Raw genomic sequence first — 72,089 nt, 5'->3', positions numbered from 1 at the left:
TGACATAAACACCTTTCCCTTTCTCTTTTATCCCCAACCAATTTCTTATTTTATATATGCTTATATAATTTTCCTTGGGATATTTTTTTAAATAAGCAAAATTTTAGAATTTTACATAAGTTAAATATCATATACCATGACAATCTAGTATACATTGGGTAAAGTTTACTTTATATTTAAATTATCAGTCACTTATGGATTGCTGACAAAGAAAACTCTCATTCTTTTGGGGCATAATAATTTTTTCATCAGTTAAGTAAAAAGGTTCATCTAGGCATCAAGAGAAGTAGACATTGTTTAATGTTCTCCCATGGGCCCATTTCTATCAAGGATAATTAATGATCATCATAAATGTATTATGACTGCAATGTTTTCTATCCTGAATAATAGATTAGACTAACACTTGGCATTTACATTTTAGTTTTTGAGTTGTATTTGATAGTAGCACAAAAGTTCTGAGCAAAATAGATAGTCCATGCATGAGGCAGAAACAGACATATACAGAAGATTCTAATGTCAGTACACCATTTTGGGGGCACTGCATTGTGATTTTAAGCAGATAATGTTGTCATGTATATCTGTGCCATTGATTGTCAAATGATAATGAGCCCAAGGGCCCGACTTGGTTGGAGTTTCCCTTATATAACTGATCCTGATTATAAACATAAATATCATTTCCTCATTCTCCTTATTCAAGTGATGTTATTTTTAGCCTGTGACTAGAATGTCAAAATTTTACTTATGAAGGATTGAGAAATTAAAAGGGAAAATATCAAAAATTGTTTAGACATCAAGGTTTTGAGAGTATACTCCACTTCACACTAAAAGTATTTGCTCATTTTATAGACCTACCCGGAAGCTAGATCTCAAAATTGTTCTCTGAAAGTTCAGATTCTGATGTGGTAATGATGAGAACCAGAACTTGAGACAAGGCCCAAGATGGAGTTGACTGTATTTAAGCAAATCAAAGATAAGGAATTGCGAAGAGGGAAAAGAGAATTTATTAAAGGCAATCAGAATGCATAACTTCTTCGTTCACCACTATGCAATAGGACTCATGCCCATTGCCTAGAATGTGCCTTAGCATTCCTCTCTGAAGGAGTACAGAATGTAGGTAGTATTCTATTAATTGAGGGTTGCCCACAGGGCATTAAATCCTGTTCAGTTCTGATTTTGTGCCTGGTCACTGGCTGAGAGCGCTCCCTAACATCCAGAGAAAACCTATGGACAGAAAATCATGTGAGCTGGAAAGGGGATGGCATCAGTGGTCAATCCATGGGACTTTCCACCATGACTTTACTGAGGTCTTGGTGGGATCTGATATGGGCCATGTAAAAAAAAATCTGCCACAAACTGGGTGTTTGTTTTATATTAAAAACGTAGATTTCTTTCTCAGGGTGAGCTTCCTGATGAGTATGCTTCTTTCCAGGGAGGCACAGAGCACCTCTGAGTAGAGACATTTGTCCAGTTTTCTAGAGACAGATGAAGATGAAGTTTAATCTCTCTCCAGACACAGTGCCATCTGGACCCAGGATTAATGACCACAAAGATGGAACCTTTAGAGAATTAATCCCAAAGCAATGGCAAATACACAAATATAAACATGTGTGCAGATTCAGGGCTAAAGAGTCTCTAATGGCATTTCTTTTATAAGAAATCTGGAGGGAATATATTAATATGACCTTATAAGCAGATAAAATAGGTGGCCCATATAACCTACATTTTGCGAGCTGCCATGCCTGGGGGAGAGAGGCTGCACTGGCAAATTCCCCAACCTTAAATCAGGGTAAATTTTATCATCGTAATATTTGTAATGGCTTTAATTGACATAGCATAAATTGCGTATATTTAGACTGTACAGTCTGATCAATTCTGACATATGGATGCACCTGTGAAACCAATACCACGATCAAGATAGAGAAGAGAGTCTTCTCTCTCTAAAGTTTCCCCAAGCCCTTCTGTAATTCCTCTCCCACCTCTATACTCCCAGGTTCCACTCATATGATTTCTATTTCTGGGGATTAGTTTGCATTTGATACAATTGTATATAAATATAAATAATTGCATGTAAATAGACTCATACAGTATGTACTCTTTTTTTTTCTGTTTTTTTTTTTTTTTTTTTTTTTTTTTTAACTTAGTATCATTTTAGGGTAAATTCCTGCTGTTTCCTGTGTCACTAATTATCCTTTTGTTAGGGCTGCGTATTTTCTATTGTATTAATATAATACAAATTGTTTATCTGTTCACCTACTGAGGGACATTTCAATTTCTGGCAATTGCAAAAAAAGCTGTTCTGAACATTGATACACAAGTCTTTATATGGACATATGATTTCATTTCTCTTCGGTAAAAGAGGAATGACTGAGACATATGGTATGTGTATATTTAACTTCTTAGGAAACTGCCAAATTGTTTTCCAAAGCAGTTGTATCATTTTACATTCTCACCAGCAGTGTATGAGAGTTCCAGATGTTCCCATCATTGCCAAAACTGGGTGCGGTCAGTGGTTTTCCCTTAAGTGGGTATGCAGCAGTATCTCTTTCTGGATTTAATTTGCATGTCTTTAAGGGTGAAGATATTAAGTATATTTTCATGTACTTATCTGCCATCTATGCAACTTCTTTGGTAAATGTCTATTCCAATCTTTTGCCTTTTGTTTTATTGCCTGTTTTCTTCTTGAATTTTGAGTTCCTTATATATTCTGGATACAAGTCCTTAATAAGTATCTGAGTTATACATCTTTCCTCCCCAGATGTGGTTTTTTCTCCTCATTCTCTTCATAGTGACTTATAGAAAACAGTTCTTCAACTTGACGATGTTCAATTTTTTTTTTTTTCTTTCATGGGTCAGTTATTTTGCCTAATCCCGGGTCACAAAAATTTTCATCTTGATGTTTGCCTAGACTACTATCATTCTGTGTTTTATATTTGGGTATATGATAAATTTTTGAATTAATTTTTATGCGGTATGAGTTGTAGATTAAAGCCTTTTATTTTTTCGAAAGATGGCGGAGAAGTAGCAGGCTGAGACTACTTCAGCTGGCCGGAGATCAGCTAGATAGCTTGTCTAAAGATTGCAAACACCTGAAAATCCATCGGCAGATCGAAGAGAAGAAGAACAGCAATTCTGGAAACAGAAAAACAACCACTTTCTGAAAGGTAGGACTGGCGGAGAAGTGAATCCAAAGCGACGAGAAGATAGACCCCGGGGGGAGGGGCCGGCTCCCGGCAAGCGGCGGAGCAACCGCGCACAAAATCAGGACTTTTAAAAGTCTGTTCCGCTGAGGGACATCGCTCCAGAGGCTAAACCGGGGCGAAGCCCACGTGGGGTCAGCGTGGCCTCAGGTCCCGCAGGGTCACAGAAGAATCGGGGGTGTCTGAGTGTCGCAGAGCTTGCGGGGATTGGAATGGGAAAGCCGGCTACAGAGACAGAGCTGACAGTAAGCTCACAGCTCGGTGTTACCTTGAACCGGTCGCAGGCTCGGTGAGCTCGGAGCGCGGCCAGAGGTCAGGCAGACGGGAGTAACTGGGCGCTGTTCTCTGAGGGCACATTGAGGAGTGGGGCTCCGGGCTCTCGGCTCCTCCTGGCCAAAGACCAGGAGGCCACCATTTGTATTCCCATCCTCCGGATCTCTACGGAAAGCGCTCAGGGAACAAAAGCTCCTGAAAGCAAACCCGAGCGGATTACTCACCCGGCCCCTGGTAAGGGCGGTGCAATTCCGCCTGGGGCAAAGACACTTGAGAATCACTACAGCAGGCCCCTCCCCCAGAAGATCAAGAAGAAATCCAGCCAAGACCAAGTTCACCTACCAAAGAGTGCGGTTTCAATACCAAGAAGAACAGCAGAATTCCAGAGGAGGAGAAAGCAAAGAATGGAACTCATGGCTTTTTCCCTGTGATTTTTTTTAGTCTTGCAGTTAATTTGATTTTTTTCTTTTTCATTTTTTGTTTTTTTTCTCGCCTTCTGGTAAATTTTTTTTTAAACTTTTACCTTTTTCTTTTTTAACATTTTTTAACTAGTTTATCCAATATATATATTTTTTCTTTTTTATATTTTTCTTATTTGTTTTCTTTTTTTTAATTCTTTTTTTTTCTTTTTTATTTTTTTTTTCTTTCTTCCTTTTTGAACCTCATTTTATCCCCTTTCTACCCCCTCACAATTTGGGATCTCTTCTAAATTGGTTAAAACATATTTTCCTGGGGTTGTTGCCACCCTTTTAGTATTTTACTAGCTCCTTCATATACTCTTATCTGGACAAAATGACAAGACGGAAAAATTCAACACACAAAAAAAGAACAAGAGCCAGTACCGAAGGCTAGGGACCTAATCAATACAGACATTGGAAATATGTCAGATCTAGAGTTCAGAATGACAATTCTCAAGGTTCTAGCCGGGCTCGAAAAAGGCATGGAAGATATTAGAGAAACCCTCTCGAGAGATATAAAAGCCCTTTTTCAAGAAATAAAAGAACTAAAATCTAACCAAGTTGAAATCAAAAAAGCTATTAATGAGGTGCAATCAAAAATGGAGGCTCTCACTGCTAGGATAAATGAGGCAGAAGAAAGAATTAGTGATATAGAAGACCAAATGACAGAGAATAAAGAAGCTGAGCAAAAGAGGGACAAACAGCTACTGGACCACGAGGGGAGAATTCGAGAGATAAGTGACACCATAAGACGAAACAACAGTAGAATAATTGGGATTCCAGAAGAAGAAGAAAGAGAGAGGGGAGCAGAAGGTATACTGGAGAGAATTATTGGGGAGAATTTCCCCAATATGGCAAAGGGAACGAGCATCAACATTCAGGAGGTTCAGAGAATGCCCCTCAAAATCAATAAGAATAGGCCCACAACCCATCACCTAATAGTAAAATTTACAAGTCTCAGTGACAAAGAGAAAAATCATGAAAGCAGCCCGGGAAAAGAAGTCTGTAACATACAATGGTAAAAATATTAAATTGTCAGCTGACTTATCCACAGAGACCTGGCAGGCCAGAAAGAGCTGGCATGATATTTTCAGAGCACTAAATGAGAAAAACATGCAGCCAAGAATACTCTATCCAGCTAGGCTATCATTGAAAATAGAAGGAGAGATTAAAAGCTTCCAGGACACACAAAAACTGAAAGAATTTGCAAACTCCAAACCAGCTCTACAGGAAATATTGAAAGGGGTCCTCTAAGCAAAGAGAGAGCCTACAAGTGGTAGATCAGAAAGGAACAGAGACCATATACAGTAACAGTCACCTTACAGGCAATACACTGGCACTAAATTCATATCTCTCAATAATTACCCTGAATGTTAATGGGCTAAATGCCCCTGTCAAAAGACACAGGGTATCAGAATGGATAAAAAACAAAACCCATCTATATGTTGCCTCCAAGAAACTCATTTTAAGCCCGAAGACACCTCCAGATTTAAAGTGAGGGGGTGGAAAAGAATTTACCATGCTAATGGACATCAGAAGAAAGCAGGAGTGGCAATCCTTATATCAGATCAATTAGATTTTAAGCCAAAGACTATAATAACAGATGAGGAAGGACTCTATATCATACTCAAAGGGTCTGTCCAACAAGAAGATCTAACAATTTTGAATATCTATGCCCCCAACGTGGGAGCAGCCAACTATATAAATAACCAATTAATAACAAAATCAAAGAAACACATCAACAATCATACAATAATAGTAGGGGACTTTAACACTCCAAGCAAAAGATCAGCAAGGAAATAAAGGCCTTAAACGACACACTGGACCAGATGGACATCAGAGATATATTCAGAACATTTCATCCCAAAGCAACAGAATACACATTCTTCTCTAGTGCACGTGGAACATTCTCCAGAATAGATCACATCCTCGGTCCTAAATCAGGACTCAACCGGTATCAAAAGATTGGGATCATTCCCTGCATATTTCAGACCACAATGCTCTAAAGCTAGAACTCAACCACAAAAGGAAGTTTGAAAAGAACCCAAATACATGGAGACTAAACAGGATCCTTCTAAAGAATGAATGGGTCAACCGGGAAATTAAAGAAGAATTGAAAAAAATCATTGAAACAAATGATAATGAAAATACAACGGCTCAAAATCTGTGGGACACAACAAAGGCAGTCCTGAGAGGAAAATATATAGCGGTTCAAGCCTTTCTCAAGAAACAAGTAAGGTCTCAGGTACACAACCTAACCCTACAACTAAAGGAGCTGGAGAAAGAACAAGAAAGAAACCCTAAGCCAAGCAGGAGAAGAGAAATCATAAAGATCAGAGCAGAAATCAATGAAATAGAAACCAAAAACACAATATAACAAATCAACGAAACTAGGAGCTGGTTCTTTGAAAGAATTAATAAAATTGATAAACCCCTGGCCCGACTTATCAAAAAGAAAAGAGAAAGGACCCAAATAAATAAAATCATGAATGAAAGAGGAGAGATCACAACTAACACCAAAGAAATACAAACTATTATAAGAACATACTATGAGCAACTCTACGCCAATAAATTTGACAATCTGGAAGAAATGGATGCATTCCTAGAAACATATAAACTACCACAACTGAACCAGGAAGAAATAGAAAGCCTGAACAGACCCATAACCAGTAAGGAGATTGAAACAGTCATTAAAAATCTCCAAACAAACAAAAGCCCAGGGCCAGACGGCTTCCCAGGGCAATTCTACCAAACATTTAAAGAAGAACTAATTCCTATTCTCCTGAAACTGTTCCAAAAAATAGAAATGGAAGGAAAACTTCCAAACTCATTTTATGAGGCCAGCATCTCCTTGATCCCAAAACCAGACAAGGATCCCATCAAAAAAGAGAGCTATAGACCAATATCCTTGATGAACACAGATGCGAAAATACTCAACAAAATACTAGCCAATAGGATTCAACAGTACATTAAAAGGATTATTCACCACGACCAAGTGGGATTTATTCCAGGGCTGCAAGGTTGGTTCAACATCCGCAAATCAGTCAATGTGATACAACACATCAATAAAAGAAAGAACAAGAACCATATGATACTCTCAATAGATGCTGAAAAAGCATTTGACAAAGTACAGCATCCCTTCCTGATCAAAACTCCTCAAAGTGTAGGGATAGAGGGCACATACCTCAATATCATCAAAGCCATCTATGAAAAACCCACCGCAAATATCATTCTCAATGGAGAAAAACTGAAAGCTTTTCCGCTAAGGTCAGGAACATGGCAGGGATGTCCATTATCGCCACTGCTATTCAACATAGTACTAGAGGTCCTAGCCTCAGCTATCAGACAACAACAAAAAAAAATTAAAGGCTTCCAAATCGGCAAAGAAGAAGTCAAATTATCACTCTTCGCAGATGATATGATACTATATGTGGAAAACCCAAAAGACTCTACTCCAAAACTGCTAGAACTTATACAGGAATTCAGTAAAGTGTCAGGATATAAAATCAATGCACAGAAATCAGTTGCATTTCTCTACACCAACAGCAAGACAGAAGAAAGAGAAATTAAGGTGTCCATCCCATTTACAATTGCACCCAAAACCATAAGATACCTAGGAATAAACCTAACCAAAGAGGCACAGAATCTATACTAAGAAAACTATAAAGTACTCATGAAAGAAATTGAGGAAGACACAAAGAAATGGAAAAATGTTCCATGCTCCTGAATTGGAAGAATAAATATTGTGAAAATGTCTATGCTACCTAAAGCAATCTACACATTTAATGCAATTCCTATCAAAGTACCATCCATCTTTTTCAAAGAAATGGAACAAATAATTCTAAAATTTGTGTGGAACCAGAAAAGACCCCGAATAGCCAAAGGGATATTGAAAAAGAAAGCCAATGTTGGTGGCATCACAATTTCAGACTTCAAGCTCTCTTACAAAGCTGTCATCATCAAGACAGCATGGTAATGGCACAAAAAGAGACACATAGATCAATGGAACAGAATAGAGAGCCCAGAAATAGACCCTCAACTCTACAGTCAACTAATCTTCGACAAAGCAGGAAAGAATGTCCAATGGAAAAAAGACAGCCTCTTCAATAAATGGTGCTGGGAAAATTGGACAGCCACATGCAGAAAAATGAAATTGGACCATTTCCTTACACCACACACAAAAATAGACTCAAAATGGATGAAGGACCTCAATGTGCAAAAGGAATCCATCAAAATCCTTGAGGAGAACACAGGCAGCAACCTCTTCGACCTCAGCCGCAGCAACATCTTCCTAGGAACAACGCCAAAGTCAAGGGAAGCAAGGGCAAAAATGAACTATTGGGATTTCATCAAGATCAAAAGCTTTTGCACAGCAAAGGAAACAGTTAACAAAATCAAAAGACAACTGACAGAATGGGAGAAGATATTTGCAAATGACATATCAGATAAAGGACTAGTGTCCAGAATCTATAAAGAACTTAGCAAACTCAACACCCAAAGAACAAATAATCCAATCAAGAAATGGGCAGAGAACATGAACAGACATTTCTGCAAAGAAGACATCCAGATGGCCAACAGACACATGAAAAAGTGCTCCATATCACTGGGCATCAGGGAAATACAAATCAAAACCACAATGAGATATCACCTCACACCAGTCAGAATGGCTAAAATCAACAAGTCAGGAAATGACAGATGCTGGCGAGGATGCGGAGAAAGGGGAACCCTCCTACACTGTTGGTGGGAATACAAGCTGGTGCAGCCACTCTGGAAAACAGCATGGAGGTTCCTCAAAATGTTGAAAATAGAACTGCCCTATGACCCAGTAATTGCACTACTGGGTATTTACCCTAAAGATACAAACATAGTGATCCAAAGGGGCACGTGCACCCGAATGTTTATAGCAGCAATGTCCTCAATAGCCAAACTATGGAAAGAACCAGGATGTCCGTCAACAGATGAATGGATCAAGAATATGTGGTATATATACACAATGGAATACTATTCAGCCATCAAAAGAAATGAAATCTTGCCATTTGCGACAACATGGATGGAACTAGTGCGTATCATGCTTAGCGAAATAAGTCAAGCAGAGAAAGATAACTATCATATGATATCCCTGATATGAGGAAGTGGTGATGCAACATGGGGGCTTAAGTGGGTAGGAGAATAATCAATGAAACAAGATGGGATTGGGAGGGAGACAAACCATAAGTGACTCTTAATCTCACAAAACAAACTGAGGGTTGCTGGGGGGAGGGGGTTTCGGAGAAGGGGGTGGGATTATGGACATTGGGGAGGGTATGTGCTTTGGTGAGTGCTGTGAAGTGTGTAAACCTGGTGATTCACAGACCTGTACCCCTGGGGATAAAAATATATGTTTATAAAAAATAAAAAATTTTTTAAAAAAAGCTTTTTTTTTTCAATTATTAATCACAATGTAATCAATGGTGTAGTAGAAGAGGTAATTGCAGTGGTAGGCTGATTAACATTGGTTTCTATGAAGAATGGAAGGCTGGAGGTTTTGTCTGCTATACTCAAACACTCTGCCGGATGCTTGGAGGTATCATCTCGAATCTTAACCCAATCTGGAAAAACAGATATAGATGTTTGCTACCTCATGGCATAACTCCTTAATTTACCTCTTATGTAGGTTGCCCCTGCAATGGGCACTGTGGACCAGCTCGGATTCATTTCTGTCGCCATCACCTCAGCATACTCTGCATTCCTCCTCAGAGTCTTCTCTGATGCTACAGAGCCAGTTCTCACCCAGCATTGCAAGCACAAACTCAGGGGACGGGAAAGTTAACCCTTCAGGGCAATCCTTGGTCAAAGTAGACCAAGAACCAATGGATAAATGCTCAAGTCTTCTATCTTTCAGAGGACCAATTCTGTGAGGCACGCTGTACTTTTCCCAGGAGGTCATGGAGGAATTGGGCTCTCACTAACCCCAGGACAAACTTATTATCATACCCCTGCTTCTTTCACTCCTTCCTTGTTTTATTCCCCCTTCCCCTGCTTCCTGGGGTTATCTTCCAAATAAAACACCTGCATTTAAGTCCTTATCTTGGCTCTGCTTTCAGCGGAACTCAAATGAAGGCAGCCATTATTTTAATCTCAATATTAGAGAGAATTAAATACCACAGAGATCAAAAGATTATTCTAAGTCACCAAGCTCAAAAGGGGTGAACCTGTGATTTGAACACAGATCTTTCTGCTGCCAGAACCTACATTCATTCCTCATTAGGATCAACCTGCCCATTCAACTGTACCTTGGGCAAAAGCAGAAATGTGTAGTAGTTAGGAGTAGGGATCCTGGCTCTGCCACCACTGGCTGTGAGGCCTTGAGCAAATCATGTAACATCTCTGTGCCTCAGTTTTGTCATTACAAAATGGGCATACTTCTTAAACTTTAACTCTCAGGATTAAACAAATCACTATTATAAAGTGCTTAGAACACTGCTTGCCATATAAACATTACATGTGTTATGCTTACTATTATATCATGTTGTTGGTGTTTCTATAACTAAGCCATACCATTTTCAAAATATCTTCCCTGATATAGAGCCTGCATGCAGTAATCTTCCCAGTGCTTCTACTTCCAGTATAGTAGTTATATTCCAGAGAAGTGGAGAGAAAGAAAAGTTTAGGAGTAGCCTCTGGCTACTCTATATAATCAGAGGATGATGAATTTCAATATTACTGCACCTTACCAATAAAATTGCTATGTAGTGGATCATGACACCATTTCTGAATCCATGTGTCAAAGCCCTAACCCCCAATGTGATGCTATTTGGAGATGACACTTTTTTTTTTTTTTGGTAAGATTTTATTTCTTTATTTCAGAGAGAGAGCGCGCACATGCAGGAGGAAAGGCAGGCAGGGGTTGAGGTTGAGGGAGAAGCAGGCTCCCTGCTGAGCAGAGAGCTAGATGTGGGACTCCATCCCAGGGCACTGGGATCATGACCTGGGCCCAAGGCAGATGCTTAACCCACTGAGCAACCCAGGTGCTCCTGGAGATGAAGCTTTTGAGAGGTAATTAGGTTTAGATAAAGTCATGAGGGTGGGACTCTCATGATGAGATTGGTGCCCTTACAGGGACAGATACCAGAGAGCTTGCACTTATGCTCCTTCCTCCCTCTCTCTCTCTCCTTCCCTCTCACCCCCTCTCTCATTCTCTGTCTCTTCCCCATGTGAGAGCACAGGAAGAAGATGACCAGTTACAAACCAGGAGGAGAGCCCACACCAGACTGAACCATGCAGGCTACCCTGATCTTGGACTTCCAGGTTCCAGCACTGTGGGAAACAAATTTCTATTGACACCCAGGCACCCAGTATGTTGTATCTTGTCTGGGCAGCCCAAGCTAAGTCAGAAATCATGCAACTTAAGTTAGATAAAGTCAAACAGTTTTGCAAAGTGTTTACACCAATTTACACTCCCGTGAGAAGCATATGATAATTAAGACGGTCTGGGAAAACAAATATATGATAATAGAAGCCACATCCTATAAGACATCAATACTGATCTTTTAGTACAAAGACCACTCCCCCCCCTCAAAAGTTATTCTGTTTCATCATGAACACGGATAATAGCCCACAGTTGCATTTGCAGTAGTTATAATTTTGTCACAATTGAAAATACACATTTTAACATTTTCAAATCACAGTTTTTATAAACATCATGAGATATTGTTTACGCTCATCACCACTTTGAAATTATAGTAATTATCAGACCCACTGCTAGATCTTGTTATTTAATTCATTAATAAAGAAGAAAGCATATAATTCCATCACAATTTTTAAATGTGTTGCTGACTATATTCCAATAACATTAGTTTCCTTGATGATTCTATATGCTTTATTTTGTGGATTTAAAAACATTATCCCAAGAAGGGATCCACCAATTTGACCAGATGACCAAAGAAGTCTATATCCCCCAAAGGTAAAAAACCCATGTCTTAGCCACCAAGCTAGGCTGTTTCTGTTAGACTTCCTTGTACAAAGTTTTGCTGGTTGATGTGGAGATACGTTTTTACTTCTCCAAGAGGTTCTACTTAGTTAATGTTAAGTCTAGGAAGCCTCTGAGACCCCAAATCAGGAGCAGATTCCTGCAGTATGTTATTTATTGGTGAGTTCAGTCCTCGTGTTTCTTGTGTGTAGTTTAGTATTTCTGCATCAGAATGGGGTTGGGGCACTTGGTGACTCAGTCAGTTAAGAATCTGCCTTGGGCTCAGGTCATGATTTCAGCATCCTGGGATCGAGCCCCACATTGGTTCTCCCCCTCCCTCTGACACTCCTCTCCCCCTTGTGCTCTCTCTCTCTCTCTCAAATAAATAAACAAAATCTTAAAAAAAAAAAAAAGAATGGGGTTTAAATGGATATTGTGTGCATTCTGAAGTTGGTCCAGAAATAAACGCTCTTCAGGAAGAGCATCTCTTAAGGTCCAATCTAACTAAATCGTGGAAATAGTAGCAAATTAGCCTGTCATCAGTATTGCAGTGCTGGATGAATCTACCCGGTTATAAGGATTCCTGGGCCTCTTTGTGCATTATTTCTCCAAAATAAGTTTAAAACTGATTTCTTTATTTCTTTCTTTCCTTTTAAGGGTTAGAAAGCAGAGAGCAATCTTTAGAAATAACCTCACATCTTCAAAATTGAAGGTTAAATGAACATACAGTTTGAGTACAGCCGTTGGACAGCAGCTGTATTTGCGATCGAACACGAGCGTGTCAAACAATTGGGTAGAGAGATAGTTAAACCCTTGTGGCTCAACTAGTTGTTTATTGGTTATACATAGTTTAAATTGGTGCTGAAGAAATATATCAAGTGGCATTCCTGGAAAAGGATTCTCAAATAAAAATCAAAAGAAATATTTTATGTGTAGTTAAGAGAACATTTGGGTTTTGCTCAATGTGAAGAGAAAATTGTCAGTTCTTTAACCATAAAGCACATGATGACTCAGGATTGTTACCCTCGCCAACTGTGTAGGTTAATGTTGTTGTATGGTATTTGTAACCTACTCATAACTTTCAATTTCCCAACTGCCTGTAAACATGTCTTCCTTGTCACAACTTGGTGTGTTCATGCTGTAAAGGAGGGAGGATTTGGTAGACGACCGTCTACATTAGGTGATCTACACTAGCAGCTGAGGTAAAGGAGGATCACAGGGTGTATGAGTTAGGATGCTTGGGGTCGTGACTAATTTTTTAAAAAAAGAACATGCTGTCTAAGCTGACAGAAGATGGTTATCATATCTGTTTTCTCATAACTAGAAATAGTAACAACGGCTTTAAGCCTGGCCTCATCCAGAACTTGAGACTTGGAACAAGGACAGAGATTCTCCCTTTTCCTCAAAGGCTTCTTCATCAGTAATAGCTTCCTTCTGTGGCCATGCAGTGGCTGTGGGGATTCAGGAGGCTACTGGCTTTTTTGGTTTGATGCTACTGAAAAGAAAAAGAGTTGTCTCGGACTGGCCTAGCCTGGATCATTCACTCATCCCCGACCCAGCGCCCACAGGAGGCGATGGAATAAGAAATAAGCTAAAACCAGTCACAGTCCATACCTTGAAAAGAGAATGAAGTCGTTCTCTCCCAAACCATAGGGCTTGAGAAATTCAAAGCCTGCTGTAGAGGGGAAAGAGAGATACGGGGCAATCTTCTGACAAGCATCACTTATGCGATTGAAGTGTGTTGTTGGCAAAGCACAAGCCAGAGGACTCATGGGTTTGCTTTTCCTCTTTGGTGGAGTCTACCCTGGCTTCCTACACTAAGAATGGACTGGGTGTGAGGAGGTGAGGGATAGAAGCTGGACTTGGGGATGAGGGAATAGAGGCTGGGCTTGGGTTACGTCATAGGGAATGGGCTCGTGGGGGTTGGGAGTGGGGAGCTGTTATTGCCAGAACTGTTCTTCATGTCATTTAGAGAAGAACAGGGTGAGAAAGCTTCATGCTATGCCTTTGATCCCATCCCCCTGGATTCAGAAAGCATTAGCTCGAAGTCAACCGCATTATAGTAGAATCATCTTCAAGCCTATGTCATGTATGCGAAGGATGAACCGAATACTACTCAAGGAGAGAGTAATAGCACCTCACGCTTGCAGGCCTGTGTTAGAGCTAGGGGAGTCGAGTCCTTGGGTGGCGGGGGAGGAGATGGTGTGGGACTGTTCAGTCATGCTCTTTGGCTTCATGCTTTTTTTTTCCGCTGCTCATTTGGTGATTCTTGGTATGGTGGTGGTTGTCTTCTTTCCTATGGGGATATAGCAGCTGCCTCCATTGTTGCCTGCTACCAAAGTCCAGACAACGTGGGTTAGACTAGAGCTATTGATAAAGGCATTCCAGCCAATCTCCCATGCAGTCTGCCCGTGTACCTCATGTCATTCATATAGTCACAATTACTTGTATTTTCTTGCTCAAAACCTAACAGTAATGTTAGTCAACCTTTATTGTGAGCTATGTATCAGGCACTATTATATTATAACCACTTATTATCTATGCACTCATTTAAAAAGGTGGGATCTTCCAATGTCTTCACTGTCTACAAAATTTAAAAAAATCCCACTTCCTGGTCTGTTCCCATCTATCCTACATTTCAGACACATAGAAGTTCTCTTTTTCTAATGCTTTACATTTTCCAGCCTTTGAATATCCTCACTGTGCCAATTTCACTTGAAAAATCTGCCCACACCCCCTCCTCTCACCACCAAAACCACTATCAAATGTCAAACTCTCCATAGAGTCTTTGTCAATAACTCCAAATGCAAATACAATTCTCTCCTCTGTGAATCCACCACGTGCTTGACCCTCTGATTGCTGAGCAATTGGAAGGGCGCTGATATCCCCTACGATACAGAGACTCATTTAATTTAGCACTTAGCCACCTAGGTGCATGTTCATTGTCAGGGATACAAAGATAAACAAGGCATGGTCCCTGACCTCAAGAAGAGTTTGGTTTAATGTGAGAGAAAGTACAGGTCACAATGTGAAAGGGTTGTGTACATTGAGATGACATTTGGCTGCAGAAGGACAAAACTAGGGGTGACTGAAATACTCCCAGGGCACCCTTGACAGTGGAGGGAGGGCTATGACAAAGAAGAGAGGGATATCAGCACATTGACACAAGAGGGAGAGTATTGAAGAGAAGGTACACCAAGCAAAGGCATGGGGTATGTCAAATTTCATATGATAGTTAGAAAACCTAGAACCTTGGGAGAATGTTTTGAGGAGGCATCTTTATGCTTAAGAGCATGGATAGTGGGGTGACTAAAACCTGGATGCAAATTCCAGCTTTATGACCTAGGAGCTGTTTGACATGGAGCTGGTTAATTTCTTTGATCCTGACTTTCCTCATCTGTAAGAGGTGGAAAGAGTAGTGTTCATGCTTAGGTAGAGATTCTATAGGAGAATGTATGAAAATACATTACTTAGTGCCTCACACATAGTGGAGGGCTTTAAAAATTGAAGTTTTGGTGTTTTTGTATCTTTTGTACCTTTTGCCTAATGCTTTATGGAGAATTATATCAGTGCTTAGAGGATCTTCAGATCCTCACAGATAAGTATTTAACTATGGTTTGTGCCCTCTCTGGCTTCCATGGACCTCCTATGGCCAGAACTTATAGCTATCCTCACAGAACTAGCTTCAGGCTACTGGAAACACATGTCTAGCAGGAACAGAGAGCAGGAAGTGCCCCCACTAGTGCAGCTGCTAATCAATCATTGGCTGCTGCAAAAGTTTACATCAAGTTAAGGCAGTGCTGCCAGTTGGCACAACTGACCACCCTGCTTCCCCTCAGGGCTCAGGCTGGAGCTTCCTTGTGGGTGTGGTTCCTGTGACCACCCTCTGCTTGTTTTACTCTCTTCCTTGCCTGTCTCCCCACTGTGTTACTCATCTCTCTGGCACATATCCTTAATGAACTACTTGCACATGGAGTCTCATCTTAAGATTTAATACCAGGAACCCAATATAAGATGTGTGTCTGTCACCTTACTTTCCAGTTTCACTTCTGGCTTCCAGAAACCTCAGTCAGGCTGTGGGAGTAGCAGCAGAACCAGATCAAACAGAGGTAGAATTGACTATAGGTGGTACCAGGCATTGTGAGAATTGAGGAAGTGAGACTGCAGGCCAATCGATACTCTAGGAGATCCCACTGCTGAGATGTTCTTTCCATCTAATGGAAAGTAATTGATGCTTTAAGGCAAATCCATTCCCCAACCTTAGCATCATTACAACATTATTTGCTGAAAGCACTGAGCTGTGTGCACTTGATGTTCCCTCCAAAGGGTCAGTGTGCTTGGTTCAGAGCAGACAGTGGGACAGTGGTGCTTAGTTCAGAGCAGACAGTGGGCTGTTCCAAGGATGTACTGGACACACGTCCACCACCCAGCCAGAACCACATAGTTCTAAAGCATGGGTGTTTGGGAAACTAGGCCATCTGGCTGCTTTCAGCACTTTTTCTGTCTGTCTTCTCTCCACGGGGCTCCAGTGCCCATCAGTTTAACCTAATCCTACTATTAATTCATGGTGCCATAGTCAGATTTACCCCCAGGTACTCTACCAATCAATTAGATATCCAATGATTTTTGCTTTCCAAGAAAATCCATGGAATCCAGAATAAATGCCAATACAGGTTAAATTTGTAACCTCAGTAATTCTCACCACCATAAACTATAACAAAAGGGATAGTTGTCATATTTCAGATATCTATCTCTATATATGTTGCTGGCTGATGTGAAAATCCCAAATCCAGCCAACTCTCCCAGTCCCTGGATGGTGAATTCCTCTTAAAAATGGTAATTTCCTTAAAGGTTTACAAGCAGGAAGGACTTCTTAAATTTAACTAATTAGCTTCATTTTCAACTTTACACACACACACACACACAACACACACACACACACCATCTCAAGACACAAAATATCATCAATGAATCAGCATGAGAGCTGATGCTCTATGTTTGACAGTACAATATCTCAAGTAAATAAAACAAGTTCTCTGTTTTTTTTTTTTAAACTACTATTTTATTTTTAGAGAATCAGAAAAGTGCATTTTAGTTGGAAAGTAAACATGTTTTCTTTGGCTAAGCCTGAATCATTTAAATAAGCATATTTGTAAGTTCTGTAAATGAAACCATAAAATATATTGCCTAACAGACCAAATGTCCCCAGTGCTTAGAAAGTGGACATTCTGGACAGCATCAGTTGGTACTAAATGAACCATCAATGTCACTGCTTAATCTGTCACCACTAGTGTTCAGGTAGTAGAGTTCCCATCATATCTCTGCCATGTCATAGCAAAAGGAACAAGAAAGTCCACCAGAAGTACCACATTCAGAGAACTATGGATAACTTAACAGTGTCTATTTTTAGAGCTGTTTACAGCTTATTCATTTTGTCAAGGTCAGTACCAATCCTTGAACCACTGGGTATTAAAAGACATGGGAAACCACAGCCATTTCTAGGAAATAGTCATAGCTCATAGGTGGGGGCATAGGAGGCCTGGTTTATAACTTTCATTCAATCAGGGTTTCCTGAGGCAATTTAGAGACTTCCTGTGTCCTTTTGGCTTTACAGATATTAATTAAATATGCTGATAGACTCTAATTTCTGAGCTTGGGTGAGAGATGGGCAAGGTCTTCAAATAGAGGCATATATACAACTGAGCTCACCTGCTGGATTCACCAAATGGAGAAATCAGTTCTACAAAAAACTGTATGTTACTAAGCCCCATGCACAGTGGAGCAGGAAGTGTTTGTATTAACTTTGTGTTCATCTTAAGCAAACCAGAGATCTCCTGTTCTCCTGCCACAGTGTTGAAGATGCAAGGCTATCAGCAGATTGAAAAGAGCTCTGACATAGTATGAAGTGGTACCTTTCCTCTATATTTCAATATCTATAGCTAGGATCTACATCTTCGGTTTCCTCCTCCCTCCTGCCAGTCCCATAAGTACACAATCATGCTCTAAAGAGGAGCTGGCAAACTCTAGCCCATAAATTGAATCTGGCCCACCAACTGTTTTGGTAAATAAAGTTTCATTGAATCTTGGCTATGCTCATTCATTTATGTATTGTCTGTAGTCGCTTTCATGCTGTAAGAGGAGAGTCGAATACTTCCAGTTGAGACCAAATGACCTCCACAACCTAAAATATATGGTACTTTACAGAAAAAAGTTGCTCTAGCATATGTCAAGGAAAATAAAAAAAGTACATATCTCTTATAGCACTAAGTCAAGAGAAATTGTTTCAATATGTATTATTTAGAAATTGAAGGGTACAACAGGAGAAAGAGTTAAAAGTGATTTCCTCTTGAGTAGGATTGGGACACTACTGGCTTTTTTTAAAATTTAAGTTTACTAATAGAATTAAAATTTTCAAAATAAGAATATATACTACTTTGATAAACAAATAAACATGTAAAACCAGAAGCAACCACAACACCCTTCCCTTTACTCCACCTTTCTCTATAGGTGTCATTCTCTTTCTTTCTTTTCATACCACAATTTCTGGAAGGACATCTTCATACTTGCTGCTCCTTACAGTTCTTCATTCTTCAATTAAGTAAAATCTGATGGCTGCCCCCTCTGTCTAAGGAAATGGTTCTGGTCAATACTATCAACATCCTCCATGTTGCCAAATCAAATAAATGTCTTCCCCATCTTCTTATCTGATTCTCAGTAGCCCCCAACACAGTTCATTCTTCCTTCTGACGAATTCCTTGGAATACTTCCTAATTTTCCTCTCCCTCAGAAGCTCTCCCTTCCCACTATTCTATGCCAGCTCTTCTCTGCCACCTCAATCTTTTTGAATCACCTTGTCTCAGGGCTCAGCCTAGCGCCCTCTCCCACCCTATCTCACTCTCCCCACCTGAGCAGTTATCCAGTTCCATGAATCCAGCCCAAATCTTTCCCTCCACCTCTTACTTGATAGTCTACCAGGTTTTTTAATACTTATTTCAAATTTATTAACTAAAACCAGAGCTCTTGATAACTTCCTAGAGCCCTCACCCAAGGCTCCTTCCACTGTGGTTTGCTTCATTTATCAAATTGCACTTCCTGGTATTTCAAACCACAAATCCGGCAGTTATTCTTGATCCCCTCCTTTTTTTCCCTATCTCTTTGAACTTCTCACCACTTTACCTTCAAAATATATCTCTAATCTGTTCTCCTCTCTCCAAGGTGACAACTGACATCTTAGGGCGACTAACCACCACATCTTACCTAGTCCATGTCAGTGGTTCCTGAGGGCTCTGTCAACCATGATGCCTGCCCCAATACTACTCATTCACCACAAAGTAGCCAGAAAGATCTTCTGAAAATAAGCCAGTTTAACACACATTCCAAAGACTTCCGACTGCTTACACAGTAAACTGCAAACCCTTTATCATGGTCTACAAGGCCCTCTGCGATCCACCTCCTGCTTCCTACTCCCACTTCACTTCAACCTTCTTCCCACTCATTGTGCTCAAGTCTCACTGGCCTGCTTCCAGTTCTGCGAACACTTCAAACCTTGTTCTGCCTCTGAGATTTGTACTCGCCCTTCCTGGAACTCTTTTCCCCAGCACACACAGGGTTGCTCTTTGTTCTGGCCCCAAACAAGATTGTATTCTGACTGAAACTCATGGGGCAGAGTGGGGACCATTTGGCAAATCAGTCCACAGCTTAGGGGCTCACAGCAGCAATTTACTATTTCTTGTAATTGTGTGGAATTTCAGGCAGGTCCCAGCTGGGTGGTTTTTCTGCTCCATGTGGTATTAATTGGAGCCACCTTCTCAGCCTCATTCAGCTGGCTGCATGGAGAGATGCAAGAACACTTCATCCCCTCATCAATCCCAGGTCATTCCTGAAATGTAGTCTGGGGTGCACTTGCCAAATATTCCCTTCAAACGTTCGCTCAGAAGAGTCTTAGACCAGGAAAATGGCCATAACCACATGACTAGCACTTAACACAGATAGGGAACTAGGAAAAAAAAAAAAGTCAATTTAAGCATATTAAAATAATGTCTTTTTCCAAATAAACATGTATGTTTATAACACACATACTAATACATATTTCTGAATAAATAAATATGTCAGATTTAGAGGCAGGTAAGTTGCCCTGTTCTTGCACCATTACTAACCAGCCCCAGTTGCTCTGTCTCTATAGCACCTCTGGCTCACTCTGGGAAACAGGGCTGATTAAAAATGATTGCACAAGGTAGAAAGGCCAGGTACCTTTGAGACTCTAACAGTGGGCATATCTTCAATTTCTTCAGCCAAATATTCCCATCAAATGTTCAGATTATCTCCATATATTAGCTCATGGCCTTTCTACCTAGAAACTGGTCCAGGTCCACTTTGTGATATCCAACACTTACTTCCAGACATGTGTTCTGATTTTATGCTCCCCTAGAGTTTCTCCACTTTGTGCCAGGCACTGCCATCACAGCTATTCTGTACTTTCGAAGTTATTCCATATTTTGTTCATTCTTTAATTTTGATCAACTATACATAGACCCTGACACCATGTGAAATGCCTAGAATTCTTACTTCCCTTGGGGATATCCAAATACTGCATGTTAATCTCCCTATCCCTACTGGAACCATCACCTGCCATGTACTCCTGTCTCCTTTGTTGCTCCATCCTGCTACTCAGCAGGGCTGCCTCTCATATTCTGAGGCTGGGCTTTCTCCCCAGTACTTGTCCCATGTCAGTGGATGAGTCTAGACCCAAGCCTTTTCTTAATGTGTCCCACTGCGATGCAATGAACCTAATCAAGACTGGCCTCATTCTGACAAATAGGAGGTTTGCCACATATTCTCCAGTATTTTTTTCAATATGGTGGTATTAACTGCCTGGATACTTTAAATTTGTTTGATTGCCAGTGGCCTCTAGTCTGATTTTTCAAACTTGGCCACCTAAAGTCTAAAATTCACATTGATCGTGGGGGAGGTGAAGGGGGCTAGGAGCAGGGGGCTGGGAATCTAAGATGCCAAAATAAGGCTTTAGAGAGGAACATAGTACAATACCCATGACTATGGGAGTAATGCAAGAATCAGCAAAACCAAAAATAGTACAGGTCAACTGAACTACCCAAATAAGAATAGGAAATAAAAAAGTCAAATCCAGAAGAGGCAAAGATGAGGTTGAAAGTCTTGTAGAACTTACATGGCACATTCATCATTAAAGGCCTTGGCCTATTTATAATACAATGATGAGGATCCATTCAGTCTGGAGATATATTAGCAGTATCATTATTAATATTAATGAGTTTCCTCCAACTTTATGCAAAAATATAATACAGTATTAGAAAAGAAATGTGAGGGGTACCTGAGTGGTTCAGTTGGTTAAGCCTCAGAATCTTGGTTTCTGTTCAGGTCGTGATCTCAAAGTCGTGAGACTGAGCCCTACATGGGCTCCATACTCAGTACTGGGTCTGCTTTAGACTTTCTCTGCCCCTCCCTCTGTGTGTGCATGTCATGCACATGCCCTCACTCTCTGAAATAAATTTTTAAAAAATTATCTTAAAAAAAAAGGAATGTGAGCTTTATTATCAGATAGACTTGTATATATTACTTATTATTTCTTCAAAATTAAGATAATCTCTAATGTTATATGGAGGTTAACACTTTGTAGAGGCTAAATAAATTGCAATAACCATTATGCAATAAATTCTAATCTTCTTGAAACAGAGACAAGTCTCACTTGGGTTATGTCTTCAGTATGTGACAAACACTTAGCACAAAGTAGGTGTTCAACATGTATCAAATGAAAAAAGTACTTGAGAGAATCTGGCAAGGAAAGGTGAATTCTGTTTTTTTGTTTTTTTTTTTTCTTTTCAGTGTAATAGTATTCATTGTTTTTGCACCACACCCAGTGCTCCATGCAATCCGTGCCCTCTATAATACCCACCACCTGGTTCCCCCAACCTTCTACCTCCCACCCCTTCAAAACCCTCAGATTGTTTTTCAGAGTCCATAGTCTCTCATGGTTCACCTCCCCTTCCAATTTCCCTCAACTCCCTTCTCCTCTTCATCTCCCCTTGTCCTCCATGTTATTTGTTATGCTCCACAAATAAGTGAAACCATATGATACTTGACTCTCTCTGTTTGACTTATTTCACTCAGCATAATCTGAGTGAATTCTGTTTTTATTTCAATTCACATCTCTTTCACATAATTTTTCATGGTGGACTTTCAGTCCTCTATAATTTCCCTCTCCCTTTACATTTAATTTGGGCTTGCTCTGATCTAGACTTTGGAAGTGGACATATCTAGTTTGCTCTTGGTTCTTAGAACCTCACTGTGATGTTCATAACCCAGGATTATGTTTATTTGGGGGATAACCTAGGTTTTTTTTTTTTTAATAAAACCTCTCATTTATTCCATTCACTATATTTTTAGTTGCTTTAATTATGCTTAATTAAGGACAATGACTCATCAAGATATGACCCACCTACAATCTTTCTTGTTTTTCTTTCTTATAGCTGGTCTCCAAAATCAGTTAGTGTTCTAGTCCAGTACCTCTCAAACCCATGTCAGAATCTCTCGGAATTCTGGGGGAGGAACCCAGATGGCAAGGTGCTACTTCCAGAGATTCAAATCCAGGTAGTCTGGATTAGGGTCTGATAACTAGCATTTCTACTAAGTTTACAGATATTGATGCTGATGTTTTTGGTCCATGGACCATACTTTGGCTAGAACTATGCTTGCCCTGTGGTATTATCCAACATTCCCCCAACATATAAGCATATTTTCAGTGCCAAATCTTTGATTTTTCTTTCTATATGCCTAGAATATCTTTCCCTAGTCTTTTTTGTTCAGGAAATTCTGCTCATCTTTTGGGACCAAACTTAGTGTTACCTCCTTGGCAATACTTTCTCTGTCCCATCTTTTATTCCCAAAGAATCAGTACTTTCTTGTTAGCTTTCTCCCTTGTCCCTTTCACCCAAACGTCTTTTCTGTGTTTCAGTTTGCTTTTGTGCATCTGTTTTTTCCCACTAGATTGTGAGTTCACTGAGGTCAGAGCCTATATTTTTCTAGGACCACACGTCCTTCTCACTGACAGAATTTTGTATACAAAGACATTTGTTACATATTTGTTTTTGATTAAATTATCACTCCTATTTCTTCCTCCCTTAAGTTAAACTATAATTGCATTGCCGCTTCATACCAGAGGTTTTGTTCATTTCTTCCTTTTAAAAATATTATACACCAGATGGCACCGGAAGGCTTTAGTTTAATTCTCTAGGGACCTTGAGGGTATTAGGTAACTGCTATGCACAACAAGGATCACAAGATCACAAGAAGCACTGGCACAATCTAACAATTATCACCCCCTTTAAAAGCCTTTGTCGTCCTCAGAGACAGACAGGCCAGTCATTAGTAGCAAAACATCATCAACGCATTTTCTAAATAGGAAGGATGTAGCCTGCTTGTAATGGAAAGAAATTGGACCAGTGAGACTGTTCACATGACCTACCTGAACTTCATTTAAAGTCAGAACCAATCAAAGCTTGTAAATTAGCTTGAGATTCATGGGGAGTTAAAAAAAAAAAAAAAAAGTATCTCAGGGGTGATGAAAGCCTCTGATTTACTACTTCTGATTCCTTGAACTATTACATTAAGGAGATCTCATCATACCCCCATAAAGAAAAAGGATGGTCTCCCTCAAATAGTTTCATTTGTTTGGTTTAAATTTCTCATTTAAGCATTAGCATTTCTAGACAGAAGCAAGGAAGGGTTATAGGGAGCTAGGGGACAATCATGCATATCAGTCTTACATAATCATGTACCCTTTCTTACAAAGGATGAGCCATAATATCCTGTAAGCCTGTGTTTTTATGAGAACACCTGCCCAAGACTGATGGTAACATTTACCAGCAAGGATCCACTGAACTAGATACTGTCACATAATTAAGTCACATATCCAGGAAGTTTAGTGCTGTTGGCTTAGCCAGCTTCTAGAGTGATTGTCTAACAGATTAGTAGAGCCTATGTTCAAAAGGCACCAGTGGCTGGAGGACCGGTATCTACTTAAGAGAGATTGTAAAGACAAGAGTTCAGTAAAAGGTCAAATTGTCTCTCAAAGTTAGCCCTATGATGACCTTACTTGCTTTTGCAACTTTAATGAAATCATGGATATTTATTTTATACTGCACATTATAATCAAATACAACTTCACTTTCTTGCTCAAATTTTCCACTATTTGGCAATCGAGACCTCTTTTGGTGGCTCCTATAACCCTTTGACATACCTCTATAGTTGGAGGTTTGTTGTTGTTGTTATTGTTGCCGTTGTTTGTTTTAGCACTTCCTTGTTTGCTGGCACTACAAGATTCTCTAGGCAATGTTGCGTATTTCCTGCCTCAGTCCTAGAGTCAGCCATTTTCCACGGAACCCTGATTCCCTTCGTTGGTGAGTGGTAGTAGAAATACCATGTGGGTGCTGGGTGTCCTTGTTGCTACTGGGGTCTTACTGTTTCAGGTCTTCTTAGCTGACAAAGCAAGGAAATATATGTGTGTATACTAACTTACACACATAAAGATTTTTATGGAAGATTTCTGTATGGAAGCATCTCCATCTGTATTAAGTTAAGCATGAGTTCTTACTAATGCCTCCAACTCTAATTCACTTTTACTTGCATCATTTTGCTTCTTTGTAAATTGCCACTTTAATAGTCAGAAACCTGGTTTCTACCATTGGCCATTACTTTATTTAGTCAAGTTCCAGAATATATATATAGTGGTTTCATAGTTTTTAGCCTGTATAGCCCTGGTAAACAACTTCATCAACTCGAGGACATTGCTTATAAACAGTCAACTTTGCCTTTAATCTTAACAGTCTCTACTCATTTCCAGGGTGACTTAGGTTTTTTGGTTTTTGGTTTTTGGTTTCTTTTTTCCCTCTTACTCTCTTTATACAGATTCTTTTGTAAAAATTCTGCATTCCATACTTGGGTCTCCAACCCCCTAAATAATCACCTTTAATTTCATACATCAATGTTCACTCTTTATGCCATAAACTTCTATGGATATTGGCAAATGCATAGTCATGTATCTACAGTGACATGATATGATAAAAAATAGTTTTACTTACCTAAAAATAGTCCTCTGTGCTTCACATATTCAATTCTTTTGCTATCCAATATCCTGGCAATTACTAATCTGTTTACCTCATTTAGAGTTGTACCTATCTAGAATGCCATACCATTATAACACTATAGTATTCCACTTTTTTTCAAACTGGTTTCTTTAACTTAGTAACACACATTTAACATTTCCTATGTCATGTGTGGCTTTGATAAATCATTTCTTTGTATTGCTGAATAGTTTTCCATTGTAAGGATATACCACCTTTTTTTTTTTTAGATTTTTATTTATTTATTTGACAGAGAGAGATCACAAGTAGGCAGAGAGGCAGGCAGAGAGAGAGAGGAGGAAGCAGGCTCCCTGCTGAGCAGAGAGCCTGATGTGGGACTTGATCCCAGGACCCTGAGATCATGACCTGAGCCGAAGGCAGCGGCTTAACCCACTGAGCCACCCAGGCGCCCGATATACCACCATTTGTTTATAGAGTGATATATCGGAGAACATATTGGTTGCCTCCAGGTTCCAGTAACTATAACTAAAGTTGCTATAAACATTGCATGCACATTGTATATGTATATGAGTTTTCAAATTACCAAATTATTGGGAGTGTGGTTGCTAGGTCAAACAATAAGACTATGTTTAGCATTGTTAGAAACTGCCAAACTGTCTTCCGAATTGCTTATACCATCTTGCATTCCCACCAGCAATAAATGAGAGGTCCTCTTCTTCCACAACCTTCCCAGCAATTGGAGTTGTCAGTTTTTAATTTAAAAAAAAAAATTAGCCATTCTAATAAGTGGGTAGTGGTAAAATGGATATATTTTTAAAAGTAGATAAATGCTTTATGGTTAGATTTTTTAAAAAATGTTTAAAGGCTCATTGGAATTTTTTAAAATAAGAATTCTCCTAAGTGTATATTTCCCTGCTTATATAAAGAAATCATTCGTTTCTTTTTTTTTTTTTTTTTAAACAACACTTTTTTTTAAAGATTTTATTTATTTATTTGACAGAGAGAGATCACAAGTAGGCAGAGAGGCAGGCAGAGAGAGAGAGGAGGAAGCGGGCTCCCTGCTGAGCAGAGAGCCTGATGTGGGACTTGATCCCAGGACCCTGAGATCATGACCTGAGCCGAAGGCAGCGGCTTAACCCACTGAGCCACCCAGGCGCCCGATATACCACCATTTGTTTATAGAGTGATATATCGGAGAACATATTGGTTGCCTCCAGGTTCCAGTAACTATAACTAAAGTTGCTATAAACATTGCATGCACATTGTATATGTATATGAGTTTTCAAATTACCAAATTATTGGGAGTGTGGTTGCTAGGTCAAACAATAAGACTATGTTTAGCATTGTTAGAAACTGCCAAACTGTCTTCCGAATTGCTTATACCATCTTGCATTCCCACCAGCAATAAATGAGAGGTCCTCTTCTTCCACAACCTTCCCAGCAATTGGAGTTGTCAGTTTTTAATTTAAAAAAAAAAATTAGCCATTCTAATAAGTGGGTAGTGGTAAAATGGATATATTTTTAAAAGTAGATAAATGCTTTATGGTTAGATTTTTTAAAAAAATGTTTAAAGGCTCATTGGAATTTTTTAAAATAAGAATTCTCCTAAGTGTATATTTCCCTGCTTATATAAAGAAATCATTCGTTTCTTGATGGGAGAAGGAGCATTCAATTGTTTGGTAGTGCTTTGGTTCTTGTGCCAACATCATTGTCATCAGCTGGGAGCGTGTTAGAAATGCAGAATCAGGGGTCTTAACCCAGACCTACTAGATCAGGATCTGCATAACAGGACTCCCAAGTAAATTATGTACAAGCACGTATGAGAAGGATTGCTCGAGAATTATTATATCACAGATTCGTAAAGGTGGAAGGGATCTGCCGTTCGGCAGGTAAGGGAACTCTCCTAGAGCTTTGTGTGCTGTGTGTGGTTTCTGTGTCCTTGTTTGTATGCAATACTCTGTTGCTAATCCTCTTGAGTACATACTTTCTCAAGGAAGGTGACATTTTGCTCCAGGTTATGCAATCAATTATTGAAAAAGACAAAAAAATAAGCCTAGTGTCATCCCTCAGTAATGTAAAACAATATAAACTCAATCTGAAATCATAGTGAAAGTCATTGGGAAACTTATACTTACATTACACAAATTCAGCGTGAAGATAATTTACAAAGCCCATCAGTTGTATAAGTGAAGCAAGCTACCAGTCATTCCTGGCTGAGTATTCACTGAGCAGAAGGCATGTTGTCACTCACATTAAGGTAAAGCACCTGGTCTCCATTTGGCCTCCAGGAAAAACTAAAAATAATAATAAGGAATCTTTTATTTACCAATACTAACTATGCAGCTGTGAACTCTTAATCTTACAATAGCACTTAATCACCAGCTCACAAGAACATAAATAACCCCCAGGGCCAAGGATTGATGTAAACATACTAATGTGAGCTCCTAGTGGCACAGTGGTTCAAATCTGTGGCTGCCACTGGAGAGAGGGGAGAGTTCAATCTACCCCTTTCTCAGCTGGGAACAGATACCCTCAGACAGTGCTCAGCCCCAACTCCCATGTCTTGATGAGGTTTGAGATGCAACACCCAGGGACCCCCCCACCAGCCCCAACAACCTAAGGTTGGGATGTCCTCAGGGACACCTAGAATGTATTCAGCACTGCTGGTGTGAATCTGGGAAGCAAAATCCAAAATCCCTGATGCACACAACATGACCCCAAAACAGCCACAAAGGATCTGGTTAGAGATGCAGACTCTTGGGTTGTACCCCAGATCTGCTAAGTCAGAATCTGCATTTTAACCAAATAACCAGGTGATTTGCATGCACATGAAGTTTGCTGAGTACTGGTATGGAAGGAAATGCGCTAAGGGACAAATACCCAGGTGAAGGGAAAGAAAAATTCTTCCTCTATCCTTCAAGTTCTTTTAACTGGACTAAGAATTAAATTTACCTGAGTTATAAACAGGAGGGGGGAAAGAAAAGTTTTTTACTATGTGTGCAAGGAGACCCAAGATTGAAACTGAGACCTAAAGAATAGAGCAAGGTAGGCAATTTTTATACTTTTCAGACAAAGAGACAATAAAGTTGTGCACAATTCACAATACAAAGAAAACTTGTGTTTGGGAGTTTTAATTAGTCAGGAATTTGGGCTTATCACAAAAAGTGACAAGCATTGTTAATATAGGCTTTTTGGTTCTAAATTTCCTATTTCAGGTGACAAGGATGTTTCTTTACCTCCTCGTACGGGGGGGGCACCTTTCACATGGAGGGGGTTATTCCTTACTTTTAGAGGAGGCTCTATGTGTCCTTCTCACACAGGCTGTCTCTTAGTAACTTTTTAAAAGTAGCCAATATGCCAAAGTGACACATTCTGGAGTAGCCTGCCCTTGGTCCCCACACAAGATATGCTTTGATGGTGAGTAACTTGTATTCCTACCCCATAAGCCTTATAACTGAAAGCCATTAATATAGACATAGATAGCAAGATGTAAAGAACAATTCTAAGATTAATGAGAACACATATTATTTCTAGGAACATAACTTAATTGCTAATACAAAGATGGCTATTGGAACGGTGAGTTAGGAACAAGGTCCTCAGAGACCACAACGAGAAATTAAAACGAATTGCTTGCAGCTTGTTTGTTTTTCAACTTCATCCGTCCTTGAGAAGTGCCCTGTTCCCGGGAAGCCCACCGAAGTTACTCAAGGGAGGAGATGTCCAGGAACAAAGAAAATCAGAAATTTCCTGGGAAATCGCACTGTTAAACAAATGCCTTTTAAGTCCTGCTTGAACGATTACAAAGTTGTGCTCAGTTCCTGTGACTGCTTCCAATTGTAAGAATAATTGACCAAAAGGTTTCTGGCTGGCAACGTAAAGGGGCCCTGTCATTTGTGTTAGAGGAAACAGTTCTTTAAGAACTCGCTTCCTGGGGCACCTGCATGGTTCAGTGGGTTAAGCCTCTGCCTTCTGCTCAGTCATGATCTCGGGTCCTGGGATCGAGCTCCGCATCCGGCTCTCTGCTCAGCAGGGAGCCTGCTTCTCCTCTCTCTCTCTCTGCCTAGCTCTCTGCCTACTTGTGATCTCTCTCTGTCAAATAAATAAGTAAAATCTTAAAAAAACAAACAAACAAACAAACACAACGCACTTCCTGTCTCCTTACTTACTACAAGTAATAAAAACCACTTGCCTAAATCAGAAGACTTGGGGTGGTCGATTGGCAGATGCACCCCAGCCAGCAAGCCCTTGGAGTTTGTGACAAAATCAGATTGGGATCTGTCACTAAGCTTCAGCTTCTTAGGCCTAGTAGCCATTTCACGGGGTCACACAAAGGAATGCATGACATAGAAGCACATAGCTTGGTGTCTCTCCCATGGAAGTATTGAATTAATATTATTTTTCTAGATTATTGTGTGAAATGTCTCTTCTTCAAGAGTAGAACAATGATTTCTAGTTTCATCATTTGTGTACATCTTGCGAAATTTTATTTATATAAATAAAAAATGTATCATGGTATAAGAACTCCCCCCCCTCCTTTTTTTTTGGTGTTGCTAAAGTGGATTTCGGGGATTTGAGTATATATTGAATTCTTTTCACAGTTAACAAAGACTGGGGGTTGAAAGCAAAGATTATTTGTGGCATGGCTCAAAGGCTAATGGAGAACATCTAGAACTCATAAGAAGAAGCTGTCCAGGCATCTCCTGTGCTCTTTCCTGGGTTTTTCTGGTAGAAAGTATTGCTTTGCCCTAGTGGGTTCCATTGAGGTTTGTTAAGCCCCACACTGCATCCTTTAAGCCTCCTGTCCCAGTCCCAGCTACAGAAACACTTTAAAAACTGCTACAAGAACTGTGCTAGGGGATTATTAGGGGTTTTCCCTCCTATCCTCCTCTTCAAGCTTTCACTTTTATCTTTTGTTTTCAGGGTTGTTTGTTTGGGTTTTTTTTGTTTGTTTGTTTATGATGCAGTTGAATGGTCTGGAATGAGACATGACTGGGTTTAAATCATGGTTCCTCCATTTGCTAGCTTTTTTACAGACAGTAGTGACCAAGACTCTGTAAGCCTCCGTTTATTCTTCTGTTAAATGGGGATTGCACCATCCTCTGAAGTTGTGGGGATGAACTAAAATTATGTACGCAAAGTGCGTAGCTAAATGGTTCATAGAAAATGTTCAGTAAAAGGGAGCTCCATTGCAAGGATTTGTTTCTTCCCTGAGGAAGCTGCCTTCTGAACCCCCTTCTAAAACCTCATTACATTCTGGGGCGCCTGGGTGGCTCAGTGCGTTAAGCCTCTGCCTTCCGCTCAGGTCATGATCTCAGGGTCCTGGGACCAAGCCCCACATCGGGCTCTCTACTCAGTGGGGAGCCTGCTTCCTCCTCTCTCTCTGCCTGCCTCTCTGCCTACTTGTGATCTCTCTCTCTTTCTGTCAAATAAATAAATAGAATTTTAAAAATAAATAAATAAAACCTCATTACATGACAACCTGAGCCATCGATGCCCCATCCTAGTCTGAGACTGGCTACCCGGACGCTGCACCTGGCTCTGATCTCAAAGCCTCAGGGACGTGCTTCTGAGTGCAGTTCGTTTGAAGTGTGTGTATGGGTTCTTTCAAGAATATTTACAAAATTCTTGACCTTGGGAACAAAAATAGGAAGTGAGAACTACATAGCTGAAAATCAAGATTTTAGAATAGTGCTTTTAGCATGTAGCATTAAAAGACACTGCCGATGTTTGTGGAAAATTGTCAAAGTTGAAGGAAAGCTTTAGTTATCAGTCTATTTCAAAAAGAAAAGGCAGTTGAACAAGTACACCTATTTAAGGAGAAATCCAAGGAGTAACTCACCCAAGCAGAAGTAAGCCCCAGCTTTTGATGGAGCAGCTTTAGAACTGATGGACTACTGAAAGGATCGCTAAGAAATATGTATTTGCTCTCTGCACCCCACCTTTCTCAGCATGTAACTTCTAAGACCCTTGGGATTTTCAAAGTGATAAAACTCTTATTATATATGAATGAGATGACTGGTGGTTGGAGCTCCTGGTCAACCTCAAGATGTCAACTGGTTATCAGGTTAACCAACCAAATAATTAGAGGGTTGACCTTTCAACCCTCTCCACACACATACCATCCATATACCCCCAACCCTATACTCTAGACCTTTAGGCCTTTGTAATGAATCATACACAAAAATTCTACTCAACGGGGTTTGGTAATTCCTGGTTGGTGAAGATGAAGAGGTGTTGGGAGGGTGGCAACATTGGAGGCTATGAATCCCCACATCCTTTCCCGCATACCTTTCTGTATGCATCTCTTCCATCTGACTGTATATTTTTATAATAAACCCATAATCTTGTCAGTAAACTGTTTTCCTGAGTTCTGGGAGCCACTCTGGCAAATTAATGAAACCAAGGAGGAGATTGTGGAACCTCCTGATTTGCAGCCAAGTCAGATGGAAGTTGGGAGTAACCTGAGGACCCACCCCTTGAGACCTGTGTTGAAGTATGCAAGGGAAGGGCAGTCTTGTAGAACTGAGCCCTCAGCCTTAACCTGTGGGATCTGACCCTCACTTCAGATGGATAGTGTCAGAATTGAATAGTAGGAACCAGCTGATGTCTGTAAAGAATTAGAGAATTGCATGGTATGGGAAAATTCCCGTAAGTTAGGAGTACAGAAGCATTCTACGGGGAGAGTTCCGAGAGTAAAGGTAGAAGCAGAGGACTTTCTTTTATTTGCCCTCAGTGTGCAAAGAAATTAGGGAAGAGAGCTTTTCTACTCAAAATGTCCATCTCTATTTTTGATGCCCTAGTGGGAAGAAGCACTATAAGAATGGCCCCTATCACATGCTGAGTAGAGGTCAGCTGAGCTTTCCTGTTCATTGGATGATGTCCCCTATTCCAATATTACATCATGACCTTCCCTTACATGAGCTATTTTGGTAGATAGAGATAGAGCAGCAGAGACAGAGATATTTTAGTGATAGAGCAGCATCCCAGGCTTATGAGGAGAGGATCCCTGACCCTCTACCCATCTTTAGTCACATCCATTGATACAGGACACATTTGGGTATCCTAGCTTGGTACCAGGGGATTGTGAGCCAAAGGAAGCAATCACACCTCTTTTGAACATACACGCCTAATTTAATCAGATGTCTGTTTTAAAAGCATACCTGCTTAACCAAGAGTGATTTGGGAGGAGAGGAAATATAATCTTCTAAAGTTGAAAGAGGCAGATTTTCTGTTATGTCCGCATGGTGTCCTGAGCACAATTCCACAGGAAGTGACCACAGTGGTATCCTGGGCTGCCTCACTGGCTAATACTGACATATGTGACAGTGTAGCCAGTAGCATGCAAAATGACTTATCAATTATTTTGTGGTGCTCACCCAAAATCTCTTTGGATACCATATCTCTTTGGCCTATATCAATTGGCTGCTGTTTAAATTTTCTGACCATCAAGCTGAAGATCTCACTCTCTTTGTCTTCTGCTCATTTGATTTTTCAGTAGGAATAACCGGTCTGTTTAAAATAAAGTAATATAAAGAATTTGAGTAATGTCTGCTTGATGACCAAACTAATATTCTGTGAACTAATATCACTTTGTATCTCAGCACATTTTTAAGTCCTTTCTTTCCAGCACATGGAAGAGTTATAATACAGTGTAAAATCTTGGGAAACACTTCCTGTTCTGAATATAGATCAATAAAATACTACTGTCCATTCCTGAGAGCCAGAACATACGTGATTTAAATGGAATCCTTTCCTGGCATGAAACTGGCAGTGATGGAGTTTTCTCTTCCTGCGGTGCTGATCAGAAGCCAGGAGTCAGGGGTCATGACATACTATTCCAAATCCTACATGTTGTCATCTTATAAATTACACTGCCCACTGTTGATGGACAACTCTGTCACCTTCCCTTCCAACACCATTGACCAGTAAAACATAACAGATCTCTCCATATCTAAATACCCTCCCTAGCTGGGCTATTCAGGATCACTGTTCTCTTCCTTTTGACGACAGAGTATTTGTACAATCATCCCTTTGTTATTTGAACTTGGGCTTCTACAGCTGAATTTTCATTCTAGTTCTGTTTTATACTGACTGTGACATTAGACCAGTGGTCTAACTATTTTTGGCCTTGGTTTCCCCCTGTGTGAAATAAGGCATAGCAGAATGTCTGGCGAGATAACTGCCGATAATTCCACCCATTCCTGTACACACTCCCATGTGCCATTCTTTGCTTCAAGAAATGGAGTTTATTTCCCCTTGTCTTGAATCTGGCCTTTGAGTTGCCTTTTTCAAAAGATTCAACAGAACTGATGCTGTGTCATTAAGCACCTGTGAAAGAGCTACAGAAAATCACTGGCAACATTCAACACTGAAGAGAGCTTTGGCTTCACCGAATGTAGATAATTCTGCCTCATCTGTTTATTGGTTGCATGAATATCAGTGATGCACTCACTTCAGAGTCCATTTTCTCATTGTGAAATGGGGTCATTGTATTAGAACTCCCTGGGGCACTGTGAACTGGTCAGCAGAGTATCTGGCACTTAGCCCATAGTCAAAAAGTAACAGTTATTAATATAATTATTAAAACATGCACCTCAAGTCAAGTTTTGTTTAGACAACCTTCTCCTCCTAAAAAATCCCCTAGCTCTCATAAGGAGGCTATGTCTCTTTCTGCTGATCCAGGGAAGGTACCCTTCACATGAACAAGTTATTTGCTGCTTTCACGATGACAAAGGAAAGTCAGTGTGTCCTGCCACCTCCTGTTTCTTAAGTAACTTTAATTCAAAATAATCAATATGCCAAAGCGGCATATTTGGGGGGTAGTCTGCCCTGAGTTACCTAATACTCATCTTCTCTGTGAGGGTCTTACTTACAATTCCTTTGCTTTTTTTCTTTGGAATCACTAAAACCCACAAATAGATTTAGAATCCAGTTTCAGAAAGAATCGGGAAGGTGCCAACTGCAGACAGGATAAGGTTTGTACAACTGGGGTTAGAGAGCACATTTCATAGATAAGAGAGAACTGATGGCTACCCTCAGTACTCCAGCTGCTAATTAGTGTTCAACAAAGCCACATCAGAATAAGCACTTTGAGATAATTGCTTTCAGGAGCCCTCTAAGTGCATCCCTTAACAGCTGACTTCGCTCTGCACAATGTTGGGTGTTGTTGGGGAAGAGAACATCAAACTAAGAATGAAACACAAAACACAACAAATAAACAAGAAATACCTTGTAAAAACTTCCAGTTCCTCTGAATTGATCACTAGCTCCTTTTGAACCAATGTGTTGGATCTCGCTGTGATTTCTTGCCTGCGTTTTCACAGCTGTTAAAATGAGAAAGACAATTTCCCCTTTCGATTACCTTGTAATAACGTTTGAGATGGCCAGTCAGTGCTCTTGGATTGAGAAACCGAAGTACCCAAAGATTACACAGCAGGCAGGCTTGGAGGGCACGAGCCTCAGCGAAGAGAAAAAGGAAAGGAAAGGAAATGAGATTAAGCTAATCCTACTTTATCTCCAATTCCACTAATGATTAGAGCTGAGTTGCAAAGAGATGAATTTTCTTTGACCTATATAGAGCTTGAAAAAAATTGAGGTACATTTAAAAATTGGAAGATGTCTCATCAAAATCTGGATTTTTTTTTTCTGGCTTCTCTAAAAAAATAAAATAAAAAACAAATAAATCCAGAAGACTGGGAACAGTGGGCCAAGCTCCTCCCACTTGGCCTCAGTGAACAGGAGCTGTATGAAGTATGAAGCTCCTTAGATGCAGCATGTGAATGTTCCCTAGTGTGTCATAGGCCACACCTGACCTACCCCCTGCATCTATGTTACCTGTCTACACCTTGCAGATACTGGAGTGAGAATCTCAAGGTTTTTTCCTTTTTTGTTTTGTTTTGTTTTGTTTTAATAAAACACTAATACTAAGGTTACAAGAATAGGATCATGACACTTCTGGGATTCCTAGTATACACTAGAGCCATAGTGCTACCCCAGAATACTCCCCCAATTCTTACTTTGCCCAGCCCCCCGCCCCCGGTTTCCTGTGCTATTGCAGTTCTCACGGCAGTGTTGCTGCTGATAAGACTGGGACTCAGATGAGCTAATTTTAGGAAGAATTTTGACATGCGTGCTGACCTAGCTCCTGTCACCACTCTTGCTATCACTACCAGTAGCATGACAGAGAGAACTAAGAGGCCCTGGGGCACTATTTGCCCCAGAGGACTCTGGAAGGCCAGGGAGCCCAACCCCTCCACCACAGGGCTACCTTCTTCTGGCTCTTTCTGAACAAGGACAGGAAAACAAGTCTCTCTGTTCCCCTGTACGATGCTAATTTCTGCTCTGGAAACGCTGGCCTACTGTTGGCCAGCTGCCCACACCCCACAGCCCTCTGGCCACTGAGCACACTCTCTCAGGCCAGCCTCCCCAAGTCCTTATTGTGGCTCCTCAATGGGTAGGCTGAAGGACTTCTGTTGCAGTCACCCATCTGGGCCTTTCTCCTCCCAACTCCTGAGGAGAGGAAACCTCTCCCCTCCCATGTCTCCAAGCTCATTCTCATTTCTGGTCATAGAGCAACTAATCTGTCCCTCATGAGGAAAGCTCCATGTGCTGGTTTTACTGTCTTGTCTCTCAGCTTCAAAACTACTCTTCTAAACTCTGCTCTGTGATGCCAGGGCTGGGTCTCTGCAAACCACATGTATCAGGATTTAAGCACAGAAGAAGAACTGGTAGGAGATAAATATATAATACACAAGTGTATATAATCATATACACTTAAATGATTCATGAATCAGGGAGCATGCCATCTAGCAAGTAGTAGGAGTCCCCACATATATGTACATTTTAATATTTATTTATTACAAGGAACTGGCTTAGGCCATTGTGGGGACTGGCTAAGCAAGTCTGAAAATTTAAACTGTACTCTGTGGGTCAGGCATTCAGAAAGAGAAGTTCACAGCCAGACTAGAACCTGTAGGCATGAACCAAATACCCACAGGAGAGATTTCTTCTCTCTGTCTCTCCATGTCTCTGTCTCTGTGTCCCATTCTTTCTCTCCTGGGAAGCCTCAGCCTAGCTTTGAAGGCCTACCAAAATTACCCAGGGTCATCTCCCTTACTTAAAGTCAAAATGACTGGGGGCTCTTACTACACTTGCAAAATCTCTTCAGAGTGACACCTAGATAAGCATTTAGGTGAGTGGTTGGAACCAACCACCTATCCAAGTTTACGCATGGAAAAATCTACAGTTTACCCCTTATCAGCTTGGTACCTATACACATGTTCTCAAACCATGCTTAAATCTCTAAGACAATAAACAGTCACAATTCTGCCAAACATGATACAAATGTTCTGCAAACAACCACAAACCTGCAAACCACTCTCCCAGAAGAAAATGTAAAGTTCTTGGGTGACATTTCGGCTTCTCATTCTTTTTTGGTATTCTCCAACTTTAATACTGAGTGAGGTCCACAGTAGACTATGATTAGCATATTTATATGTTAATAGTTATAAGAAGAAAGACAAAAATATTTCATACATATGCACACATAGACAAAAACATATTCATACATACACACAAACATATTCATATCAAAATAAGGAAGAATAACTATTACAGTTGACATTTTGCAACTGATTGCATAGTAGCCAGTGTTGATAGCTACCATATACTTCCACTGCCCATATTTCATATGCCCCTTGCTCTTGGGAAGCATGTTAACTGGCTGTGATTCTTTGCCAAATGGAATACCCAAAGCTTCATTACTAAACTGTCTGGGCCATTAACAGTCCTTCCTGAACTAGATTGTTATAGTTCCCCATTGACTTCACTCACAGGACATGGTGTTGCTAAGAGATGTTCTGGATGATCTTCTATATCCTAGATGTTCTCCACCTTACTCTCATTATGTGATAGCATTCCAATGTCCCCTTGGTAATCAGGATCAATCACCCTAGCTAGTCCAGCTGTCCCCTTCTTTCCCTGTTGGTTCATGGGCAGGAAGGGCTTAAACTGGCTACATTGCCATCTTAACTTTCAGCTCAGTGGCATCATGGTTGTGTATCCAAATGGAAGAATTCTTCCCCTTGGAACTAAGACCTCATAAGCAGAGCCTATGGTTGCAGAGATTTAAAAAAAAAAAAAAAAGTTTGTAGGGGCTTCCCAAAGAGTAAATCCACTCCTATTTCTACCCTAGATTCCTGAACCTGTGATTCTTAACTATGGAAGAAAGCTCCACTTGTTGAAATCTAGAGCACATACAGTCTCCTAGAGAACTTTGCCTTGCCCTGCACGGTATTGCCACCTAACTAGTACCATAACCAAGTCTTTAAAAGATCACATCTCTCTTATGTCAAAGCCAGCTGCTTTGGGGTGATAGGAAACGTGGTAAAAACAATGGCTTCTATGAACATGGGCCAACCTCTGTACTTCTTTTGCTGTGAAGTAAGTTCTTGACAGAATTGCTGCTGTGTGGAATACGATGACAGTGGATAAGACATTCTATAAATCTACTGATAATAGTTTTGGCAGAAGGATTATAAATCCATACCCTGAAAGCCTATTTAATCAGAAAAAATGGTGTATCCTTTTCCATGATGGAAGCTGTCCAGTGTAATCAACAATCCACAGAGTAGCTGGCTAATCACTCCAGGGAATGGTATCCTATCAGCTCTTCAGTGTTGGTTTTGTTTCTGGAAGACAGAGAAGTCAATATCAACCATAGCCATACTGATGTTGTCAGTGAAGTCCATGTTGCTGAACCTATATGTAGCCTTCATTTCTGCCACCATGACTACTTTGTTCATGAGCCTACTGGACAATGACAGAGGTTCTTGGGGGAAGGGCAGATTGGTATCAAAAGAATGGGTCATCTTCTCCACCTGATAATTAATATCCTCCTCTGTTGAGGTGACCCTTTACACAAATAAATATCTTCCTGCCCTCTGCCTACCTAGAGAGGTCTACTCATATATCTCTTCCTCAGACTTCCTTGGCACAAATTTTCTAATTGTGTTTCTTCTAAGTTTCTGGCCAACTAGCCAAATTATTGGCCACAGTCTATGAACTAATATGCACTCATACTTCCAGCTATTTCTCTTTTCAAACAAGATGAACACTGCTCAAAATTTTGTATGCAGGAGGATTTTCTTTCAACACTACCCTTCTGACCTGTCCCATCTATTTCTTTTCTAGTAGCATCATGATCAGCTGGCCAACACCTTGGAGCTCTGTGAGTCAGAGTATTCCAATTACTACTTTGGCTCCACTGTCCATTATGATAGCCACAGCCACTTGTCCTTGGTGATTAGTATCTTTACTTTACCCCTGACATCTCAGGGTCTCCTTGTTCCCATTGCATCTAGGAATCTTAGTTAAATAGTAGTGGTTCCTTCAGAAAAGAGTCACCATAGAATTTTCAAGGAATCTTTACAAACTTATTTCTCACAGTAATATGAGAAAAGTGTGTCCCCTTGCCCTCCAAAAACAGGTGATTAGGTCTCCTGCATGATGCATACACTCTCACATTCCAGTCTTCCCTGTCGTTGGATACTTTTGTCTGCAGTATACCAGAGCAGTTCTGGCATTTTAACTTTATTCAGTACAGCCCACCATTGGCTCCATATTTAAGAGAATCCTTCCCTCAAAATGTTGGAACCATTCTTAGACTTTTGAGCCAAAATAATAAATCCAGAATCTTTGCTTAAGGGGCTCATATCAATAAATTTAGCCTGATCCAATTTTATATCTCTTCCACTATAATCACAGGCCTTAAGTATTCATTCCTACAAATATTCTACAGGTTTCTGTCTATATAAATGTTAAAAACCCTGTCATTCTTAGGTGTGTATTGACCTCCTCACAAGTAACTCTTTGTACCTTGTCCTTTGGTTCTTGCTGGGACATGAGTCCAATTCTAAGTCTGAAAGCAAACTGGGTCAAGGTCTTCAAGAGAAGGAATAGTGCCTAGAAGGGGAGGCCATTATAGATTCTGCAGACAAAGGAAGGTTGCACTCCTTGGATAAAATAGAGGAACTACTTCTGCTGCCAAAAAAGACTCAACAGGATTTAGGAGTTGAAGATCCCAAACTTCATAAAGGTCTTCTTTCATGTTCCCATTCTAATTTTCAGGATCTCATTTCTTCCTAACCAGAAACCTCAACTTTTCCCTTCCAACTTGATTGAGATTATACCTGACATATCACATTATATGAGTTTAAGGTGTACAATGTGATTATTTGACACATGTATATGTTATGGAATAATTACCCAATAAGTTTAGTTAACACATTCTTCACATTTTGTTGTTGTTGTTATGGTGAGAATAATTAAGATTTACTTTCTTACCAACTTTCAACTATATGATACAGTATTGTTAATTATTTTCACCATACTGTATCTTAGATATCCAGAACTTATTCTTCTTATAACTGGAAGTTTGTATCCGTACACCAACATCTCCTCATCCCCCTGCATCCCCAATCTCACCTGGCCCCTGGCAGCCACAAATTTATTCTATGTTTCTATGAGTTTGGCATTCTTAGATTTTCCATATGAGTGAAATAATTCCATAATTGCCTTTCTCTGTCTGATTTATCTTACTTAATGTAATGCCCTCATGGTTTATCCTTGTTGTTGCAAATGGTAAGATTTCCTTTTTTACAGCCAAATAATACTCTGGTATGTATACACTACAACTTATTTATCCAATCATCCACTGATGCATGTTTAGATTGTTTCCATGTCTTGTGGAAGTCTCTCTATTTATTGCTGGATTTGTATGTAGTAACAAAAGCTTGGACTTTTTTTATGTAGCTGAACTTGTGTCAGCTGGGTTCCATTTTTGAAAGGGATTTGATCTAGAGCTCTATCACATTTTTAAGTTAATGCATTGCCTTATTTAGGAATAAGAAAGAGGTTTTAGAGGTCAGGGCTACAACACTACAGATCAGCTCTAGTCAGCTGGCAGTGGCTGCTTGGGGAGATGAATTAAGAAATCTGAGGCTGTGTATGTACTTAGTGAGAGGGACAATAAACTGGTTAGCCATGTCCATGATGAATTCAGAGATGTAGAAATAGACATACCACTGATCTGTCATTTCTGGCCTAAAATTCAGTGCTTGGCAATGTTGCTAATTCATTTGTTATTGCCTGTTGGTAAGAGTTTAGCAAAGATAAAAGGATAGGTTTTTGGTGGTCATCATTAACAAATACTGACTTAAGTGCCTATGTATACATATAGTCACATATATAGTTGCATTTATACAGTTACAACAGTAAAGGAATTTTCCCTTTCCCCTCCTCCAGTATAGACAAAGGTCACAGATTTAAAACATCACCTGAAATTAGGGGGCACTTTGAGGGCCCAATATATTGATAGGAGGAAAATATCCAAGCATATAGAAGAGATACTTATGAAATGAAATACTTAATGAAAGAGTTAGGTCAAGCTTAGAGGAAACTTCTGGCCTTCGGTTTAGAGAAATTGACCATCTTTCCACATTAAAATAGTTTGCAATATTGTCCAGGGGATAAAAAATTTTTCTTTTGTATTAGGGAGGGGAAATAATGCTTTTCTTTTGTATTACGGAGGGGAAATAATGCTTCAACCATCAGGTTCCTTCACCCACACTCTGGGTGGTGTTCATCAATGTGGGTGGTAGCTTCCTGCTATAGGACTCAGAACAATCTGCCTGGACGAATGACGAATGTGCAGAGCACCTGTTAAGCAAGCACTTCTGTGTGTTTAGTCAGGACACTACAGAGGAAATAAAAACCCAAAACATTTAGGATATCCACACAGTAGATAGTAGATAGATAGACCACCTGAGGTGGCCTCCTTGCTCTCTGACATTCACTTCATTAAAAATTGTGTGTTCACACCTCTTATGTTCAGGAATGATGAGAACACCTAGGAAAAAAGATGCCCCTTTCTCTTGGCTGTTGAGGGCCTCATGCAAGAGAGGAGAGAGATGTTGGTAAGAAGGTAAGTAGATGAGAGAAAAGAAAGCTATGGAGAGAGAGAGCGCGCAAAGAGCTGGAGGGAGAAATAGCTCTTCTGAGCCCCTTCCCAGTTTACAGTTTTCAAAGGCAATATTTTGCATCGAGGAGAAAAGCGTCTTGCCTTTGCACCAGCAGTAACTTTTCTTTGTGATACAGTTGCCATGGGGATGATATGCCGGGTTGTGCCACTTTATCATCTCTCTCACACATTCTATTATAAAGTGAGTACTTGGGATTCTAGATCATACATATGCAACCACAAAATGTTAATCTGTAAACTAACCTGCCAACCAACTTCAGAGCAGTGATCGTTCCTCTGGCTGGCAGAACTGCTCCCCCCACCCCTTACCCCCGCCCCTAGCCTCTGAAAGCCACCCAGGCAGGGAAGCGATGGGACAAACACAGGCATCTGCAATGAGAGGCATTATTTCCTTTCTGGGCCTTGTGGCCTTCTGGGCCAAAGGCGGAAAAAGAATGTAAATCACTCTTGCAAAGAATGGAGTTTACAAATGCTATTCCACGTTTCCAGGTTACTTGAGGCATTTCTATGTAATCCTTTGCAAATATTTTTTGAGGCCGGTCAGATTCTTTTCCAGATCTGTGGTAGAGAAAAAATGTATGTAGATAAATCCCCAGATAGTGGCATAGCCTGTGTATTTAAAAGCAGAGCACAATATGCCTCAGCAAAGTTGAGGTCATTGCATGGGATGAGCTTCACAAATCCCCATCCCTTCTGAAGCCACTGACTGACACACAGAATCTTTCTCTGAGGCTTCCATGGGTTTCGTTCACAGCTAAACTGGAATTCGTAGAAGCCAGAGCTGCATAAAGGTAACTTGAAAATAAAACCAACTTGTTTACAGTAATTGACCCACTCTGGTCGCAGCCCTGTCCCTTCAAAACAACTCAGTTTCAGGAAGCAGTTGTCAATGCTAGCCATGTTATTGGATTGAACGTAATATATAGGTTCTATTTTCTATTCATTTCAACAAAAAGATTACCTTTGGGAAGCATTTAGCAACTTGGTGCTCTCTACCAGAGACCTAGTTCAATAGACTTGTTCTACTGAGATTATGTGCCAACTTTCTTTTCTGAGGAAGAAACCACAACTTAGTAATTCTTTTTTCAAAGAACAATATCACATGAAAACCATATGCTAATAATCCTTGTAAAGGGTAACATTTCTGCAATCTTGTAATTGTTCAGAAAAAAATGATAAAACCGGTACTAATGTACTATTATCAGTTCAGACATCTTTTTCATGATAGGTTATTACTCAAAATTTTCATTGTTTCTCCCTGTGGAAGGATTACACATTCTCACTTTATTGATATCAAGCATGGTCACTGAATCACTTTAGCCAACAAAATGTGAGCACAAGTGACACATGCCATTTCCGGTTGAAGAGTCAAGAGCCATCTTTTCTTCTCCCTCTTATGCAAAACCCACCATGTCTTCAAGAGTGTCTGTCTCTTCAGTCAGGGCTCCCAAATGGTGACAACATAAGGCAGAGCTTTAACTCACCCAAAACAGACAGGATGTAAGATTTAGGGTTGTTAAAACAATATAACTCAGCCTACACTGTTATACCTCATCTAAAAAATTTATTCATTCTCTTAACATCCATTTATTAAACTCTTACAGTAGGCCAGATGCAGTAGTAGGTAATGGGAATTTGAAGATAAGGAAAACCCAATTGTTATCCTTGAAGTATTCGTTGTGTCACTTGCATGAAATATGACAATAGAACAAGTGTCTCTAAACTAAGTTCTACTCTCTTCTTTCAGAACACGAAGATCTTTCAGAAGATAGAATTTTACGCTTGGTGTAATGGATTAAAGATGGCAGCATATTCTTTTTCACTTCCCTCCTCAGAATTTGGAGTTAATAACTCTAACCCCTTGAGCTAGAATAGAATATAGGGGGATTGCTGCTGTACCAGTTTGGGGCCTATTCTGAAAGTGGCAATTTTACCTTGTCCCACTTGGGAGCCATCACCCCTGCTAGAGACAGTGGTACCTGGAGGGCCCCAGTTGCCAAGCTGTCCTGGCTGGGGGTCCAGTTTTATGAATAAGGGAACAATATTGGATATTACAGTTTCAGCATACGTCATGTGGAACAAGTGGAACAAGGATAAGCTATTCCTGCTGTGCTCTGTCCCAATTTCTGCCCACAGAATCATGAGTATGCAAAATTGTTGTTGCTTAAGGCACTTAAATTTGTGGGATTGTGTTATGCAGTGATAGATAAGCAAACGATGTAACCCAGAAAGCCCAGAACTGTTTTCTGAATTTGCTTTGAAACACTTTCCTACCGATTCACTTCAAATCTTAGGGACTTCCCTTGTTTTTATGATTCCCTGACTCCTGGTAATTTCTATAGTTTCCAATAACATTTTTTTCTTTCTCAACACTATCCTTTGTTTGGAATTTATAAAATATCTACCAGCCTAAAATAGCACACTTTTCCAGGATGCTATTGTCAAGTTCTAGTGTGATATATTCTCTTCTAAAATTGTCTTAAACTAGAATTTAAGGATTAAGAGAACAGGGCAGGGGAAAACAGAAAGGCAAAAAAATGAAATTTTGAAAATGGCAAACATTGCTGCTAAGGAATACAAGAGATTGCTGTTTGAGATGATTCTATAAATTTAGGTAGTTTGATGATTGGCATGACTCCAGCTCAAGGATTTTCAACTTTAACTTAAAAAGTGAAATCTCCTGGAGGGCTTATAAAGAGATTGCTGGGCCCCACCCCTAGAATTTGTTGGTTCAGTATGCCTAAGTGGGACTTGATTATTTGTATTTCTAGCAAGTCCCCAGGTGCTGTTGCTGCTCCAGATACCACGCTTTTGAGAATCTCTGGGCAGATCTGTCTCTGCACATGTGTTTCCGCTTTGTCATCTGTGTCTGTGACAGACGTTACTAATTAATCATTGGACTTTCTCTCGCTGAACCTTGGAGCCAGTACACCATTCAGGCAATATCAACTCATTTTAATTCAAAATTGAGAGAAAATCTTTTTGCTATGTAAGATAACTCTAGAATCCAGGTAACTTTTATAATAGACCATTAATGTTTATCTTGTTCTTGTCTCATCTTATCTTCCCCATTATGTTTTTAATTAATATGACAAAATATTCAATCTCCATAAATATTTTTGGTCAATTTCTGTTCACTAGATAAGAGCATAAAATTTACATCTGCCCTCGTATAGCATTGTATAAGAAATAACTAGGTGATATATACTAAGAAATTAGTATCTGATTCCTGACGTAGTAATTGGCCAAGTCCGAGTAATACCAAGAGACAGATATAAGTTGTTGTTTGTCCATATAAGTTGTTGTCCCAATGCCATATTAACTACGAATCAATAAATCCTAGAGATGGGCACACACAAAAAATCAGTTTTATATCATCCAGGTAAAATTGCAGTTTGGAGTTTATATTTGTATTTTCTGTAAACTATTTCCTTTGTGTAATAACTTCTTCCATTACAGAGGTAATTCAAAAGTATATTTAATTTTGCTACGAACATTCTTCTGAAAGCATAAACTTAAATATAGTGATATAGTATCTAATGTTCAGTAATAAATAATTTTGTGCTATTCTTATGGTGAGGTAGAAAAAATAGACTACCTAAATTGCCACGATATATTTTCTTCAGAATTTGTTTCCTCATCTGAAGAGTAACTTCTGGGTTTTGAAATATTTGAAGGTTTGGGCGAATAATTTTATTCTTTAATCCTTGAAAGATTTGAAATATTTATGATTTCTCTTGGATGATAAACAATGAATTACAGCTTCCAGATTTTTTAAATAAGATTTATTTATTTGAAAGAGAGAGAGAGCATGCACAAGTGGTAGGAGGGGCAGAGGGAGAGGGATAGAGAGAATCTCTAGCAGACTCCTTGCTGAGCAGAGAGCCCATTACGGGGCTCCATCTCAGGACCCCGAGATCATGACCTGAGCTGAAATCAAGAGTAGGGTACATAACCAACTGAGCCACCCAGGTGCCCCTTGTCTTCTAGCTTTGAGAAAAGTGTCTTGAGTAGAAATGAGACATCTGAAAATGTTTCTTGTTTCATTTTGAGATTCTTTAGAAAGAAATTCTATGACACCTAGTACTTGTTTAAGAAAAGTTATGAAGACTGGGGCGCCTGGGTGGCTCAGTGGGTTAAGCCTCTGCCTTCGGCTCAGGTCATGATCTCAGGGTCCTGGGATCGAGTCCCGCATCGGGCTCTCTGCTCGGCAGGGAGCCTGTTTCCTCCTCTCTCTCTGCCTGCCTCTCTGCTTACTTGTGATCTCTCTCTGTCAAATAAATAAATAAAATCTTTTAAAAAAAAAAAAAAAAAAAGAAAAGTTATGAAGAGGTCTAGTTTAACTTAGTAAATACCAACATGACTATCTTCAATAACATTTACCAAATTTTATAATCTTTTGGTAATCTCCAGAGCTCTTTAATTTCAAAGTAATAATGATCAATGAGATGGACCAATGGTTTTCTTGACAAACTACATGACGTTTTTTGCATATCATAGCTTTAATGCTTCTATTTTGGTCAAATTTTTGTCAATGTAATACAATTTGCAAACAGTGCACATATTGAAGATATTTTCAGATTAATTAATGTAGGAATAGCTAATAACAGGTTGAGGTCTAGCTCTAGGACAGGCATTGTATTGGGAATCTTACACTTTTATTTAATTCTTGTGACAAACCTATAGATACATACTAACTCTGTCTTACAGATGAGGAAACTGGTTCAAAAAGGTTAAGTGACTTCCCCACAGTCACAAAGCTAGTAAAGGATGGAGTCAGGTTTTGAGTCCAGAACTTTCTAATTACAGAACTCTACATTTTAACTGATAAATTGATGTTCCAGATAGCTGTGATGTCATCACCCTTCTTAAAAGGAAAATATAATTTATTTAAAAGATCATTACTCTAAGTTCTACACACCCCTTGCCACCTCTGAATAACTTTACTCACAAACCTTTAAGTCAAAAGACAAGCATGCCCCTAGAAATATAACTCTCTTGGCACCTGCTTCTTAAAATGCCATGATAACTCCATGACATTCTTTGCCCTTGTTGGAGGCACAATCATATTTACATTGATTTCCTCAGGCAAGTTTGTCTTTTGTTATTAATTCTGTTTTGTTTACTCTCATCACAAAGGTAATACATGATAGCTGCTAATACAGCTATATAATGTAAATACAGAAATACATACCGTTGACAGTGAAATCTGTTGTAAGGCTTTGGCATTTACATCCTTCCACATTTCAGTGTGGGGTTTGAGATATATTTATATTTACATAAAATAGTGTCATATCCCAAACACTTTTCTACAACTTGCTTTTTCACTGATACATCTCTTCTGTCTCTATCCTTCTATCTCATTTTCTATAGTTAATGCTCCACAAGAACATCCTATTTCTTCAATCACTTTCCCAAAAAGCCCCTCCAATGCCTTACTTTCAAGGAAGTCAGGGCAATCTCTATGGATGCAGTTTCCTTTTCATACTTCTCTCTGGAATTCCCCTCTCCAACTCATGTGTCAGTCTTGCTGGAGTTGGGGCTGCTCGTGTCCTCTTCCACAGTGATGCCTCCAGACCCTTACTATTCCATGCCCTTGGGCAAGCCTGAGCCCCTTCCCCTCCAGATTCCTCCTGCCATGACTCCAGCCATTTCTACTCAGAGATCCCCTTTCCCACCACTCCCCACCTCATCAGGCCTGTAGGGCTTCACTCATGTCATCGTTTCTGTCAACTCCATGTCCTTTCATTCCCCTACCACTGTGCTTCTCCCAATCCAATTTAGAGTTGTAGACTTGATTATTTTAATCCTGCTCTTGCCAGTTCTCCAGTCACCTCCTCTTATCCACCAACCCTCAGTCAGCATAGCTATTTTCTTTCTCATTGTCTAAAGCAAGTTCTGATAGAATGAAAAACCACGTGTCCATTAGCTTGTTCTACATAAGATTGTGCATGGCCTTGGGGGGTCACTACGACATATTTGGAATTTACCCTGTGTGAGATTTTGAGCAAATGAGTGATGTGACTTTATTCATTAAACAGAATCACTGTCTACTCTGTGGAGAACAGAATTTAACACAACACTAACTGAAGAGGGTCCCTCTGTTATGGTATTAGGGTGCTGTGGTAGGGCACCCAATTTGATACAACAAAAACAAATCTTAACTCCCTACTCTCAAAACAAAAGTATAAGTCTGCATTGCAGCAGAAAGTAGAACATCGGTTGCCTACCTGGCCTTTCATATATGTCAGGAGCAGTCAGGGTGATTAACAAACCCACAAAACTTCTTGGAAATCTACTTCTCATTCTTTACCTCTTTTTTTCCTATTAAGATTATACAATGACTGTTACATCCTCTTTACCTACTATGATATCAACAAAAGTCTGTCAAATCCAATAGATTGTGGAAAATGAGGAATAAGAAGAAACAACCAGAAATTATTGGATTTGACTAGAAGGTGAGCCCAGTGTCTTTCTAGTAACTAGTTTCTGCAGTGGTGTCAGTAGGTAAGTCAGTCAGGCAGGAGAGTAACAAGTAAACAGTATATATATGTTCAGAGTTTACATTCCAAGACAAGTAATATGTGTTTCTTATGTAGGGGAGTACTGGAGACAGCTGAAGGCAAATGGGCAAGGACCACACAGAGGGAAGGTGCTAGAGAAGAATGGGTTGAATCAAAGCCTGATCCTTGAGAAGGTGAGATGGGGCACAATTCAGATCACCAGAAAAATTAACTTTACAAAAATGAGAGAGCTAAATTTCCTCCTCCCAGCACCTCGGCGGGCTCAGAGAAGAAATGCAGGGATAGTTCAATCTAGGATGGGGTAATTAAAAGGAAAGACAGAGCAAATTACATTGGTTGTTTTTTGTCCTCTATGTGAAATAGGGTCATGAACTGTAAGTATTCTCAGAAATTCAAAATCTCAAACATACATTTAAAGCTTTCTATTAGATCATCCCCTAATATTTAAGGGCTGAAGAAAGAGAATCTAGTGGCTTGGGCATCAGGATGGTCCAGAGCAGCTTTGGTGGGAGGGACCCAATAAGAGAGTGGGCTGCAAAGAGGCTGCAGAGAAGTAGCCAAGGCCATTTGGATGATATCATTATGCAATAGGACCTATCTTCCCAGTAATGAAATTGCAAGCAACTATTATTTGAGTTTGTTCCATGGCCCTTCTGTGGGCTGGGAAAAGAAACAAGAAAATCTGATAGAGAAAGTGAGCCATGGTCTGGAAGTCTAAGTAGCTGAAAAGAAGACTCAACTTTGAGATCAGGAGGTAGAAGAAAACCCTGGAAGAAGATGATAACATAAAATAATTTAATTACTCAACTAATGAGTGAATAAGACTTTGAATTTAATAGTTGAGGAAAAAGTGAAGAGACAATATAAAAAAAAAAAATTCCCTAACTCTGGTTCCCCACTACACTGACCATTTACACAATGTGTCAAATCATTTCCACTACACTGACCATTTACTCAATGTGTCAAATCAAAACCAGGCTAAGAAAGAGAGTTCTCTCCCCATGCTGAACTGCTCCCCCCATTGTATAGACTCAATGCTCAATACAGGGCTGTTTTCCCCAGGGAAATTTTTAGGTGAATATTAATTATGGTTAATTGAAGATGAGACAAATGAGTATTTGTCAATTCTCAAAAGATCCTTGGAATCGAGAGCTAAACCTTATGTTTGCTCACACTTTAATCACAACAAGGACTGATACTAGAATGATTCAATAAGAGCTCTTAGGCTAGAGATGCACCCAGGTGGCACTCTGAGATTGGTGGATCACTCTGTGAAGGTAAAGACAGTCATTTGAGCAGGTAGCCATAGTTGGTGGCCACTGTGAATGCCTCATTTCCTTGGGTCCACTCTTCAAGATATGTTGTTGGGGGACACAAGTCAACCCATAGCAGTGTGTATGAACATAATTTTTCACATCAAATCTTATGATAAAAATGACTAATATGAATCCTTTATCAAGATCTTCTAATAATGATCTCCTTCAATTCTTGAGTTTACCTGAAAGAGAAAACTTGTTTGCACAAACAAGTGGCAGGAAAATTAAAATACTTTCAACCATTCAAAGTGACAACAGTTGACAGTATATTGAAATAACCAAGGAGCTCATTTTCTTTCATTAAAAAAATGTAATGTCATCTTGTTGTGATGATGCAAATGGTTTTAGATTCTGATCAAAACTTTTTATTTTATTTTATTTATTTATTTGACAGACATACAAGCAGGCAGAAAGTCAGGCAGAGAGAGAGAGGGAAGGAAGCAGGATCCCCGCCGAGCAGAGATCCCAATGTGGGGATTGATCCGAGGGCCCTGAGATCGTGACCTGAGCCGAAGGCAGAGTCTTTAACCCACTGAGCCACCCAGGCACCCCAAAATTTTTTTTATCAAGAATATCAATATGACGAAGCTCTAAATACACACATTATTAAAGCAGTTACTTGGCAGCTAGCTTGGGCTGCACTAAAAACATTCATCAAAACAAACTGACAGAAGAATCAACAACAGAGATGCAGGGCTGCTGCCTGGAGCAGAGCCCATCAGAAGCCCTCATCCAGGCTTTTCTGCTTATCACCACCACTCACTCTCTACTCCCTGGCTTTGGGATGCCTACGTCTTTCCTTGATCATGTGAAAGAACTCATCCGACCACACCAAAGATTTCTTGTCCATAGACAACAGCGTGGCTTGCTGTTAGCAGATCATCTCGTTGGGGAATTCTGCACCCAATGGGCAGAGCAGCAGGAGCCAGAGGTCTCTCATGCCCACACTGCAGAACTGTAGGGTCCGGCCTTAGACATCGCTCAACCCCAGAGTAGAATACTCAGGATTGGAAAGCCACACCTTACTGTCCCAATGCTGATGGAAAGAAGCCTGCCTCCCGAACCTGAAACCCAGTCTCAGCCTGCCTGTGAAGTTCTGCTTATAGGACATGCAAGTGAATAATAAACCATCTCAGGTTTTTCCAAGCTCCATCTTTACCTTAATGTGCTAATCAGGGTGAAGGTTGTCTGTTTGAAATTTAGATAATATGATATGACAACTGAGCTGTGGAATTCAAAGATTACATGAACTGCAGACATATCAATTATTAATGTTATTATTACTCTCAACCCACCATTTCTTAATGTACTTTTCACCTCACAGAACACCACCGGGAAATGAACTGTTGTAATAATCCTTGGTTCAAGCATGGATGGAAAAGCCTCCATAGACCTTGATACATGTAGCAGGGTACTTCGGGAGAGTAGCTCTCCAGGGTTCAATTGACATAGAAAGGGATGGATATGTTTCAATTTGTAATTACATCACTCCAAGAGACTTTGAACTGTGGTTTTAGAAGACACAAAGAATTTGGGAGTCAGTGCTGTGCTGAAGTTGATGTTTGGTCTTGGTATGGAAACCAGTATTTGCTAAAGATCAGGCTCATTGAATCCTTATCTACTACATAAGATGGTTTCTACTTAACAAATAATAATAACTTTTGTTTTTTTTTCTTGCCATCCTTGAAAACAAATGATACATTTAATAGTCCTTGATTTGACCATTTCAACCCTCTCTTAGTTTATTTAGTTATGATGAAAGGGTCATAATTTTATAAGTTATTGGTGGAGGTAGAAGAACTTTTTAGCATGGAATATGTAAGTTCTTGAAAAATCAATGTGAAATCTTGCAAATCAAATTTTCTTTCATCTCAATGAATGGCATTACCATTAGCTTGATGTTTCAGCCAGAAACATGAAAGTAATTTTTTATTGCTCTCCTTTTCACACTCCTCTGTGTCATTCTACATTTAATACTTATATATCAACTTTGAAAACATCTGTCAAATTAACCTGTCCCTTGGCATCTCTCTTGCTATCTTCCTAACTCAAGTCACCTCCATTTTTATCTGTACTGTTATAGAAGCCACCTCCCTGTTCTTCCAATTTCCATTCTTTCTCCCCTTCCACTCCATTTTCTACCTTATATACAGAGTGATCATCTAAAGCTCAGGTCTGCCATATATGTGGTCAACTGATAAATGAAAAAGGTAACTGTGCAGTTCAGTAAGTGACATTGGGTCAATTAGATATATAAAACAGTAAACTGGACACCTACTTCACATCATTTAAAAAATCCACATGTATTGAAGATCTTAATGTGAAAAGTGAGACAATAAACTTTTAAAATGAAACACAGAGAATATCTTTATGAACTTGGGGGAAACAAAGATCTCTTCAGTAAGACACAAAAAGTATTAACTACAAATGAAAATTGATAAATTTGGATATATTAAAATTATGAAATTATATTTATCAAAAGATAGCATTAAGAATGTAAAAGAACAAGACACACAACAAGGAAAGATAACTGTAGTACACATACCAAAAGAAGACTTATTTCCAGAATATATAAAAAGCTCCTACAAATCAGTAAGGCAAAGTCAGACACTTAGAAAAAATAATTAGAAGATGTCAACAAATATATTACAAAAGATTTCAAAGTATCCAGTAAACATACATAATGGTGAAGAACTTCATTAATCATTAAGAAAGTACAAAGTGGGGGCGTCTGGGTGGCTCAGTGGGTTAAAGCCTCTGCCTTCAGCTCAGGTCATGTTCTCAGGTCCTGGGATTGAGCCCCCCATCGGGCTCTCTGCTCAGCGGGGAGCCTGCTTCCCCCTCTCTCTCTGCCTGTCTCTCTGCCTACTTGTGATCTCTGTCTGTCAAATAAATAAATAAATAAAATCTTAAAAAAAAAAAGAATGAAAGAAAGTACAAAGTGCAATCATAGGTCAATATCATAATATACCCAACAGGATGGGTAAAATTAAAAAGACAATTAAATAGCAGATGCTGGTAAATACGCAGAACATCTGAAACTCTTATGTTATTGGTGGAAGTGTATATACTGGTACAATTTCTTTGACAAGTGTTTGCAAGTGGCTACTCAAGCAAAATTTTTGTATCTCTTAAAATCCAGTAATTAAACTTCTACATATGTGCCTCCCAAAAGATATATATATATATACATTCACTTAAAAAAAGTACACAAAAATTTCCATTCAGCACAATTCCAAATAACTCCAAAGTCCATCAAACAGAATGGATAAATAAGCTGTGGTATATTCATATAATAATAGCATACGTCAGTGAAAATGAATAAACTCTGGCCACAGAGAAACATCAAAGTAGAAACATGAAAGCAAGACACTTCTGATTCTGAGGAAGGGCGTGTAAGAGAGCTTTAAAAGGCCTTTGAAGTAAATGGTTTGGGTTCTCTTTTCTACCAACAAAATTCCCTTGGAAGTTTAGGAAATTCTGTTTTATCCTCAATGATTCAAATGAGCTAAGTTGTTTTTCTTTTAATTGAGAAGTCAACCACTTCATTTATCTTTTTTCAATGTTGACTTCTTGTCTCTCTTCTTGGTCTGTCATGTCAATGTGCCTCCCACTCTTTCCTTATCCCTTTATTGAAAAACCAAGAAAAGCTGATGGTGAGGTCATTCAATCCATTCAAGGACCCTTAACTAGAGAAAGGGGTAGAGCAATACCACAGGTCTCAAAACAAGTCAGGCAGTTAAAAAAAAAAAAAAAGTGATTGCAAAATGCTCAAAGGAGAGTGACCAGGTATCATCTTTTTGGAATCCAATGCATTTTAAAACATTTATGCCCTGTTGGCTTAGTAATTTTCAGAAATATATTAAAAAAGGAGAAATCTGAAACTTAGGAAAAAAGGTTAATGTGCATAGATGCTTATTGCCATATTACTTATAATGTTAAAAAATAGGAGGAAGACAAGGAGTGGAATAGTCTAACACTTAAAAAATTAAAGAATGTTTAAATAAAATGCTTATACCATGATATTCACTAATTAAAATTAATGTTTTTAATGCATATTCAATAGATAGAGAAATATATGTTAAAGGGCAGAGTAACAATATCTTATTATACAGCTGTATATTAATATGAACTCACCTATGTAAAAACATGAAAAAAAGTCAAAACCAGAAAATGTAGGGACATTTTAATATGATGATAGCTATTACATCTGGTGATAAGATTATTTTTATTTTCCTCCTTATAATCTCTATGTTTTCTGCATAATTTATAATGAGCATGCACTGCTCATCCATAAGAGAAAGGAAATAAGCTATAAAAATCACATGGACATGTAAAACCCAAATGCTATTAATAAAAGTGTGAAGAAACAAGAAATGCTATGGTCCATATGAGAATGGACAATTTTTCAAAATCACCCAGATGCATCTACTCTTTAAAAGGAACAAAAAAAACCACTAAAAGTAAAATAGATATTGCTCCCTCTTTAATTTTGGTTCCATAGGGAGGGACCAGGAAGCAATTTATATTTGGAATCCATAGTTTTCCTGAAGTCACTATGCAAAGACTCTTTCATTAATTATGGTATTTTTTATGTTGGTTGTTAGGTGTAAGTAAATAATTATGTTTCAAATTCAAAATTATTCCAGTCCTTTCTAAATTTGACTTGAGGTTTGATGGAACACCATAACCACCTTGTAAACTTTCTAAAAAGTGTACTTAGAGGCCATTTTGTAAAGAGTACAGGTCCTTTAATGGTAGTAATGCTGGCTTTCTTCACATTGAAGTTTGATATATTAATACCTAATGACTGGCAGGACCAACACTTGAGTTAATGGTAAAATCTAATTTTTCAATATTTTCATGTCTTTTATAAGCATGAAAACCAAAGCATTTGGATGGCTCACAAGCTCAGGAGAGCGATGATTTAACATTCTATTATTCACACAAAATTTATATTCTAGCCAAAGCCTTGTATGCCAAGGGGAAATAATCTTATTTTGATTTGGAGCTCACTTCCAGAAATGAAGAGAAATCAAATCAATGGCATGATAAAGAAAGAGTGCCAAAATGGGTCTTTGGACTGTGGAACTGAAGTTAAAAAAATTCTTTCTATTTTGGTTTCTTCTTCTAAAATTAACATGTATCTTTAAAAAAAAAAGATTTTTATTTATTTATTTGAGGGAGAGAGGGAGAGACAGAGAAAGCAAGCATGAGCAGGGGGCAGCAGCAGGCAGAGGGAGAAGCGGACTCCCCGTTGAGCAGGGAGACTGATGTGAAATTTGGTCCCAGGACCCTGAGATCACAACTTGAGCTAAAGCCAGATGCTTAACCAACTGAGCCACCCAGGTACCCCAACATGTATCTTTTTAATAATGAAAAATTATCAACAAATGGTCAGTATATGCTATTAGGGCTATCTGTTTAACTCCTGCCATGAAGTGATTAAATGATTAAATTAAACAATACTCATATAAGTATCAGCTATCGTGCTGCAAAAAAGAAAGACTAATTTTACTCATTGTTAAATCCTGGTTCCTTTTGGTAGCTTTTGATAGTGGAAGACCTCAGTTACCATGCACTGCTTAAAAACTTCTGTTGGCAAAATTTCTACAAGCAATAACTGGAAAATATGGAAAAGGAATAATATTTGAGGACTGGTTAAGTCTGACACAACATTTACATTTTTTCAGTTTAAATCTTAACCACTCCATGTACTGGGTAGATCCATGGCAGTTTTACAAAGGAGGGAATGAAAGCTCAGGAAAGCCAAAGTTGTTTAGTCAAGATGACACAACCCCCAAGTGGCAGAGGTAGTATTGGGCATAGCTGCATTTTCCCTCATGGTAAAGTGCCTCATGCACTTTCCTTTTTGCCACATGAGATCTTTTCTACATTGTATGAAATATGTCAGAGGTGTAGAGACCTCCCTAGTTTTCTCCATCGTGGTCAGTGGCTTTCCTGTTGCCCACCAATTCAACAGTGCTCTGAGAATTTACACAGCAAAAAACAGTACCTTATTTTGTGTCTGGAACACCAACAAAGAATGATTCTTTGACACAGAGTCCCCAAAATTCCTGAATTTGTGTGTGTGTGTGTGTGTGCGCGCGCGCGTGTGTGTTTCCTATTAATCTCACCACATTTTTTCTTCTTTATTGTTTAAATTGGGAAAGAGAATAACAGAAAAGAAAACATGACACTGTCACACTAAACGTGCAAGCGAAATACCATGATCATAAATTTATTGACCTGCAACTAACACTGACAATTAGTGTTATTTATGGTTTTCTGTCATCTTTTCCCTAATATAATTTTTTTTAAGAGTAACTAAGTATTTTTCTCTTCCTAAGGTTCTAGGGAAGGTTAAATTTGACAAGTGAAAGAGCAAAAATATAAGAAAAGTGTGTGGTAGCACAAGGTGGAAACTCATGTACCTTGTCAACATTTTTTAAAGTTGATGATCTTCAGAGCTCCATTTTGGAAAGATCGTAGTCAAGCAAGATCAAAGTATAAACTGCCTATCATACCTGCCATCGTTATTTTATGAAAGGTGTCAGTGAGATGCTTAAAATCCATCCTATTTTTGAAAAGCATGCAAGATTAATTACTGGTCTAAATCCAAAGTGCATAATGAAGTTTGATATCCTATAGGAGATGAATACACGATTGATGTTTCTTTGTTTGGTTTGGTTTGCAACAAGAATACACACTTACACTTCCTTCCCACATGAAATGTACGCTCAAGGTTATATTGACACACATATGGTGTGATATCCCAGCCACTTCCCAAGCAAACTTGGACTATAAGTATATGAAATGCAAAAGTAAAAGCTTTAAAATTGCTTTCTGTCAAACATCACAGCATTTGTATACATCATTTTGTGGCATGTATGCCATTTATCAAATAGCTTCAATATAACAAGCAACGAAATGGAAAACTCACTTTCACGCCAAAGTGCTGTCATAATGTGGATTACTTGGAAAAGGGGGATGTGTCAGGGCTTCAGAAGGAGGTTTCTGCAGATATTATTCCTTGGGAACAATTCTGCTTGCCTTGGTATTCAGGAAAATCACTGAAGTCTATCCGTGTTCATTGTCATTTAAAGAAAGTGAGTGGAAGTTCTCAGACAGACTTAAAGTGCCTTTCATGCTCCTCCACATAATGAAAATCAGGAACTCAGAGTCCACCAACTCTTTCTGATTTATGCTTCTTCAATTTCCTGCCATACGTAAATACTTCTAACCATCAATTCTGAACGAAGCTGAGAGCCCAAAACCTCATGGAATGGTGACACATACATACTGCACCATCAATCTAGTGCTGTTTTCCTCAAATATCCTAACTTGACATTCAAATATCTACCTTGTCATTCAGGTTAGAGTTTGCCTTCTTTTCCCAACAATGGCTCCAAGTACGAACACCAATTAGGAGAGTTCAAAGAAACAAATTAGCCCATCACCGAATACCTGAACTGGAAGAGACCCTACGTATTACATAGCTCTTCCTCTTTTCACAGGATGGGATATTGAGAACCAAGGTGAGTTTTTGCCTTAATGCTTTTGATAATGTTGTCATCACTTTTGCCTGGAGTTCAGTCAATGTATGTTCTTCTTTATCTCTGTTTGCTTGAAGGGACGTTAGAAGAGATCTGCAGAATGTCTTTATTGTGTTTCATCAAATAAGACATATAGATAATCATAGGCATTTATTTTGCTTCAAAGAGAAAACTGCCTTAGTTTCAGAGAGAAAAATATCCTGATGAAAACAGTATTAGATTAGTCACGAATTACCCTGCCATCTTAAAAGGTAAAGTGGGCTTGGGTCTAAAGAAGAAGTCCTTTTACTATTAGAGTCTCTATTAATAAAATTCATCAAAATAACAATAAGTTTAAAAATTAAATATGATCATTCAGTAAGTTAAATTGGATGATCTTGCTTTTCTTGATCTTGCTTATATAACAAATTCATAAGATCCTTCAAAAATCTATAGACTTAAGAAATATTACTTAATATGACCAACATTCTTTATAAGGTTATAATAATTCATTTTTTCAATATGATTATATTCCCATGGAATTTTTAGTGAGATATTGCTTACATGAGATTTGGATGTGGCACATCTTGCCCCAAATCTAGTGTTGATGATATACAGTTATTCACTGTGTGTGAATTCATTGTGTATTCATTGTGGGAGAAAATATTTACCATTCATAGCTAAAATAAATGAAAATTTTAAAGTAAGTTCACTAAGCATTACTCTTGGAAATACAACCTTCATATGGAAGAAAATGTTCCAAGAGGGAAAACAAAAAACATAAATATAGCCATGGGTCAGTGTGTTAGTAAGAGAGAATAATACAGAGGTATGTCTTACTTTCATAACTTGTCAAGTTCACTTTCAAGTTAATGCCCAATAGGGAACCACGTATGTATTGAAGTATGAGATCTTTTTTTCCTGTATCTCTTTTTCAAAATCATATGAATTACCTACTTAGACACACACTGTAGGCTGGGCTTTAGGAAAACCAGCTAACAAAAGAATACTGATTCCAGAAAATCCATTGGTTTAAGCATGGATATGAAACAACTTGTTATTTATTTGTAATGATATGGTTAAACTTTCATTTTTCCTTTATAAAGTGATGGATAAAAGCATTGGCTCTATAATGTTCAGAATGAAATAATTCATTATTTTCCCAACAGTGTAGTTTGTTAATGATTAAATTGAGAGTGGATGATAATGTTGCTGGATGTTGCATAAGAAGGAAAACCCAGTTAGTCTATATATTTCTGTGATGTCTTTAACTCTTTGACCATACTTTCTTTCTCATACAGTAATTGTTCCTCTAATACAGTATCATAGCTCTTAGACCTGGAATGTTCCTCAAGAATCATCTCATCAAGCTCTCTGCCCTTCAGCAGAGAACTCAATTCAACAAATTGTTATTGAAAGCCTGCCACGTAAGTCACTGTCCCAGGTCCTGGGGCAGATTAAAAAAAACATGGTTCCTGGTCTTAAGAAATTAATATTCTTCTCAAGTAATAGATTAGGGAACTGATTCCCAGGCAAGAACTAAACTCTTTGCCCAAGGTCACAAAGCACAGGGATCTCCAAAAAACCTATCATCTTCAGTGTATTGCCTCTCAGAGTTGACAAATTATTGATAATGTGATGCAACTGTGGTAATAGGAGCGTAATTTGTTCCTTGCTTTATATTATACACACACATGCACACACACACAAGTAACATCACTTGAATTCAAAGGAAAGAGAAAGAGAGAAAACTGAAACATACAAATTAGGAGCTGAGATATAACCATAGATAGATTAATTTTTAAAAGACACTACCAAGCTCTCCTTGAGAGGAATAATTTTCCCAGAAAATATAAATGAGAAACGTAGAAAACTGAGATATAGCCATTAAAATGGAAAAAAAAAAAAAAAAAATGTGTCAAAAATTGCATCCACTCTCCTCCGCTTCCCCAAAAATGGGGCCAGGCTAATTTTTTCAAACTTTTAAGGAACCCATTCCACTGTAAGTTCTTCTCAAAGCCACATATCTTTATTACTCATGTGTGTATCTCCAATACCCAGTACAGTACCTGGTTTATAATAATGTGTAATGCAGGTATTAGTGGAAGAAAATAGAAATGACACTTACCATTGAAAATATTTCACAGAATAAAGAAAAGAATGGATGCGACCATATTTATTTTATCAAGTAAGCATAACTCTGATAGAAAAACCTAAGAGGATTACCAAGCAAAACTGTGGACATATAATCTTACAAATATAAAGTCTAAACTTCTCAACCAAACATTAGCAATTTAATCCCAGGGTAAATAAAAAGAAAAATGCTTCATGACAAAGTAGAGTTTATATTTTAAATGCAAAAGAAGTTCAGCTGTATGAATATAAATCAACTTACCATTTACTTAAAGAGTCATATGACCATATCAAGAGGTGTTTATATGTTTTAGGTAGAAGTTATTATCTATGTCTGACAAAAAGTTTTTTAAAAATAAAAAAATAAGATATTTTCTTAATATGACTTTGGAAAAATACGAAAACTCAAATCTAATGCCATCATTGAGATCAAGAGTGAAATAAATTAAGTTAAATAAAAAAAGACATTTTTCCTTTTTTCATTATCATTTTCTAATGTTCTGAAAGCATTCCACTCTTCCAAATTGAACAAAATAAACACTATAAATGTTGAAAATAAGAAAGTTGGGACGCCTGGGTGTCTCCAGTTTGTTAAGCATCTGCCTTCTGCTCAGGTCATGATCCCAGAGTCTTGGGATTGAGTCCCACATCTGGCTCCTGGCTCAGCAGAGAGCCTGCTTCTCCCTTTCACTCTGCCTGCTGCTCTTTCTGCTTGTACTTTCTCTCCCTCTGGAAAATGAATAAATACAATCTTTTTTAAAAAGAGAGAAAATAAGAAAATTATCATAATTTGCATATAACTTGATTATCTGACTGGGAAAACCGAGAGGATCAACTGAAAATGTGTATGAATTAAAAATAACTATTAGGGGTAGGGCGCCTGGGTGGCTCAGTGGGTTAAGCCGCTGCCTTCGGCACAGGTCATGATCTCGGGGTCCTGGGATCAAGTCCCGCATCGGGCTCTCTGCTCGGCAGGGAGCCTGCTTCCCTCTCTCTCTCTCTGCCTGCCTCTCCATCTACTTGTGATTTCTCTCTGTCAAATAAATAAATAAAATCTTAAAAAAAAATAAAATAAAATAAATAACTATTGGGGAGAGTGCTGGTCACAGAAATAAATTAGTGCCAATTGCTTTCATATATGTTAATAATCAACAATAGTTTAACAAATAGTGTATGCCATACTGAATAAAGTAATATAATCAAAATAATTCAACTCAAATTAGCATCAATCATGTAAAATACATTAGGACTGATTTTAATAAGAATTGTGAAGAATATGTGAGAAAAAAATCACAACATTCAACTGGAGAGTATAAAGAGTTGGGTAATGAAAATACCAATTTACTAAAAATAAAAAAGGAAAATATTTAAAACAAATGTGGCAGACAAGTTAAAAGATTTTCTACATACAAAAATTTTATATAGCAAAAGTAATATGGACTAATAAGGCAAACAAGTAATTTACAAAATGATAACTTCAAATGGTGAACAGAATTACGGAACTATTTTAAATCTTATTTGTAGTTAAGTAAGTATTAATAAAAATGGGCATTATTTAAGGTCAGTAAAATGATGATTCAAAAAAATGCTGCAGCCAAGTACTTGGGAGTTTGGGAATTGCATTCCTTTATAGCTGGAGATGTGTCTTGGTACAGCATTTTGTTAAATCTGTATTAAAGTTGAATATATGCATTTCTTTTAACTTAGGAATAAAACTTTGGGAATTTATCCTAAGGAAAATAATTTAACATGTGCACAAGATGTATACATAAAGATGCTTACTATGTCATTGCTTTTAAAAGAGAAAGCATCAATATAAACATTCATCAATAGGGGAATAGTTAAATCAATTATGTTATTTATGTATGCATATTTATAATTATTGTTGTGTGAGGATTCTATGAATCTGTTAAACAAAACCAAAGAAACAAACAAAAAGTAAAAACACAAGTTACAAAACCTTTGCAAAGAAACGATTTTCATATAGCTAGAACTCTTCCATGTTTAAGTTCTGGAAGCATATAGTCAGAAAATTCACAGTCAGATTAGGGGTCTTTATCCTCTTGTGTACACTCTCTTGTGTTTTCTAGTTTTTCTGCAGTGAGTACATTTGTTTTTGTTTTTTTTTTTAGAGTTTATGTCTTTTAAAATGGTTTTAGGTTCACAGCTAAATTGAGGGGAAGGTACAGGGATTTCCCATAGAACGCTCACCTGAGCACATGCATAGCCTCCCCCATTTTCCATATATACTTTTTTTAAAAATTAAATTAATTTATTTATTTTCAGAAAAACAGTATTCATTATTTTTTCACCACACCCAGTGCTCCATATATACTTTTAAACATGAAAAAAATAATAAAGGTTTAAAATGAAATATATTATTTGGGGTTAAAGAAGCTGGCCCCATATATTAAAATGTTTCCTTTATGAGCCATCTTTTCCTGATGGATAAATACATAGCTGAATTTGAAAATGAATCAGACAAGTAAAAAGAACCTTCTCTAGAGTGCTTAAGCCCACCTAAGTAACCATGGACAAACCAACCAAAGGAAGCCAGTGTTGAGCAAGGTCTGTCTTGAAAGCACACCATGTATGTTCTCTCACTTAAAAAGTCAGTCTTTTGGATAGAGTATAAACTGGTGCAATCGTTTTGAAAATCCATCAGTGACTATTAAAGCTAACTAAGCATATATCCTTTGATACAGCTGTTCCACTCCTTGGTTTACGTCCAAGAGAAACTGATGCTTATGTTAATCAAAAGACCTATACAAGATGATCATGGCCATTTCATTAGTAAGAGTTAAGAACTAGAAGTGACCCAATGTCCATGAAAAGAAAATTAAGATATAGTCCTACACAGCAACAAAAAGAGACTAGTATCAAAAGCAACAATGAATGATGAATCATAAAGACATAATTTTGAGTGAAAGAACCCAATCATGAAAACATCATTACCATCATATTATCCCATGAAATAACTTTTTATCCCATTTACATCAGTCCCATTTACATTTTATCCCATTTACATCAGCCCAGAAAAAGAAAAAAATAATCCACAGTAATAGAAATCAGAACAATAGTTAGCTTAGGGTGGAGTTATTTCCTTAGAAGAGGACAAGGGACCTTCCGGAGCGCTAGAAATATCTTGATCTCGATGGAGTTCAGATGGATGTATACATATGTAAAAGTTTACTGAGTTATACATAAAGATTTGTGAATTTAATTTATATAAAAGTGATACTTCAACAAAAAAGTTATTTTTAAAAATTTAACTAAAAATAAAAGCTAATCTTTCCAGAAAGTAAAAGCAGGTCAGCACACTGAGCAGAGGCTGTTTCAGGAGGAGAATTACATACTCAGCACATTTTTCAAGTGATGGGAAGATTATTCTATCATCTGAATACACTTAATTATTACAACTGGCCAGCAGTCATTTATAGAAATTGTTCATAAATATTTAAACATACTGCCTGGAAACATTTCTAAAGAGCTTTTAATATTTCTCAGTTGAGGTACATTGGTATGATTTTCCAAGATCATGCTTTTGACATTGAAGTAATTGAAAAATCCAGGGCAAACTGACTAATCCCAGTAACAAAGAAACCTATTGTTTTCTTGCCTTGTGTTTTATTTTATATTCATTTATTTTAGGCCCATCATATTCATTCTGCTCAATTGAATCTCTGAATACGGAATTCCTGCCTGACCCTTCCCAATTTGTCCACCATTCTGGTGTTGCCAAACTCCCTCCACCCAAAGCTGTTTGATGGTTTATCTATAAGAGAGCAACGATGGAGGAGAATTTGCCAAGGGCAAACTGTAAAAATGTCATGAGCAGTTCTCACAATTTTATGATTCTTTTTAAATTATTTCATCCTATCATTTCTATACTGAAATATTTTGATTTCCAGAGAGCATTTGGGTAGCAAGAATGCAAAGACTGTACTACAAAAGTGCACTGCATAGTTACAAAGGTATGCATCTTGCTTTCAGACACACAGTTTATTTATTCTCCAGCACTGGCCTAAGCTTCCCTGTAAGCCTGATTCCCATAAGAAATGGGAACAACTCAGACGTGCCAATTAATAAAGGTTCAGATTTTTACAATTCATCAGTTTCCTTCCAGTATAAATATTTGGTCCTTCAAAGTTGAGCCCTTTATCATATCTCTGAATATCCTAAATGGTATTTTTGGAAAGAATTATGTCTTTTCAGATAAGACAGCTGTACACGGTCTTCTTTTCTCTCAGTTCCATTGCCCTTTTCCAAGATGGTATTTGGGTATTTGGGGAATGAGTTGGGAGAGTTATCACCAGTAGGACTTCATGGTTGGAGAGAGCAGCAGTGCTTTCATTCCTGTAGGTCTTCTGCTTCCTCAGGTATCTTTCTAAGGAGATGTCCCTTGTCTGGTAGCCTGTGTGATGTATGACCTATTGCTATTTGCATATAAAGTAGGCAGGCTGATCTCCCTCAGCTGGGTGTAGGTTCAGCTGCATTCCCTGATGGTCTCAACCTCTCTTCTCTTCTAAGTGCTGTCACAAAGGCCTCTGAATACCTTCACATCCACCAGACAGCCCTTGGCCTAGGTGTTCTATATGACAGGCCCCTTGGTTCTCACCTGGGTAGGCCCTAAGGCAGAGACACTTGACTTCAGCTTGAACATCTGTCTTTGGGGATCTGTGAAAATTCCTGACTCTCAGATCAGGCCAAAGGATAGTGGTCCTCAAGAAACATGTGGAGGACTTGTCAAAACACAGGCAGCTGAGTCCCACTCTCAGAGTTCCTGATTCCGTAGCTCTGGAGTGGGGTCCAAGAATTTGCATCTCTAACACATTCCAAGGTGATGATGATAGTGCTGTCACCCTTTGAGGATCTCTAGCCATAGAAGAACCAACCCATAGGAAAGCTGAGACTTCAATACTTTTCATTTTACCTTGCTGTGGCTTGATATGGTTGATGATCATATGACATGATCATCTTCTGGACTCCTTGATGTGAACTTTTATTTTAAAAAACAACCCCCTGTTTTTGGTGTTTCCCTCACCTAACACACTGGTGTCTCTTTGGGTTGCTTACATTCCCCACTCCCACCCCCATCCTGTTTTTTTACAGCCTTTCATCCCTTCACAACCTTTGCAAACCAGAATAACTGGATTTGGCCTTCCCATTTCCTATTTGCAATATTCTCTTACCCTAGGCAATAAGCTAAATGGTGCAGCTGCCATAGAAGGCTGAGTACTTTCTTTACACTTTATGGAAGATCTGGTTCCAGAAATGGCCAAGATATTTAGAAAAGTGTGGCTTTCTGTCCCCTTCCTCTGCAACAGTTGGCAGTTGGATGTCTCAGGTTAGCTAGAGGGAAGATTTTGACCATGTAATTCCAAAGTACAGAGGTCATTAATATTTCACTAAATCAACCTTGTTACAGATAAACTTCATTGAGTACCCCATTCTAGTTCTTTCTTTGAGGGACTAGTGACCAAAGGGCTCAAATTACAGGGCATGTGACATGTTATAAAATAGAAAGAAAATCTATCCCTAGTGCTAAAATGGTTTTTAAATTACTCAATTAGACATTATGGAACCAAAAATCCCTATATACTGTAATCATTTTCAAATATTCACTTTCCTGCCAATAGCCACATTTTGCCAGGTTGTGGAGACAAAGCAAGTTGGCAAGGTGACGAGAAACCAGTAATTGGCAGTGTAGAATATCTTTCTGTTGCCAATTTCATGGGCAGGTGCCTGGGACTTGATAAGATGTGAGAGGGAAATTTGTTGCTATGATTCTGAACTTTATAGAAAGCCACTTCCTGCTATTTTAATGTTTATGACTTCAAATCTATGCTGCTAAAATTTTTTAGGTAGTTAAGTCATCTTGGTGAGTCTAGCACCATATTATACTTTCTAAATTTGGGGAAAGAAATAAGACATTCAAATAGGTGTAAGGTCCAGAAAACAAATCAGACTCCACAGTACTATATAGCCTCTTTTGAGCATTCCCTGTTACAGAGTTCACTAGAAATTAATTTAACTGATGTCTTGGCTTTGAATTTTGTTAATTTCTGGAACTTTTAATTTTCATTTTATTTCTTTTCAGTGTTCCAGAATTCATTGTTTATGCACCACACCCAGTTCTCTATGCAAAATGTGCCCTCCTTAATACCCACCATCAGGCTCACCTTCCTCCCCTCCAAAACCCCCCAGTTTGTTTCTCAGACTCCACAGTCTCTCATGGTTTGTCTTCCCCTCCAATTTCCCCCAACTCACTTCTCCTCTCCATCTCCCAATGTCCTCCATGTTGTTCCTTATGTTCCACAAATAAGTGAAACCATATGATAATTGACTCTCTCTGCTTGACTTATTGTACTCAGCATAACCTCTTCCAGTCCCATCTGTGTTGATACAAAAGTTGGGTATTCATCCTTTCTGATAGAGGCATAATACGCCATTGTATATATGGACCACATCTTTCTTATCCATTCGTCTGTTGAAGGGCATCTTGGTTCTTTCCACAGAACCAAGCAACTGTGGCCATTGCTGCTATGAACATTGGGGTACAGATGGCCCTTCTTTTCACTACATCTGTATCTTTGGGGTAAATACCCAGTAGTGCAATAAAAGGTCATAAGGAAGCTCTCTTTTTCATTTCTTAATGAATCTCCATACTGTTTTCCAAAGTGGCTGCATCAACTTGCATTCCCACCAACAGTGTAAGGGTTCTCTTTTCTCCACATCCTCTCCAACACTTGTTGTTTACTGTCTTGTTAATTTTGACCATTCTGACTGGCATAAGGTGGTATCTTAATGTGGTTTTGATTTGAATCTCCCTGACTGCTAAAGATGATGAACATTTTTTTCATATGTCTGTTAGCTATTTGTATGTCTTCATTGGAGACGTGTCTGTTCATGTCTTCTGCCCATTTTTTGACATGATTATCTGTATTTTTTTAATGTTGAGTTTGAGGAGATCTTTATACATCTTATATATCAGCCCTTTGTCTGTAGTGTCATTTGTGAATATCTTCTCCCATTCCATGGTTTGCCTCTTTGTTTCATTGACTGTTTCCTTTGCTGTATAGAAGCTTTTGATTTTGATGGAGTCCCAAAAGTTCATGTCCATTTTTGTTTCCTTTGCCTTTGGAGACATATCTTGAAAGAAGTTGCTGTGGCTGATGTTGTAGAGGTTACTGTCTATGTTCTCCTCTAGGATTTTGATAGATGTCTGCCTCACATTGAGGTCTTTTATCCATTTCGAGTTTATCTTTGGGTATGGTGTAAGAGAATGGTCAAGTTTCATTCTTCTACACATAGTTGTCCAGTTTTCCCAGCACCATTTATTGAAGAGACTGTCTTTTTTCCACTGTATGTTTTTTTCTTGCTTTTTCAAAGATTATTTGACCATAGAGTTGAGGGTCTATATCTGGGCTCTCTACTCTGTTCCACTGGTCTGTATCTGTTTTTGTGCCAGTACCATGTTGTCTTGGTGATCACAGCTTTGTAGTAAAGCTTAAAATGAGGCAACATTATGCCCCCAGTTTTGTTTTTCTTTTTCAACATTTCCTTAGCAATTTGGGGTCTCTTCTGGTTCCACAGAAATTTTAGTATTGTTTGTTCCAGATCTTTGAAAAATGCCAATGGAATTTTGATCAGGATGGCATTGAAAGTATAGATTGCTCTAGGCAGTATAGACATTTTAACAATCACTGTTGAATCATACCAAAGGGATGATGGTTGGGGTATTTGCTAAGTATATCAGCCAGAAATGGAGTATAATCATTGATCCCTTACATGTAGAAGAAAATTTTTGCTAAGCCTTTGCTGACTTTTGGTTTCATCATACAACTTCTAATTTTTATTAGTACAGACACAAAGGAAACGTTTGAATCCAGAAAAAGGCAAAGGCAGCATTGTTGGACATTATTTACTGGCCCCCATTTAGGGGTCTAACCCTGAACACCATCTCTGCTCAGTGAAATGCACCCCCTTCCTAGACCTCATAGGAGAACGGGCATCAGTTTTTCCTAAAATAGATCCTGGTTCTCTCATTTTATCTAGTTCGTTTTTATTGCACATTTTTATTGTTATTTTCTCATAAGGGAGGGTCTTTAATGTAAAGAGGTTATTGTGAAGTGAAGAAAACCATTTTCGGGGTAGGGGGGAATCTGCTTTGAGTAATGTTTGTCTTTTAATCAGCCTGATATAATGGAAATATACCAGACCAAAGATGAGAAAAATTGAGTTCATCTTCCATTTCAGGCACTAATATTATACATCATAGAGCAGATCTTTCCTCACTGGATTGCTTTTGTAAAATAGAAAGCTGGCCCAGAAGACATCTATTCTTCTTTCTTCTACTGTTTTAACAATATGAAGATTTGTATTAGGATGCTGTAGGAGTCCTTGGCCTGCTCACATTCCCTCTAAGCTACCTATTACCACCCAGTTTGCTTCAGTCCAGCAAAGAACCTATCAAGGTGCCCACAGCTGAAGCTCACTCTCTTTCTGTGTGTGGGGGGGGGGGGGGGGGGGGATGTAAGGGGTGGAATTACTGAAATGACTTCTAAGACTTATGCAGGGTCTGCCCCCCAGGGTGTTTATTAAAAACCCACATATTTGCCTCCAAAGAGTCCCCACAACTTTGGGGGAGAGACTACCTAAGGGAATGGAAGTATTTGGCTCTGGGGGTCTTATGGTAGAATGCCCAGACTGCTTCCCCTCTTGTAGCCAGGATTTTTATTGTCAAACAGTGTGTTATCTAGAAATCAGGCCAACTTACATTACTTTTTATAAGCTCTTCTAGCTCTGTTTCCCTATTTTTGTATTTATAGGGGATGGTTTCCGCCCCTCCGGGAAGCCCTTTTTCCCTACCACTAACTTATTACAGACTACAATTTTTAGAATTAATGTTGCATCATGAATCAATGCATCTCCAAGATGCATATCAAAGCCTGAAGGAAGATTAAAAGCCAATCAAGACAATGGCATAGAGATGTTTCTCAAGGTAGTGAATTTGTTAGGGGTCCTTAGCGCTCCAAGTCAGGAAGAGAAACCATGGTTTCTACACACAGAGATTCCCTTCTATAAACTCCCAGAAGTCCATTAGTGAACACCTAGTCATGATATATTAACCTGTCATCTATCACTGAGTTAAATCCCTAAAAGAAGACTGTTATGAAGTTTTAGTATATTTATAATTACCCTATCTTCACTGAATCTAATTGAATACTTCCACATAAAATGATAGGAAAGGAATTATATGTACAAAGCAGCTTTTTTTTTTTTAAAGATTTTACTTATTTATTTGACAGACAGAAATCACAAGTAGGCAGAGAGGCAGGCAAAGTGTGGGGGAGCAGGCTCCCCGCTGAGCGGAGAGCACGATATGGGGCTCGATCCCAGGACCCTGGGATCATGACCTGAGCTGAAGGCAGAGGCTTTAACCCACTGAGCCACCCAGGCGCCCCCAAAGCAGCTTTTAATTAAGAGGAAAAGCACCTATGTGTACTTGGCTCCTTGGTGTTATTTTAGTTTTCTCAATGTAGAGCATGGCATATCAGCTTTTAAATGGCTTCTGATTAATAAGTACTTGTTTCAAGGCTATAGAGACTGAAATAAGATAAATACATATTAACAGTGTGGGAACAAGAACAAAAGGAAATAAATGTCACTTGTAAGAGATTCCAAAAGCATGGAAATGCAGTTATTAAACCAGCATGGAGGACCATGGTCCTATTTTGTTGAAGTAATTAAATACTCTCCTCAAGTTTATGGCTCCTTGGATCATTTTAGGCAAATGAAAATTGGAGGGGAAATGTTAACCAGGGCCTAATAGATGGCAGCCAGCTTGACTTCTTGATATCAGTGGACATAGTAGCTGTGTTTCAAAGACCATTTTCTATGGAAAATGCATGGCCTATTGAATTTAGGGCTGAAGATGGAAGAGGGCTCAAATAAATGGTACCATAGCCAGTGTTTTCTATCAGTTGCCACACAATTACAGTATTGACAATAACAACAACACTAATAAGAGTGGAACCTTCTGAGCACTTAGTACAGGAGAGGCACTATTTCAGGCAGTTAATAAGTGTTAGCTCACTTGCATTTGACCATAACGACGTAGTGTAAGAAGAATTCTATCATCATACTGACCATTATATCACCCTCCTCTGACCCTCCAAACCAGAGGTGCTGTCTTACCCCCTGACACTCCATGAAGATGGCCTAGATTTACTCCCTTCTTACATGGCTCATGATAGGCATTTTCACTTCCATTTACTCATCTCTGGCCCTTTTACTAGGAGAAAACAAGCTGACTGAAATCAGAGACTATATCTTACTAGCCACTCTATCTTCACAGCGCCTAGATCACTGATTTCTTCTTCACGTATTTGTAGAATAGGAGATTTGCATAAATTAAGAAATATTGCTCTGCAGTCAGGTCTTCAGATACATATGGCTTTGCTGCATACTGGCCATGACCCACTACCTGATATAGCAAGGGCACATCTATGTCCCAAAAATGGGGTCATGGAACATTAGCTGTTCAGCTGTGGGGATGGCATCCCTTACAATTATTTTCATATTCTTGCTGAGTACACTGACTTACTGTAGACCAGGTGGACCTGACCTCTGCTCTGATCAAAAACATCACTCCTGGGGCACATGACTGGCTCCGTCAGTAAAGCATGCAACTCTTGATCCTGGGGTCCTGAGTTTGAGCCCTATGTTGGGTGCAACTTAAAAATAAAATGAGATTAAAAAAAAACAAACTTTAAAATTAAAAACAAACAAACAAACAAACATCATTCTGAAGACCCCAACAGTCACAGAGACTGGCATGGCCATTGCAAAGGTCTTTACAGGAGGTATTGGCTTATCCATCACAACTGTACACCTGAGGTCCAAACCAATGAAGTTACAAAAGTGAAGAAATATGAGCAGGGATTCATCACAGACTCTGAGTTCTCAGTCCTGAAAATCAAGTTCAGGATGTGTTTGAAGCCAAAGCCTGGCATGGCTTCAAACACCAACACAGGCTGGATGGGGAGTTGATATTTTCGAGGAGGAGGAGCATGGCTGGTTTTTGGAAGTGATCATGATGAAGATGAAATACTGGGTGGTAACCCCTGCAAGCATCACATTGAAGGAAGCAAAAAAATTCCGCAGTGCAACAAGAAGGGAAAGTTACCCATTGTAAATGAAGATGATGAAATAGTAGCCACCATTGCCCAGACAGACCTGAAGAAGAACCAGGGTTACCTAATGGCTTCCAAAGACGCCAAGAAGCAGCTGATAGTGGAACAGCTATTGATACTCATAAAGATGACAAGTATTGGCTGGACTTGCTAACCCAGGACCACTAGCATCCAGCACTCCTGCCAGGACATTGGTTGCAAGAGTTTGACCCAAGACCAAGCCATGATGAATTCTGTTTGAGAAGAGAACATCCTTAGCTCAAGTGGAAGGTGGTGTCCACACCCTCCATTTGTATAAGAGGCTTTTCTGAAAAAGGATACAGCATCATACCCCCTTGGTTTTTCAATAAACATTTTTTGGGGGGGGGGAGAAATACTATGTAGCTTTCTTTTTCTCTCAAAGAATATTCCAGAAATTGTTTGTGTGTTTTGTTTTGTTTTGTTTTGTTTTGTTTTGTGGGGGAAGGGACAGAAGGAGTGGGAGAGAGAAAAACTTAAGCAGGCTCTATACCCAGCATGGAGTCTGATACAGGGCTCAATCTCACAGTCCTGAAATCATGACCTGAGTCAAACCCAAGAGTTGGATTCTTAACTAATTAAGCAACTCAGGGGTCTGAGGAATGTGTTAAATATTCATAGCTTTTATTTAAAATGAAAAAATCTAGTTGTGGGGCGCCTGGGTGGCTCAGCAGGTTAAAGCCTCTGCCTTTGGCTCCTGGGGTTGAGCCCCACATCAGGCTCTCTGCTCCACGGGGAGTCTGCTTCCTCCTCTCTCTCTGCCTGCCTCTCTGCCTACTTGTGATTTCTGTCTGTCAAATAAATAAATAAAATCTTTTTAAAAAATAAATAAATAAAAGATCTAGTTGCAAAACAATATTCAAATTGGACCTCAATTTATAAAACTGCTATTATATAAAGACACATAGATTAAAATACATAAAAATATTAAAAGTGAGCATCTGTGGACAGGAAGAGGATGGATAATTTTTATTGTGTTTCTATTTTCTAAAACAAAGTCTTTATAAGACTATAACAAATGTTGGTTTAAAGAATTAACTTGCTTTAATATAATTATGATTTTGTCAAATTACTTTTGCTGAATTTTTAATAGCATGGAGAATAAACCGAATGGGGAAAAAGAAAAAAAAAACAACTCACATCCCATAAGTGCTTCATAGAAATTTCTAAGGCAGGATTTTAGCTGTCCATTGGAAAAACCCCAGTTTTATTGACTAAAAGCTGAGTAAGGTACTACCAGGCCTTCTCCCATTTCTGTTTTCCACATTGGATTTTTATTTGCTCCCAAGACTAAGATGTGGAAACATGAGAACTCTCTGGTAGTCCACATATAGAATCTTGCTGAAAGATATCAGGTGAGGGGCAAGACAAGAAAAGAAATATTTCTTGGACACCTATACTTTCCTAAGGCACTCTGTGAAATTTTGGCAGCATGACTTTGGGATGACCCTAAATAACATTTCTTTGAACACCTTGGAGTAGTCAGGAGGCTTTAAAACCATACTTGTCAAGGTTCTTATTGATCAAAGCCTTTCCTCCCCTTCAAAGCTATGTGGCTGCTATGAAGAAAATGTTTCCAACAGACTTGAGCTAAATCTACACAGAAATATGTGAGGGTCAGCTAATGCCAACTTAGCAAATTCTACAGCAGGTTTTAAATCTGTGGAAATTAGAAGAGGTTTCTTGTTGCTACAGTTAAGTAAAACTTTTTTCTCTGCTTTTTGGTTGCAGTAGTAATTCTGTGCTTACTTATTCCATATAAGGTCTCAACTTGTCACATAACAATGGATAAGACAACAAATAAGGGAGAAATCTAATCTGAAAAGTGGAACAGTTTGCCATAAAACACTTTTCTATTTGATAAAACTAGCCAGATAAACATTACCTGGATTAAGTCACCTTCTACAGACACTTGGAAAATCCAACTTTCCCAGATTGGACCCTTTGTCATTCCCAATCTCCTGATGAAGTTTTATTTACTGTTTATATTACTCAATGAAATTCCTGCAATTTTACTTATTTATTCTACTTGATCATATATTGTTAAACTCCCTTTTTCAGTGGAATTGAGGACCAGAAAGCACTTTAGTATTTTTTCCTCTTCAACATGCATACACTTAAACGTTAGAACACAGAGCATCTACAAGTAACTTGCCAACACGAAAAGAATGAAGGAAATGCACACAGAATTTCTAAAATTCCCTTTTTACTTCTGTTACACAAACAATGGATGCTCACTGTAGAAAGAGTTGAACACACAGAAGCAAAACTGAATATAGTTACAACTCATATTGCCACCATTCTGAAATAACCACCGTTAACATTTGGTATATAC

General features: G+C 38.8%; 1 pseudogene; it reads left to right on the top strand.

Moving 5' to 3' along the window:
• The first annotated feature begins 28,552 nt into the window (after positions 1-28,552).
• Positions 28,553-69,904, top strand: LOC106005974 (annotated as a pseudogene).
• The last annotated feature ends 2,185 nt before the right edge of the window (positions 69,905-72,089 follow it).

This window comes from Mustela putorius, unplaced genomic scaffold (assembly GCF_011764305.1).
Source record: "Mustela putorius furo isolate JIRA1106 unplaced genomic scaffold, ASM1176430v1.1 tig00003834_pilon_pilon_pilon, whole genome shotgun sequence".
Classification (NCBI taxonomy): Eukaryota; Metazoa; Chordata; class Mammalia; order Carnivora; family Mustelidae; genus Mustela; species Mustela putorius.
Note: the sequence above shows the minus strand (reverse complement) of the source record. Positions and strands in the feature narration are given on the sequence as shown.